Source organism: Peromyscus maniculatus, chromosome 4, assembly GCF_049852395.1.
Source record: "Peromyscus maniculatus bairdii isolate BWxNUB_F1_BW_parent chromosome 4, HU_Pman_BW_mat_3.1, whole genome shotgun sequence".
NCBI lineage: Eukaryota > Metazoa > Chordata > Mammalia > Rodentia > Cricetidae > Peromyscus > Peromyscus maniculatus.
In genome coordinates, this window is record NC_134855.1 from 40,467,742 (window position 1) to 40,539,830 (window position 72,089).

Genomic DNA, 72,089 nt, shown 5'->3' on the forward strand with positions numbered 1-72,089 from the left:
CCTGGGCAGATGGAGACTCTAATGGGCTTGTTGCTAAGGCTTTTGTCTAGAAGAACTTGAGGGAAATAGAATTGTTCTCAAGGCATTTTTGAAACAGGTGGGGTGTGGTCAAAACAGAGATATGTGGTTTTCTCCCACTTTTGGCTCCATTCAGAGAATCTTGACCTCTGTTATATCAGAAGTCTACATTCTCAATCATTAGGTTTTTTTTTCTCAACCACTTCTAGAGAGTTGAATCACATTAATATTAGCTTAATGGATATGTAGTTATTAATATAAGTAAAGTCTATTAATATTCTTTCAACAAACATCTTTATCTATGCATTACTGACTGTAACAAACCTATCAGCAATCACACTCTTCAAAGCTCAAATGCTTTTGCCTTTATGTGTTCAGAATAAAAATTTGCTTTTCCAAGCCATAATGATAACTAATAGCAAATTATCTTTTGGTGGGTTGCTACAGTTCTCTCCTTATTTGCAAGGCATCACTCCCTGACACTTCTACCCTCAAATAACCATTTGCTGACTAGATGCAGTAAGAACTAGTCATTAGGTGTGTCTTCCTCAGCTAAATTTGTGTTCCTTTCTTTCTCACTTCTTTGACACTGGTCTTAAAGTGAATAGTGAATATATTTTTATCTTTTTGCTAATATTTTATTTTGTTCATGTTTATTCTCTTCTTAGCTTATTTTTTTTCTCTTAGATATGAAAGCATAACCAACCCTTTCCTTGGAATAAAACATTTTAAAATATTTAATTTTGATTATTCCAATTTTACATTTTATCTTAAATAAATTATAAGAATGAAACACAGAAGATATTTGTTTAAAAAACTTACAAGATATTACGTGAATTTTTCCCCATGAGGTAGTAACAATTTAGTGTGTGTGTGTGCGCGCGTGTGTGTGTAAATCTGCTTGGCATAATTTAACATAGAATATTAACATTTTAGAGAGATTTAGAATTCACTTACCAAGTGAGGTATATTCTATAAAAAAAAAGTTAAGTTATAATTTTAAACTCAACACAAATTTACCACAAATTATGAAAGAAAAGTCATACAAATCAAAACAGGGTCAAATTCTAAGGAAGAAAGTAATCTGGTCCTATAAACCTTAACTTAGTGTGACACTAGATTGACATTAGTGTGAAAAAATACTTAAGATAACTCTAAATCAAATATTGGAGTCATTTTAGTATTATAAAAATCTTTGGAGTTTGATAAATATTATATAGTCTTCCCGGCTTGTTTAGTTGTTCAAAACGAAAGACCTAGCCATCCAGAAACCCAGTCACTCAGGAGGGAGGACATCCAAGCTCACAAAGGTCAGCAGGAACGATGGCAAAGGGGTCATTGATGCTGACAGAATGGTCATCTTTGGTTAAGTATTTTCAAATTTGTATAATCAAATGAATCAGTTGAACCTGTCTTCATGCTTATCAAAGAAATTCTATTTTTAACATTTGCATAAGATAACTAAGATAATAAAATGTATTCATAATATTATAGCTCAAGTGTATTATTAGATACATGATTAAATATTACTTCCTATGATCAATCTTCTTCTGATGCTCCTATTTAGGACCTGGGCTTTAAATGTATTTAAGACTTATGAAGTAATAAATAGAGCTAACCTCTACCCATATTTCATCTTCAAATAAAGTGCCAATGGAATTAATTTCATGTAAAGAAAGACTTGGTATTATGTTGTGGAATTTTTCTAAATATTACAAAGAATACAACACTTCCATATTTCATATTTTAATATTTTTTATTATGAGATTATGATATCATTATATCTCCACCCCTCCTCCAACTGCTCCCACTCATCATCATTCTCTTTCAAATTCATGGTCTCTTTTTTCTTAAATTGCTGTTATGTCTGTGTGTATTCCTAAATATATAAATTCAACCTGTTCAATCTGCTTAATTTTACTTGCAGATGTATATCTTCAGGACTGACCATTTGGTATTGGACTCCTGGTCCAGGCTTGGAGTTTGGTACTACTGGGCTTGAAAGAGATGTGAGAAGTGAGGAGGACCAGTCAGACTCACCAGGCTAAACCCTCGAGAAGAATCCATATTTCATATTTTGTATTTTAGGATCTGAGAAAACATTTAAGGACTTAGAAACAACAGAAAGCAACTATAAATTGTGCTATACAAAAATTACTAATGATAACTCAGTTTCTCTTTCTCATGTAGTTCCTAACTCAATCCTTGATATAGCATTACTATCAATTCTTTAGGTGAAGACAGAACATAATTAAAATCATTCTTAGATAGACCTAGTTAAGTCTGAAAGGCATTGAATGATACTTACATTTTACATTGACTTTTGTGTTTTGCTCATAAAGGCTAAATCCTCCCCTTAGCCATCCTGAATGGCATATCAATGACAATCATGTTTGTTACTACTACTTCTGGGGATGACCCCTCTATGAGAAGTGTTGCTATGACAGACTTCAGGATTGCAGGTGTTTTACTTAAAGATGAAATGCAGATGTGAGACGGACTATTCCTATGCTCCTTCTATATCTTTGTCTGCTATGGATGCTTCAGCTCTTCCAGCAACTCCTACTGTGCTCTGGGGTTATTTCCTGTACATGTTAACTGCTGGCATTTTTCAGTTCAGTGCCTGTGTTTCCAGGATGGCTCCTCGAGGTAGTTAGTATTTCCTTCAGCCTCAAAGAGATTAGTGGCTCAGTCTCAGAGTCCCCAAACTAGTAATGATCCACATCTGAGTTTATCTTATTCCACAGTCTATGTACAAAAACAAAGACATATCTAGCAAGACTAAATATAGGCAAAAAATAAGTTTCTAATTAACATCATGATTCTTAGAATTATGGATTTTAAGGAACGACATTAAGTCTGTGTTTTGTTTTTGTGCTTATTGCTCTGACTCATATACTTGTTTACAGATTTCATGAGTATTTTATGGAAGGGTGAGTGAGCAATACTTTCCTTAATACAAGCTCTCTCTATTTCTGTTCTGGAAATATAAATGTAGCTGAATTCTGGGAAGTGACATCTGGATTTTGTTTCTGAAGAATCATAAAAGATATCTGCTGAAGAAGTGGCGAAGAATGACTTCATATTTGAGGAAAGATCAGAGTGACCAGAGGACTATTGTAGCAGGAGTATTAGGTAAGGGACAAAATGTCAAAGGTACCCAGTAGGTGGTTTAACTTGAGCTATGTAAATATTTACCTTTCTCTTTATTGCTATTCCCTAAATTCTCCTGTGTTTGAGACTCCCACATTTTAAAAGCTATAATAGCAAGAGGAACTCCCGACTCTTCCTCAGTTCCTTCTGTTGAGTAGTAAACAACAACATCTGGAACCTGTTTTCTCCAAGGCAGTACTTTCTGTTGTAGCGGCTACTGAACTGCAGAGAAGATATCTACTTCTTTTATAGCACATTTCATGTTGAACACTTACTTATGACACATACTAACAGCTTTTGAGAAACTATTTCATATTCATGGACTCTGCTTTAGAATAAAAGTACAGACAGGGAGTCAGAAGCACAAACCACGAAAATGTTAGGGTAGTTGGGAAACTTCAATCCAACCACCGATTCAGGAGAAGAAACACAGATGTGTGGTCTGAAGTTGCTGAAAGCCATTCGGACAACTGAAGGACTAAAACTAAGGCATTCTAAAGCCAAGACTAATGACTTTGTCTCACAGGTACATTCTGCTAATCAATGTTAAGAGGTTAAGGATTCTACACTATTCAGTAATAATCAAGACACAACAATAGTTATAATTGCTTTTAAAGTAAAATATGTCTTCTTATAGTTCAAGTCACAAGTGTCTTCACATATTAAATTATATAGTATCTGAAATATACACCTTTAACTTTAAAGAAGAAACAACTCTTTTATTGAAAAAAAAAGGATAAAACATTGACCAAAAAATCAATTTGTTGATATCTAAAAAACAGAATACATATGTTACAGTGATCCATTTAGATATCTTAGATATCTGGTTTCTTGCATAGTTTCCAAAACATTTTAGAGGAATACTTCAAATAGAGTCAGATGGAATTTTTAAGGTATTTAAAAAAAAACCCAACTCTTCTTTTGTGCATTTATATTCCCAAGAGATCTGATTAGTATATTCATCTTGGCTCAGGTCTCATTAATAAAAGATTCAAAGTATCTTAATAGGGCATTAAACTAATAGAGCAAAACCACAAAAGAATTCTGTCTTCATTCCTTTTTTCATAAGAGGTAATTGTTTCTGTGGAGCAAGCCATCCATGAGACTTGGTGTCAGTTCAAATGGCTGGTTGAAGTTATGGTCTCCAGTCATGGCTCTTCTGTGACAAATGGAGAGGCTCCATGGTGCTGTAGTGAATACAACTGACCCTGTTTCCATCTCCAAATGGCATATTTATTGTATCACCATTCTGGATTGTCACTCTTCAGGCAGAATGTGGAGAGCTTTTGCTCTTCATTCCCTACTAAACCTTCCACATCTGTTCCCTGCTAAATCCCATGTAAAGGCTGGACAGACTGGCAAGCTGCTCTGTCCATGGACACTGGAAATCTTACATGCTTAGAACTGCTCTCAATTTAGGCACCACTGTGTGATTAGGTCATATTCCAGGATGGTACTGTGTTTGCAGAACTGAATGCTGTGGAAGCAAGCCGGACACTGCCTGATGCTGCATTTAATAACACTGTCTACTTTATGGTGCTTCCTGTCTGTCCAAGTACTCGCCTATGGATACACATTATATTAGCAAAAAAAAAAAAAAAAAATTAACAAAGGGTTTGATGGTAAAATTCTAAAATGACCTCCAAAATTCTTTCCCAAATCATGTCAGTTCATGCATGATACCCTAAACCATCTCCTTGCTTTGAGTGTCAGCATGGCCTATTGGCCAAACGGGATAGATAGGCGTGCCCAGAGGACCTTATCCCAGATAAGTGTAGATGTTATCAAAGTTGACAAGTGAGATCACCTATCCCATCTGCCTATCAATATGATGCCTAATTCAAAACATAATGTAATGTATTCCTGTTACTCTAGCGCAGTTACATGAGATTCCTTAGCAGCTGTGAGAGTTTCTCCTGCTGGTCCTGAAGAAACATAACATGATATGTGCTGGGGTGGGTTCCTGAAGAGGCCACAGAATAAAGCATTCCTAGGATATGAGAGCAATTCCTGGTGGAAATGTAGCAAGAAAGCAGAAATCCTAGCCAGACAGCTGCAAGGAAACAAATCCTGAGTGAGCATGGCAGTAGATTCTTCTTTCAAGGCCTACGGATGAGAACAATGTGGCTGAAGCCTTGATTTTTGGCCTTGTGTGAGAACTCTATCCAGATGTTTGACCGACAAAGCTGCTGCTATAATAAACGGGTGTCTTTAAAACCACGAACCACGTCCACGTGTTGCACAAGAAGAGCAAGCTAATAAAAGCGAAGCAGATAATGTCATCAACATTTCACTCACAGGGAGCCTGCTGAAGAAGGATGAGCCGAGGAGGCTAAATTGATGGTGAAAATCAGTGACAGAGGCTGGAGAGATGCTTAGTAGTTAAGAGTCGTTGCTCATGCGAAAGACAGTGTTTGATTCCTACCACCCACATGGTGGCTCACAACCATCCATGATTCTAGTTTCAGGGGATCTGGTGCCTTCTTACCTCCAAAGGCACAAGACGTGCATATGGCACACATACATACATGCATCACAAACACACAAACACATAAATAAATCTGAAAAAATTGAAAATCAGTTGTACTAGGCTTTTTCTTTTGGGTCACCAACCAGCTCCCAAATCATGACACAGAGACTTCTTATTAGCTTTGATTGCTCGCCTTAGCTTAGTTCTTTTCTAGCTAGCTCTTTAAATTAACCTGCTTCTCTTTATCTACTCTTCGCCTTGGGGCTTATTACCTTTATTATTTCTGAATATCTTACTTTCACTGCTTCTCTATGTCTGTCTGGCTAGAGTGGCTGCTTGGCTGGCTGTGCCTGGCTTCTTGCCCCGGACATGTCCCTCTTTGTCTCCTCCTTCTTCTCTTGTTCTTCCTTCTCCAGAGCCTAGATTTCTCCTATTTATCCTCTCCATTGGCTAGCTATTCTTTCTCTTGTCTAGCTATTGACCATTCAGCTCTTTATTAGACCAATCAGGTGCTTTAGGCAGGCAAGGTGAAACAAATACAACACATCTTTACATAATTAAACAAATGCAGCATAGATAGAAGTAACACACCTTTACACAGTTAAAGTTTATTCCACAGCATAAACAAATGTAACACATCTTTGCCTAGTTAAAATAATATTCCACAACAGTCAGTGACAGAACTGGCTGAGATTGGTATCTTGGATTCTCATTTATATTCCAGTACTTTCCACAATACTGTAACACTACACACTAAGGAGAATTACTGGTTGATTTTCTTTATCCCTACTGTTTTAGTTACTTTTCTGTTGCTGTGATAAAATGCCCTGACCAAAGCAATGTGGGAAGGAAGGATTTCTTGTAGCTCCCAGTTTGAGGTTATAATCCATTACTGTGGGGTCATCACAGTGGCAGGAGCTTGGGGTAGCTTGATACATTGCATTCCACGGTCAAGAAGCAGAATTATGAGTGCAAATGTGTGCTTAACTACTTTTCTCAATTTTATACAGTCCAGGACCCAAGCCTGGATAATGGGACTGCCCACAGTGGGCAGGTCTTCCTACCTTAGTTAACTTAAGACAATCCCTTAAGTGAATTCCCAGCTGCCCAACTCCCAGGTGATCCTAGATCTCATCAAATCGACTATTCAGATTAACAATTACATTTAGAACCAGTAAGAAGTATGTATTGTGTTGTTTCTTTACATGATTTAGAACAAAACAAAACCATCATTTATATATTCTGGCTTTATTTCAGTGGTATAATGAAAACATCAATCAAAATCATACTAAATTTTGAGTTGGCAAGATTTTAAAATAATCAAGAGCTAGTCTTCATCACTATACAAGCAATGTTCTGAGCAGTCAAGATCAGGAAATCTGATAGGCAATTCCACCCACTTCTTATATTGTTTCTTTGATGAGTTGTTTTTGAAATTCACTACAAAATTCCTTATTTTGAGACAAGGCAGGTCTAAACCTTTGTGTACCATCATTGTTCCCCAAGCCTAGAAAACAAAAGAGGGAGGAAAAATCAAATGCCCATGCAATTTATCATTCCTTTTGGCCAAAGTAAAACTGAACCCACTAGAGATTCCTCACCTGGCCACATTTGCAGATAATCTCCCCATTTGTTTGATAATCAGCAAATTTCTTTTGCAGTGCTTTGTTTTCTCTTACAATGTAGAGTCTCCTAAAGTGACCAGAGGGGAAGGATCATCAGTGACACTTGACAAAATGGCAACATGCACCTATGGGTTCGTCATATTGGACTTGATGGTCACCCACATGGCTGGGTTATCTTGTACCTTGTAATTTCTCATCTTCTGCTCCCCAGGATTTTTGTGACAAATCAGATGAATGTCCCCCATCCTACACATACCACACAAGTGTCATACTGTCCCTGGGCTTCCCTTGAAGTCTCTGCTGTTATTTTAACTTTTTAGTCATTCAAAATAATGGAGAACAGATACGGACACCCGTAAATTAAGTATCTTGTATCAACATGGCTTTGTGTCTTAGCTTTACTCCGTGTCTCAAGGGAGATTACTTTCAAAACAGAGACAAGAGATGAGATTATATTTGAGGGACTACAAAAGGGAAAGCTGTGAAGAGAAAGAACATCTCACTTTCACTGTAAGCAGAATGTTTACAATGCCACTAATCTCACCTCTACTAAAGAAACTCAAACATGAATGGATCTTGCTGTACTCACTTGAATTCTGGTGTCATATTGACATGGTGCATCTTCTCAATTACGTGGATGTTTTCTCCTGAGCAGACTAGCATGCTACAATTTTTGCAGAGTAGAGTTATTAATGATGGATTGTTATTGTAATGCTTTGCAATACTTCTTTTGACTTTCATTTTCTTTTCCAAGATACTTTGTACCTGTAACTTTAAAATCTATATGGAGAAAAGAATAGTGATTTAAATATTTTTCATAGTTTTATGGAAGTAAATGAGCTGAAATTTACATATCTTAGATTGTACTCCAGAAAATAAAAATGAAGAGACGACAGCACCAGATGAATTTAGCATACAGTTGTCTACTGTAGTCAATGTCAAGTCCAAATACAGTGGAAGGATGGAGTAAAAGGTGTTGGGTCAAGTGGTGGGTGATGTTTGGGTTTATTCTAGATGTTTGATATAATTTTAACTTTTCAGGAAGACTGACATTGTATGATGCAAAAGAGACTTTGTCTTTTGTGTCAATTCTCACTTTTTTTTTTTTTTTTTTTTTTGGTTTTTTCGAGACAGGGTTTCTCTGTGTAGCTTTGCGCCTTTCCTGGAACTCACTTGGTAGACCAGGCTGGCCTCGAACTCACAGAGATCCGCCTGCCTCTGCCTCCCGAGTGCTGGGATTAAAGGCGTGCGCCACCACCGCCCGGCCAATTCTCACTTTTTATCAGGGATTGCCTAAACACTGTGGGAAGGCATTTAAAGCTGGGAGAGTGGAGTAGCTCTCTCAGTAACTGATAGGCAGCAGTTCTTTGTGGGAGCTTTCAGTATAAGGGCAGTGTACATGGTCTACTTCGGTGCTGTTATTTCTTTTTCATCCACCTGAGAAGTCTTGAGAGGGCAGATCTCTTGTTCTAGGGAGACTGAGCAGGGTAGTTCTTTCTGGAGTCCCTAAACTAGTCATGCATTATGGTTTGAATACCGCTTGCACCTCGATATTTGTGCATGAACTGACTCCACAAAGTCTCATGTTAATAGTATTAGGAGAAGTGGAACTTAACCTAGGTGTGTGCTTCGAAATGGGGCCCTTGAGAAAAGATTATCTTGGATTACGATTTAGGGGTGGAACCCACAAGATTGAATTACGGTGGCTTTGTAAGGACAGAGAGAGCACAAAGAAGTTTAGATACATATGCATTTCTGCTATGATGTGATAGCAGTCAGGAGATGAGGCCTCACAGAGCCTTTCATGTTCCTTGACCTTATGGATTTAACTATGAGTCAAACTCATAAACCTCTTTACATTAAAAATCAGCCTACCTTGGGTCATGAAAGTAATGAAAGGCTAACTAATACCATGTTTTAGTCTACAGATTGGGAGAATCTGACCTGTGAACCACACAGGTTCCTATAATTGTCCTACACAACTTAGTCTTAGAGCATCATCTTTTATAAGGATCTCACTGAGTCATTCTTTAGTCATAAATATGAGGCAATAACTTTATAGTAGGATTATTTAGTGAAAATGTTTGGTTTGCTTTATATTTAAGGGGGTTTAAAATGTAAGTTTGTATGAAAACCTGGCCAGGAAACCTTGGAGTTGGTTATATACTTTGCACACCAATTTGAAAGCATCCCTTCCCTAAAACTCTATTTAGGGTAGAGCCAATTCTAATGTTAAGAAACTAACATTCACACCCATATGCAAGGGTGTGAATTTTCTTCTAAATGGATTGTTTGCTATTATAGGAGTTACAGTCTTTACATCAGTGGTATGAGAGTTTCCTGAAATGTCGCATAAATACATTCTTTTTTCCCACTGTATTCTTTTACCCAATTCAAATAACTGTTACGAAATGAGACTCAGCTCTGTGACTTATTATATACATTTTAATTGTTCAGAACTAGTCCTAGTGTCAGCCTGTAAGTGGAACTTCTCAAAAGTAGCTGCGTGGTCAAGTGTTTTACGTGATTCTCTACTACGCTGAGTTTTTGTTTTGTTTTGTATGTTTTTGAGATAGGATTGACTCTGTAGCCCAAGCTGGCATTGAGTGCAGTATGTAGTCCAAGATGGCCTCAAACTCATGGGGTAAACCTCTTCTTGCCTTAGCCTTCTAAATGCTGGAATTTCAGACACAAGCCACCAAGCCTGGCTACGCAATCCTATTCTAATGCCATAGTGCCCATTGGTGTATGATACACACAACGCTGTGAAATCTATGTTTACTCTTTGCCTTCCCCATCCTCACTAAGTACACGTCAGAATCTCTACTTCACATAGCAAGGGTTTATGTCTTGTTTGTCACCATGTTTTCCATTTTTAGAATACTGTCTGGCAGACAATAGCCATTTTATAACTATTTTTATAATAAAGATACTGTGTTTATACATATGGGTTGGATCAAATTGAAACTACCAGGTAGGTTTGGATGAGTAAGTGGCACAAGTCTTTCTGGAAAAGGGCAGCCTAAATTGATACTACCAAAGTTGATGTTTGATTTCCCTGCAAAGATCAAAATTCCCTCACCATTTTCTGCCCTCCCACAGATCTTGGGGATCTGGACTAAGAACAAATCTTCAGACAGCAGCTGGTAACTCAGCACAAATTCTGTCTGGGGAAGTAGCCACCCAGACATCAGTGGCAAACATGTGTAGCCATTCTCAGATGAAAACTAAACTCAACAGTGGCCAAGAACAATACCTCATGTGCATATTCCTCTGGTTTCATATTTTGAACACGGTTTATAGCTTTATACATCATCTTCTCTCGGAAGTCATTAACGATCTCACGTTCGGTAACTCCTGAGCCACTGCTGGTAACCAGGACATAGGTGCTTTCATCAGCTCTGGCTCGACCACGGGCCTAAGAACATGAACAAAGAAAGGAAGTGCTGTATCTTGCTCTGAGCTGTCCCAGTTTGGGCCTGGGAAGATAGTCTTCAGTGGGTACCACAGCCTTCAAATAATCTCTCTATTCTTAGTAAAGGTAGTTATTACCCATGGCTTGTAGATAAACTTTTTCAAACTTAAATGTTCTTTAATGCAATGTTCTAGGATGATTTTGGCAACTCTATGAAGCCAAAATAATACACTACCCATATAGCCCTATTGCACCCTGAGCAACTATCATAAACCACGGAAACCCTGAGCAGTGGCTTGGACCAGTGAAGCCATCTATTTGGAAAGAGGATGAATGAGGACAAGGCATATCTCTGGCCTTGGCACCAGGGCTTCTGAGCACACAGAACTGTGCTCGGCAGCCTACTTTGGACTTTAAACACAGTTCTTCAGGAAAATATGCACGTTAAAGAGTCAAATTTCTATAAGCTGTGTAAGAAGGTGAAAGGCACATCCATTCTTTTTTGTTCTTTAAGTTTTTCATTTGTGTAAACAACAAAATATGATAATATCTATTTCCCATTTGCCCCTTCCAGCTTCTCACAGGTCTCAACCCAACATCCATTTCCATGTCCTCTTTTTGATTGTTAATGACCACTAAGGCCATTCATTTAGTGCTGTCCATATGTGCATGGGTATCAAGCCATCCAACGGACCATAAACAACCTAGAACTGATGGGGTGGAATTCACTAGATCCAACCCATCACTGGAGGTGATATGGACACATTTTTAATAGTAGAAGCTTGATTGCCTAGATCAAGAGCTTAACTATCAACTATAATACTATTCTTAGCGCAAACTGCATTCATATTGTAGTCAGAACATTCTGACTTACAGATCACTCCCTGAACTAATCTTGCTTTCCAGAAAGATAGCTGCCTAATGACCTTCACCTTCAATATCTTGTCATGCACCAAAGGACGAAATAACACCCCTTTCTTGTTTAAAGAATAATGTCCTATATTTTCTTCATCATAACTCTTCTAAATACCATGACATTGTTAATATAGGTGAGTAAGAGAGCTGTGAAGTTTGGATGCAAACTGACAACTATTCATTTATTTATTGACCCCACTCACTATTTTATAGAAAACTATGTAGAAAAGTTGAGTGGCTGGAGGGGAAAAAGACAACCGCTGGGCTCCCTGAGGTCTGAATGGGTTACTTTGTCAGACATTTGTGCACAGTAGCTTCATATTCTCAATCCCACTAGGGGCTCACTGACATTGGAAGACCGAGGAGGCCTCTTTTGAACCTTGTCACGGGGCCAATATCAAGCATAGTCTTGGAAAATCTCAGGACATAGAAATAGCAGCCAAAATAGGGTTGTTAGGTAAATTATAAGAGGTTGCCCTAGTAGTCAAACAAACAGCAGTCATATAAAAGCCTTTCCCTTGTAATTCTTTAAGATGGGTCTTTTAGCAGTAACACAGACATATGCTTAAAACTAAAGAGTTTTTGTGTTGTTTTAGTGAAAAGGAGGAATCCACATAGTAGCACAGGAATGAGAATCCACATTAGACACAGAACTCTGGGCATACCTGGACCATGGCTATCTCATTAGTGACGAGGCCGTAACGGATAACGATATTGCATTCTTTGATATCCAGGCCTTCCTCTGCCACTGTGGTAGCGATAAGCAGATTTATTTTTCCAGTGCGAAATTTACTAATGACTTCTTTTTGTTCATTCTGTGGAAACATTTTAATAAATTAAATTTTGTGATGCTAAACACATTCAGATCTTCTAATTAGGAGAAGAAAATAATAAATTGCAACTGGTCAGTGTAAATCAGAGGATTAGCTCATAGATGGATTTTCTGCCATCTGTTTTTGGCAACGAACAAAGACACGATGGTGAGACAACATTTGATTTCCAATCTGGGATTACCACACAATAACAAAAATATTTCCATCCTGCAGTCTGGAGGTGGGAAGAACATTCTTTATGCCAAGGAAATAAATTGATGGGCGATTTGGGAGGAAGAAAAGGGAGAGGTGTTGCTGGCTGAGAAAAGGCTTTGGCAAGGACAGGCTAAAATAGAGTTTACCTTTCAATACATTAACACTAGGGTCTGATATTTAAGGAATAAAATTCACTGAACCATTTATATCAGTTTTGAGACAGAAAATTTCCCATACATATTATAATTGGTCACTTTAAGAATCATCCAGGGAAAAAAATAAAATAAAACAAAACATACAGAACATTCCAGAAAGGATACAGGAGAAAGTCAAAGTACTGAGTGCTTCCAGGGAAGGGAGCTGGGACAGTAGAAAGTGGTGCTACTCTTCAATTTTACTTTGAGCAAGATTTAACTTTAACCAGGGTAAACATAAGGTCTAGTCAAAAGACATTATAAATCAAAAGTGGATGACTATGTTATTAAAGCCTAATCATAGCAAGGATATTTTTTTTCAAATATGAACTTTGAAAGTTAATATAAATGTATTGAAATCTGACTTCTGGCTTTTGCTTTGGAAAAACAGCTGAGCAAAAATCCCATCTGATATGGACAGTGTGTGGTACTTTATCTCCTCCAAACTCTCACCAAAGCTGCTAGCCACTGTGGCATTCAGGACACACTTTTATTCTTTTAAATTAAACAAAATTAACCTTCTTGACCAGAGGTGTGTTCTCTCCTGCCCTTTCCTTTCTTTGTAAAGGTAACATGAGTTTTTATTTGTCTCATCACTGCAGAAGAACATGAGAGAAACGTCCCTGACAAATCTTTAGCAACTTCTACCTTATTCATTGACATCTATTGATTTAAAAAAATCATATCTTTGATTTTAAGATATACCTCTACCTTCATTTCAAAGAGTACTTGAATACAAGGTTCCAGGATCAGTGCTGGGCCCTCAGATCAAGTATGTGCTTAACTATTATCAGGATGCATGAGTCCACTCCAGCTCACAAGCTGAGACTGTAGGGCTGGAAGTCCTTACTGCTGGAGAATGCACAGCTATTGAGTGTCCAAGTGGGAAATTTCAAGTTTTCTTCTCTTAAACACTACATGGATTTGTTTTGTTCCATTGTGTGGAACAGTGATGGTTATCACAGGACTGAAGCAACTCCTCCCTGAACAAGACTCAAGGGAAATTTAGCTTTCAGGAGAATACCTAAACATTTGACATGTTTAAATGTTTAAAACAGTTTACAAGTGTCTTTTTTCTCTCAGAAGTGTTTTTTACTGTGCATACAATAAGTAATACAATTTTTAAAAACTAGTAAAGGAGCAGAAACCTTCTCAAAACCCTGTCCCTAACACAGCCAGTACATTCACTTTTCCAGGTTCTCATAGACTTCATTTTACAAGTATTTGTTGTACAGTTTTGATTGTCATCCACATATCCTGTGCAGTTTTGAATTCCCACTTGATTTTATATTGTAAATATGTCTTTGTGATGTTGCCAATATAAAAGTTATTCATTTTCACAAGAGGCACCAAACTTGAGAAGTTTCCATAAGTATAGAAAAAGAAAAGGGAATTCTGAGATGACACTGACCTCATTAAGTACTGCTGTGGAATAATGCTTTAGTACACTGGTTTAATAAAAGTCTGACTGGTCAGTAGCCATGCAGGAAGCATAGGTGGAATAAGCAGATAAGGAGAATTCTGGGAAGAGGAAGGCTGAGTCAGGAAATGCCAGCCTGCTGTCCAGGGAACAGCATGTAATGGCACACAGTTAAAGCCCTGGAACACGTGGCAACATATAGATGAACAGAAATGGGCTGACTTAAGTGTAAGAGCTAGTCAATAGTTAGCCTGAGCTAATGGCCGAGCAGTTTTAATTAATATAAGCCTCTGTGTGTTTACTTGGGTCTGAGTGGCTACCAACCGAGTGGGACACAGGAAAGTTTCAATGACAAAGTACCACCTATTGGCCTGTCATTAACTCAAAATGTCAAAAACAAGAGCCTCCTGTGAATCTGGTTGTGAGAGAGTGAAAGAATTGAGAAATATTACAAGCAATTAGAGAAGCCTCGTTGAAGTGTAAGAAATGAACTCCCAAAGGACAGTGTACCTGTGTCATGGGCTTGACTTCACTACTATGTCCTGCCCCGATCAAATGATGAGCTTTGACTCCAACTTCAGCAAACTTTTCATTTTCCATAATCCACTGGGAAAGTGCATAGGTGCTCTGCCGCGTCTTTGTGAAAATAATTCCTCGAGATGATTCCTCAGACATTGCGAATTGTTCCAATATGGTGTTTCTTAATTTAGCGAGCTTTTCATTTTCATATTTTGGATTTTCAGCTAGCTTTTTCAACATTTTCTTGTTATCTTTAAAAATAATTATTAATGTTACCAGCTTGATTTAGCTATCCCCATCAAACGGACTCATACTTGTACACCCAACTGTACACCACAAATATGTCCAATTTTTACTGGTTAGTTAAAGAAGAAGTTAACTTAAAAACTATTAAAAATAAAATTAGCTTGCATCAGAAAGTTAAAATATTTACACTGGCAGTTTTTACGTAATAGGGCATTAAGACATGACTCATCTGTAGGTAATCTTGTGATATATTTTGTGCTCAGACTATTTAATTAATTGCAATGGTCATGGCAATTAAACTGGATGATCAAATGATTATGATTACACAATTAAAAGTTAACCTCTGCCATCAATTATAAATCACAGTCTTCGTGGGATTCTTTAAAGATGAAGTTTGAAGGCATTCTGGAAGTCTCAAAAAAGCAGCGAGTCCCTGTCTGGGAGGTCAGCGCAGGAACATGGGCTCTGTGTTGTTATACTGAGTCTTACCAAAGAATAAATTCATGAGAAATTCATCGGTTTCGTCCAGTTTCAGAGATTTCTTTCCACTGCCCTTCAGTTCATCATCGCAGCTGCTGGCATCGTCTTCACTGTCTTCATTTTCCTCTAGGACCGCGAACTTCTTTGCCTTCTCGTCGTTGTAGAACGTCTCCAGGTGGCTGTATGCGTCAATCATTCGGATCGTGTCGTTGATTTGTAGGGCTTCGTTGTACTTCCTCAAATGTTCTGCACAGACACGGTCTTTGCGATTTCCGTCTTTGGCAGCTGTGGAAGAATAAACTCTGTGGGTGAGGCAAAGGGCAGAGAACCGTCCTACAACTGTTGTATGCTTGAATAGGTTATGGCTCAGCAGCCAACTTCACTGGGGTGTCGGAATGAGCAAGGCTCCATATGTGCCATGGGTTCTAAAGGGGATGGTTTTCAATGCCAAAGCCTGCTACTTGAGCTCAGTGTGAGCAGAAACGTGGCCCTGAACCATATCCGAACAGCTTGAAAAACACGTCAGTAAAATTGCCTTTGGAGACAGAGCTGTTGATAGCTGCCTTAATACTTTATATATAATAAATGAAAGTGAAAACTGGATGAATTGACACCTCTTTCCTTAGATGAGGAGTTAGAACATGTGTGGGCTTGCCCTACACACAAAACAGAAATTCTACTTGATGTTCCATTTGCTTTCAGATTGCTTCTGAATCTGAGAGGATCATCTAAAATCTTGGTGTAAACAAGGAAAAAACTGTTAGATCAAAACCCAAATTACCTTTTTTTTCCATTTGAATTGCCCATTGCTCATAAGGCTGGGTTCCAAAATCTGACATTGGACTCATTTGGCAGTAAGCTTGGATGCTTGTCATAATTTCCAGAAGTTTCTCTTTAAATGGATTCTAAAAACAATTATACATATATTACTAAAGTTGTTTGAAATAGCATTATCTTTGTTAAAGTAATTTACATATTATAATTGGTTCAGAATCATTAACTAGACCATGCAACAGAATAATCTCTGATCATTTCTTTGTTTACCACATTTGGTTTGCACCATTTTACCTCTACCATCAGGACACACCAATCCTGACACCATAAACCTTGATCATCAAATTGCCAATCTAAATTTCTTAAAAAGTAAAGTCAGTGAGTATTACAAACCTTGAAAGTTAAAGGTAATGATAAATATTTATTGAATTAAAGTCACAATTACTTAGAAAATCTTTAATTGTATTTAGGTAACATTCCTATGTGAATACCAGGTTTCACTACTATTATTTCCAAAATAAAAGCAATTGACATCATTTGGGAAAAAATCCAGGTATGAAAGAATGTATGTTACATGATTCAACTTGGATAAAGTTGAAAATCAGTCAAAACTAATGATTTCCCTTGGCATGAGGACAGGAAAGAGAAGGAGTTTTGAAGGCCTTTGTCATTCGCTGTCTTTTGACCTGAATAGTTTGCACAAGTTTGGTCAATTTATGAAAGTTCACACCCACACATTTTGTGCTTTTCCCCACGCATCAAACATTACTAAAGAGTAATTGAAAAAGGTAAGTAAAAAAGAATGGGAATTCTTCTCAAAAGACTATTCAGAGAATAGAAAGAGTGACAAAAATGTACCAGTGAGTATAGAATAACCAACAAGCCAGCATAGCTCTATTTCAGAATGAAAATAGGTACAGTGTGGAGGTTGGCCACTAACACTGGTTTGGTGCCTACAACATTATAACTTACTGCACACATGTCCCATCATTTAGTCCCAATAACCTTATGAGGTGGGTTCTCAATGGGATTAAACTTATTATACATAGCTAAAATTTATCTAGTTTTCAATTCTACAAAAGAAAGAATTGGATCGTCTACTAAACATAGCATCCAAACGGGCTATAAGGTGATTTTTTTTTTTTAGTTAGTGAAAATATTCACCAGAAAATCATCAATACATTCAATACTTCACTTTTTTACAATCGGTGTTTTCCAGAGAAAGAAAATAGACCAATGGGAATTTCTATTGTCACTGCCAACTGCAATACAACGGCTCCCTGGAATGTCAGAAAAGCAATCATGCAGAACATCAAAACAGTAAGAAGGTATTAACTCCTACAATCCCTCCAGGTTAGCCATCCATGTTCCCCAGCCCAATACTTCCACTCTTCCCAAAATCAGACGTAACTAAGCACTGATCTGCGTTCCATGTAAGCAAGAAGAAGGAAGATGGTGGAGACAATTCATAGCAGTCTTTGCTGCCTCGTATCAATTTTAAAAAGTATAGAATGATGTTTTTTTATTTAAAAAGTGTTAAATGGGAATGTTCAGTTGGTGAATGTAAAATAGCCCCTGCCACCTTTCAATTGAATATGGCATTGCCAGACAAATAGATATGAAATGTGTAGAACATACTTCTTTGGTGTCATCAGCAATCACAAACTTCTTGCATGGTTCCTTTATTTGGTGTTTAAGTTGACCAAGATTCTCTTTCACTGTTTTAATGGTAGATGCATCAAGATTGGCACATATCTGGAAAAGAGACACTTTAAGGATTCCTTTCTTACAGCTGAATGTATACTTTTCTTACAAGTGAATGTCAGCAAAGTGTAACATAAAGTTTTTAGCATAAATACACTTGAGATCAACAGTAGCACTGTAAATGGCACTCCCCATGGGGAAGTTGATGAGTGCATCTTGAACAAAAGAACCTCATATTTCTATTTCCCATTCCCCGACTCCCATCCCCAAACCCTTAGTTAGAGACAGGGTCTCATTCAGCAGCCCTGGCTGGCCTGGAACTCTTATGTAAACTCCAGCAAACTGCTTGGCTCTGCTTCCCAAGTGCCAGCATTAAAGGCAGGGACCACTAGCTTTGCCTCTTTTCTCTTTTAATTTGAGTAACCCATATCCTAGACTGATGCAGAGTGGGAAATGACACAGAGAGCATGCTGTTTTGAAAGTCATGGAGTAACAAGCCATCAGGAATGAGCACTCTGAACTATGTTTCTATATCAAGGAGATCATGGAGTTCAAGTGTAGAAGTACAGTAGTTGCAAAGGCATTCTACCCAACCCATGCTTCTCACTAATTCTGGTTGTGAGCCTAGCCTTGAATGGCTGAGCCATCTCCTATTAATTGTATCCAGCTTCATAGCAATTATGTGATTTCTCTGTATCACTTGTATTTATGAAGGCTGTCACCGTGTTTTAGAAGTTTGAGGCTATTTTCTACAGGTAAAGCAAACAGCCTTCATTTCACTAACAACACTGGTGCTTGACCTCTCCACACTACTTAAAATCCCAAGAAACCCAGGCATTTGACATAGCCTGTCTAGTTGTCAACAAACGCAGTGACTTACATTTAAAATATGTTTTTCAGCCTCCGCTTGCTTTTTGGCTCCTCCCACACCAGGTGATGCGGTCAGTCCTAGAATCTGAGGCAGGGGAATTACCGGTTGGTTTTGTTTCTTGCGGGTATTGTTCTTCAGCTTCTGCTTTAAATACCGCCGCATGATGTTGTTGTAGACAGCCTCCTTGTTGGTGTGATGGCATTCATCAATGATAATGAGGGAAAAATCTGAACAGAAAAGGTGGAAGGTCTGTTTACCTAAAATGCATGGTACAGTGTGACAAGCACCAGGAAGCTAAAGCAATGAGCTGCCACTGCCTGTCTTTTGTTGGGCAGAATAGAGAGAGAGCCCTATTGGGTCTGCTCGTATGAAGTTATCCATGAATGTGACTTTACCCATGATTACCATATGTGAATAAAATAATCAGGAATGGTAATCACGGCTCTGTTCCTATTGTCTGTTATTTCTGTCTCAAGGTAAGATTCAGAAAGTGTTAGTTAAATTCATATCTTTCTTCCAAATAAACAACAATAACAAAAACAAAATCTTCCAGGGCTCCACTCTTCTTCTTGAATAAAATTGTAATTTTAGGCTGATAAATCTTATTTTTGTTACACCGAGTGAAGAGTATACTATTTAGAGAAGGATGATCTTGTGTCGTCTAAACTTTGCATTTAATTACTGTGATTACTTTGACTTTTCTCTGTCTTTCTCCTAATCATTTAATCATTCCAAATAATGTAGGCAGAACTGTAGTCTTATTTTACAGTGAAGAATGTAATTCTAGTAGGATCTATTACCAAATTTTAAAATTATATATGTAATATTGTACATATTGTGTATATATATGTATATATATGTAATATATATATTACAATGTAATTATTCTCTCCGAGAGACACAAGCAGAATAACAGCACAAAAGGGAAAAAAAATTGACCTCTCAAAGGAAGGGTTTAGAGGAACTCTGGTAAGCTGTGGGTCAGTCAAAATTTAAATTGAAAGTGTGTGTGTGTGTGTGTGTGTGTGTGTGTGTGTGTGTGTGTGTGTGTAGCAACAGAAGAACATGGTGCTTAATGCTTGATTTAGTAACGATATACTCATGCAAAAGCAAGCCATCAAGTTATTTTTTTCCAGGAAGAAGAGCAACTCAGTGATGTTTTATAAAATAAAAAATAACTTGGATAAACTAAGGTTAATTTTCAGCATGTAAAAAAGATGATTTAAGGAGCAGTCTCTGTTTCTATCTTTAATATTTCTATCAGTCTTTTTTTTTCTTAAATTAGTCACTGCAACCAACCTGACAGCTGTACACCATCATCTTCTCCATTCTCCAGATTTAAGAGGGAATTTTCCAGGATTTGAGCTGTGCTGATGATAACATCATAAGATTTGACAACTTCTGGAAATGATATTTTCAGCTGGGTATCACCACTTAATCCAATAATCCGATACCACTTCTTCAAAAATGGGTTGAACTCTTTGCGGAAAAGTTGTTCAGCTAACATCACCTTTAAAAATGAAAGCAAACAGAATTTTTAAAAATACAGAAGAAAGAGGTAAGCAAAGCGAAAGACACAGAGGCATATCACTCAAAGGGCTGTGTGGGGACGGGTAAGAGGAATATTTAGACTGAATCAGTTAATTTGATGTTAGAGTCTATATTTCATTCAGTCTATTCATCTGACATTAAATACCATGGTGTTTGTATTAGATGTAGACACTGCATCTAGAACACAAAGATATGTAAGATAAGGCTGATAACTTAGAGGAACTCAGTCTAGCTGAGCACATATTCTAGAGATCATTTATTCTTAGTGTTGGGATCCTGCTAGAGACTATTTGACTACAAGAGTGGAAAGAGCAGGGAACCTGGACAGTAGCATCAACACTTTGTGAGGACAATGTGTGGGATAGGAAAGAATGAACTATAAGAATGGCTTTGGTCAGCTGGGCAGTGGTGGCTCATACCTTTAATCCCAGCACATAGGAGGCAGAGGCAGGTGGATCTTTGTGAGTTCGAGGCCAGCCTGGGTTACAGAGTGAGTTCCAGGAAAGGGGCAAAGCTACACAGAGAAACCCTGTCTCAAAAAACAAAAAAACAAACAACAACAACAACAACAAAGAATGGCTTTGGTGTCTGCATAAAAACAAAGTAGCAAGCAAGGATGCGAGGTACCGATTTTGCTTCCTTTCCAGCCAACTCTGTATGCTGCAATATCTGGTAACAGCAGCAGTGGAAGCCCCAGTGACACCTCCACATTTCAAGTCACTCAGTATCTCCAGAATGGAGGGAAAGATGACCTAGTCTAGCTTATTTTTAAATTTTGTTTTCTTTTGTTTGAGAACGGGTGTTATCACTTAGTGCAGGCTGGTCTTGAACTCCCTTTGTAGCTTAGGATGACCTTGAACTCCTGATCCCTCTGTCTCTACCTCGTTGGTGCTGGAATTACAAGCATGCACCACCAAGCATGATTTGTGCTTGTGTGCAGTGCTGAAGATTCACCCCCAGGCTTCCGGTATGTTAGGCAAGAACTCTTAACACCTGAGCTATATGGCCAGCCCCAGTCAGGCTACTTTGAGGGTTTTTTATTGTGGAATATTTAACTATGTAAAGATGGGTTACATTTATTTATGCAGTGGAATATTACTTTAACTGTGTAAAGGTATGTTACATTTGTTTCTGCTGCATTTTTTTTTTAACAATGTAAGGATGTGTTACATTTGTTTATGCTGTATTTGTTTAGTTGTGAAGAGGTGTGTTGCTGTTTCACTTTGCCTGCCTAAGGCACCTGATTGGTCTAATAAAAATCTGAATGACCAATATCTAGGCAGGAGAGGGATAGATGGGGGCTGTCAGGCCTATGTTCAAAAGAGAAGAGGAAGAAGAAGAGAAAAGAGGAAAGAGAGAGCGAGAGCGAGAGCGAGAGCGAGAGCGAGAGAGAGAGAGAGAGAGAGAGAGAGAGAGAGAGACCCAGTACCAACCAGCCAGAGCCAGCCAGCCAGATAGGGAAGAAACAGGAAAAGCAGGACATACAGAAAGAAAAGGTAAAAAGCCCCAAGACAAAATGTAGATGAAGAGAAACAAGGTTAAGTTATAAGAGGATAAGGCCTAGCATTCATAACTAATAAGAAGTCTCTGTGTCATGATTTGGGAGCTGGTTGGTGGCCCAAAAGAAAAAGCCTGCTACAGGTTCCATTCTAGGAGGATGTAAAAATGGAAGTCCAGGAGTATACAGTATAGCAAACAGAAAATTGGCAGGAAGAATGTCATGGCCAGGCTTCAGCACATGCACATTGTATTTCTCATAATTACCGTATTACCTGATAATTCAGTCACTGTTGGATAATCCTGAAACTCACTCTGGGTGGCATTGACTTCCTACTGAAGGACACAGAAAGCCAGATGCAAGTCTGACATGGCTAATTGGGAGGTGTGTGGTCCTCTTGGAGCCTTTTCCTGAGATGTGACACGGTGCTTGCCAAGACTAATCAAGCCCAACTGCTACCCACTTCTGCTGAATCATATGGGGCTGCATCACAGCATCTGAAGGAACCTGGGATTTATCCCTCGTGATGGTGAAGCCCTAGATAGGAAATGGAAAGTCTGGGAGCACAGGTGGTGTTTGCGTTTCTCTCTGCACTCGAAGGCTATAACTTTGGAAAGGATGGAAACGAAAGGAAATGGTATTAGAGACCAGGATTTCTGTATTCTAGATGAAAAGTTATAATACATTGCTATTGGGCTAAACATGAATATGCTGTCTTACTAAGTCAGTTTTCCTGACAGAAACACCAATAGTTAAAGCTGAAGCTACTTTAATTAAAACAAAACAACAACAAAAAAAGAACTTACAGTAAGCAATTATGATGTAAATAGAGAGCTAGTGGGAAGACTTTTAGTAATCTCAAGGAAAACAAGAATGAGGCTGAAAAGGACTGAGTGATGCTCTCAGTGCTCATTCAGTGGGGAAATGCCATTTGAAAATTCAGATTTTGTGTGTACAATTCCAAAGTTTGTATGTTTAATGGGAAATTTTTAGTTACTCTACAAAATATTCACAAATATCTATAAATATTGGAATATTTTTGTTTAGTCTCATAGCTTTTGAAAACATCCAGGAAGTATTTGGACCTTAAGTACCTAGCTCACAGCCTATGCCAAGTGCTTGGACCTTAAGTACCTACCCCACAGCCTATGCTAATAAGTACTTGGATCTTAAGCACCTAGCTCACAGCCTATGCTAAAGCTGATGCAGGATTCATTCACACAAACCACATAGAATGAATAAAATTTGCTTTGATTCTTAAAAGAATCCAAATGGATATGAATAATGAAACTTATAAACATTAAATGCACCAAGATTTATGGAAATATGCATGTGTATGAATTACCTACATTTTGTGGGTTGAAAGATTCCCAATTAGAATAAATCATCAAGCCGAAGAATGTTTGTGCAAGTGAAGGTACAGTAGACCATTACAAAATTAGATTGAGGGCTGGAGAGCTACCTCAACGGTCAAGAATGCTTACTATTCTTTCAGAGAATGCAAGTTCAATTCCCAGCACTCACAGGGCAGCTTACAACTATCTGTAACTCCAGTTTCAGAGGATCCAACACCCTTTGATGGCCTCCATGGGCATCAGATATGCATGTGTTGTGCAGACACATAGGCAAAACACTCATACACATAAAAACAGATGAAAATGATCACTTAACATGAATAAGAAAAATGTTGAGTGCTTACGCTGAAACTTGTAAATTAGTTGCAGAAAAAGAAATTAAAGAGGTTTTAGCTTGGTATGTATTCAAAGGTATTCAAATGAAAAGAAACCAAGGATTTCAAGCTGATAGCAAGATGTAGCTAATGTCAAAGTCTATGATGTACAAATATACTCAGCCCTGGGTTGAATGTGTACCTCATCTCTCCTCCACTCCACATTCCCAAGACTGGATCTACAACACTTTGTCTAACACTGTGTCTGAGAGAACTCCAAATGTTGAGGGGCCCGTGAATCATGTTACATGAATAATGAAAGGATGGTGCCTTTTCTTTGTAAAGATCTGTTGCAAAGCAGGAGAATTAGGGTTATGTTCCAGAATGACAGGAAAGAATGACTATGTGTTCCACAGAACACATAAGTTTGGGTGAATGCGTGCCTGGATTTCCTTGAGTGGCGAGTGTGGAGAGGATGCCTGTGCTTATTTTGAAAGATGAGAGGTACCTCTGGTACCAGGTATTAACCAGCAGAAGTGATGTGCCTCTCTGCAAAGGAAGAAAACTACATTACAGGGGCCCTCTCAGCTCTGACTGCCTATGATCCTATGACCAGATAATGGAAATTAGGAAAGGAAATAAATGAAAAATAATAACTGGGCTTTGAAGGTTCATCGTTTGGGTGGGGTGGTAAAAATAACAGAGACAGGAAAATAGGGGAGAGAAACTTTGAGAGGAGAGGGGATGACGTTGAGATTCAGAAAAAGGCAGAACTTCCCCCAAAGAAACAAAGGCATCAGTTTACATGCCTTTAAGTGCCTGGACTCATTTAACAGCATTATTTTTTTCTATGGACCTAGGACTCAATCCTGTTCTATATGCAAACTATTTGATTTCATTAGGTTCCATGTAAGAAAAAAAATAGGAAAATTTAATGAGTCATTATTAAACTCTTTTTAATATGTGAGCACATGTGTGTTTGTACGTTTGTGAGTACTGGATTTCAAACCCAGAGCCTTGCATATTCTAGGCAAGAGCTAAACCACTGAGCCACATTCCCAGTTCCAGGAGAGCACTTACAAGGTTAAGGGTTAGTGGCTAAAGAGACTTTAAAGGAAGGTACTTGATCCTAGATTCCAGGGACATTTTCAGGTCACACACGCTCACATTCATCAGCCTTACACTGTGTGTTGGAAAATTCAGTTTTTATATGTAAGTTAGAACGATTTGATTTAATGTTGTAGTTTTATGGAAAAAAATCAATCTTAAAGTTGATCTTTTAAATTTAGGTATATAACTTAAAGATGAAAATTAAAATAAATGGTTTATTTGACATCACACCTAATTAAACGAAATCTGTGTGATTTGTTGCTACAAATGTTATCGTCTAAAAGCTTCAGAATATTGAAGCAAAAATGAGAATATTGAAGCAAAGGCAAGTACAGGAGGCATACCTTATTGACAAGGACTATAACCTTCCCAGGCTCAGACGACTGCTGCTTCTTGTCTAAGTGATCTTTGGTGATGTAAACAGCCACCCTGGTTTTCCCACTCCCCGTGGGAAGGCAGATAATAATATTCTTCCCCTCCAAAGCTGGTTGGGCCACTTCCATTTGGTAAGGCCTGAGCTGCAGTTCTGGCTCAGGGGATGCTCTTTGTGTCTCCGTTCCCTCATCTGTAGGAAGCAAACATGAAAAAGCAACATAAGATCAAGGGCAAGGGAGACACTAAGCCGCACAGCCGCAAACTGTACACACGCTTCTCGTAGCCTAAGTCCCTTTTCTCTGCGAGCCAAGCCAACCCAGTTCCTATTTTCTGGACCAGAGAGTATCAGGTTTGTCTTCAGGACATCACCCAAGTTCCCTACCACGGAGTGAATTAACAGCATGTGGGCCTTGGGAGGAGAGGATGTGGGAAGACCAAGGAGAGGACACATTTCCCTTGGCTCTCAGAAAGACTGTAACATAGGCTTGTCGGTTCCCATTGCTAACCAGGTTGAGAAGCAGGGTTCTCAGGTCTTTGTTCAGCCCTTTGTCCTTCTGGTTTCTCTTAGCTCTTCCATCTGTAAACCAAGAGGAGCTAGAAAGGCAGGAGTGATTAGCTATCACTGCTGTCACTTGCATTTTTAAATTTTATTAAAAAGAAAGAAAAGTAACAGCTGGAACCACTTCCTTAATTTGCTAAAATATCATCTGACAACTAAATGCCACAGAGCACACACCTGCTGTCATCTATTGGTTTCTGTGGGGCTCTTGGCACTCAAGACCTGCATATAAACTGGACCATTGCTTGAATATAATGTGCATATATATCTTCTTACAAATGATCTCTACTTACAAACCTGATATAATGTAAATGTTTTATAAAAAGCCTTTTTTATTGTTTAAGAAGTAATGACAAAATATTTCTGTGTGTTCAGTACAAATTTTAAAATATAGTTTGGATACACTGTTGACATAATCTGTATTTGTGGCACTTGTGGACATGGAGGGCTGCCTGTGTGTGTGTGTGTGTGTGTGTGTGTGCATGTGTGTGTGTGTGTGTGTGTGTGTGAGAGAGAGAGAGAGAGAGAGAGAGAGAGAGAGACAGAGAGAGACAGAGAGAGAGAGAGAGAGAGAGAGAGAGAGAGACAGAGAGAGAGAGAGAGAGAGAGAGAGAGAGAGAGAGAGAGAGAGAGAGAGAGAGAGAGAGAGATTCATACACAGAGAGAACAGGGAGATCTTTTGCATTTGAGGCAACTTGGTTGTACAGCATATTTAGGAAACAGTAGGACAGTATTTTCTATACTGGCCTTAAATTGATGTTTACACCAAAAGATAAAACATAATTGTGTAGCTTTAAATTAAATTCTTATGAATTTTCCCATGTAGTTTTAAAATTGCCATTCATTTTGTTACTTCCTATTATACAAATCCCCATGCATTTGTTCTGAAACCCAAAGCAAAATATATTACAATATATTTCCATAACACACATTTTTAAATAAAAATACCGACAAAGTAAATGCTAACTAATAGTGATTTTATAAATGCTAGAATAATCTTATTATAACATGTCTCGGTTTAAACATATTTTGTTCAGAAGTGACCGTGTTTTTTCCATCTTATTAGCCGAGAGGAAAGGCTCTAAAAAGGCATTGCTTGCAGCATGGAATGTAGTAAAACAAATATTTTTCCCTCTTAAATGTCCACCTGTGCTTTAAAGCATCAGAAAAGATGAAATGACAGCGCTTATCAGTCTTTGACCACACAGGAGATGAATGCTCACTCCCTTATCAACGATCACAATAAAACTAAACTAACACCATCCCATTAACTTTAAAAAACTTGCTGACAACTCCATTTCCACAAACCGTTGATCCTATATTCGTGGGTTTTAAATTGCTGAGAGAGGACTAACTGAAGAGGTAGGAAAATTCACACCGGAATGCCACTTAGTGAGAATCATCCACAGAGCAAGCGGGACGTTTGCTTTCTACGCGTGAATGAGGACAGATGTAATACATTTAAGCTATGGTTGGATCATCTGCTGAGTCATTTAACAGATTTTTTATGAAAAAAAATCACACAGATCATCAGCATTTTAAGTTCACTTCCCATTATATTTCTATAAGGTTCGGGTTATTTAACAATAATATTTCATTTCCAGCAAGTGGCTTTTATAGGTAATGAAAACCATCATATTTCTTCTCTACTAAGAGTATTTATTACCCAACTTTTCCTGCAAAGAGCTAGAATTATAATGAAAGATATAATTTAAGTAGTATCAAAATCAAGACACAGAAATTTATACCAATAAATTCTCTGTTGATTTTACTCTATCAAAATTTTGGTATAGATTTAAAAACAATAAAATATCATGTTCCTCATAGTAATTGTATATACTTTTTAATAATAATTTCCTCCTTTTTGTTGTTATGTTTTCTATTATATCCTTTGGTAACAAAACTTGAAAAGCACAAGGATTTTCTAGGTCTCTTTTCTAGAGACCCAAAACCCAAGTAAAATGAATGAACTCTCTGTCGCTTGAGCATATGTTAGAGATTGGAAGTGAAGTGGCCCCACAGTCTCCTTGTTCCCTCCGCTGCAGGTAGCCCTGCTTTGGGAGGAAGCTTTGAAAGGTTGGGTCTAGCAGGAGGAAGTGAGTAACTGGACTGAGGCAAGGGGAGTCCTTGAGAGTTATAGCCTGGACAACTTGCTTCCTGCTAGGCTGCCAGAGAAGTAAGCAAGACAATTGACTCTCCATCTTCTACAGCCAGGAGCTCCACTCTTCACCATGCCCTGTCCCACCATGATGGATTCTATCCTCTGAAGCACAGGCTAGAGTAATCCTTTCTTCCCCTAAGTTGTTTCTTGTCAACAATGTGGTTAAGGGATGAGAAAAGTAACCAAGACAACATCGTGGAATTTTATGGTATTACTGTAACTCAGAAGGATGAAAAGAGTCGAGCTATTATTTTAAAGATTTAACTCCAAAACCAAAGTTATGAGACTTCACTGCTACTGAACTGGTCATATGCCACTAGTTCATTCTGCAGGCACCTGTCATATACTACATCCTGCCAAGGTAAATTTGTTTCTCAAAGGACCTCAATATAGGAAACTCTACTGCTCAAATCTTATATATCAAGCTAGATAAATAGATAATCCTATCTATTTTTGACTCAGGGCTAGGAGATCCAATGGGCAGCCCAGAGATTTAAAACAGAAAAACAGAGTGGATTGGGGGGAAAAAATAGAGTTGGATTCAATGTTAGAACAGCATCCAAAGAAAAATGCTGGGTTAGTGCTAAATATTCTGCCTGATTCTTGCCTTATCACATCTTCTGACACAGGGATGGAAAAATGTATCCATATAAGCAACAAAAACAGTTTCATCTTCTCTGTCACCAGAAGGAGAAAACTGGGCTGGAATCAATGAGCCACAAGCTAGTGTCAAATAAAAGTGAAATGTTTGGTTTGGGTTTGTTTATTTATTCTATTTATTTATATTTATTTATTCTCTCTGATGTAATCAATATAACCCAATTATATAATCAATAGAATCCAAATTATAGTCCATTAAAACTAATTATATAATCAATATAACCCAAGTTACAATCAATTAAACCCAATAATAAAAATGATATTAAAAACAGTGACAGGCTTTGAGGTAAGTTGCATATTCCTTTTAAAATAAAAGCCAATTGAAGGTCTTTAAATTACATTACAAAATGTAAATGGTCAAAAATGAAACGAAATAGGGTTTAAATAATAATATTCTATTGAAACTACACCATGTGGCAAATTTCATTCTCACATGGATTTTGACAGCTGAGTTATTCTTGGAGAGAAAAGGTCTGCCACTGCATGTGTTTGAAATCGACAAAGCATCCTTTTACCTATAGTGTGTAACCACAGGGAAAAAACACTCCTATTGGACAAATATTAATAGACATCTTCTCAAAATAGCAGGAGGTACATTCTCCATATCAGGTCAATATGGACTGACAAAGAGTGTCACTGCTTTGAGAAGCAATATATCTTCCTAAAAATGGGGAAAGAGAAATCTTGCAACCTACTTAGACTATTTAAATTTGAAAAGTGCTAGCAGTCATATTCTCCTATAGTAGGATACCTCTATGAAGATCATATTACAATTGCCTTGGTTCTCCTTATGCTACTTTTGAAGGAGGATTAAGGATATGTGATTTAAGGTGCTTTATGACGTCAGCCTAGATGGTGAAAACAATTTCAGCTCTTGCAGTATTAAACTATCCAATATGCATTTAACCTTTCACTAATTTACCAAAAGCTTTTATTAAATGACTCCTATACAGCTTTAGGATGCACTCAGGGGGTCAAATATTTCATAAATGTTATCATTTCAGAATTTTACTGCCCACTATACAAAATCCTTCTTTGCTTTTAAACACTGATCCATCTAGACCTTGAAGGGCATCCCTGGAAAATGTGCTTGCCTTTAAAAAATGTTATTTGCTTTTGAAAATGTATTTGCTTTTTAAAAGTAGGCTGTGCTCAGATTTATCATGTCTTTCATGCCACATTGAAGACTAAAAAATCAGCAAATACATTTGCTAACAGCTCTAAGTAGGCAAAATGCCCTGCAAATAGAGGATGTGTTTTAGATATTTATTGAATGAATGAATATTGTTGAAAAGCCCTTCCCTAGGCAAATACAAATTAGGATAGGGCAAAGCAGCTTAAAACAACCCATATGGACCGTAACTATCAGCTAGAGTATATTTAGAGTTCTAGCTTCAGTGACTTACAGTAGAAGTGGTAAGTATTAAATTTAACTCTTGCATAACAAAGGCAGAAAATCAAATTTGATCCATGTGGGGAACTTAACACTGACCGCACCGAACAGAAAACGAACTGACTCCTTTTCACGACCAAGTCATGACTGACATTTGGTGAGCTAGCTTTCCTCACACTAACTTGTACAGGACGCAGCAGTGCCACAGGGAGGGGGAAAAGCATGCATAAATAGAAGCACGGTGTAATTCGACTTCAAAAGCTTTTAAGGCAGATAACCATCCTTACGCAAAAATCTTTTTCCCTTGTTGTTGATTTATATTTCCATAAATCTGACAGTGCAAAACAATAGGAATCACACAGTACTTTCTAAGTAGAAACCTAATCACAAAGAATAAGCTAACTTATTTCTTAATTTGTCAGTTTTCCTTTGGTCCCCAGCTGGCTCATTGCCAAGTGGTTTTATTTATTAATTCTTGCAATGCATTTTTTTTTCCAAACTTTTAGACAAACACAGAAAGGTGAATCATCGACATCAGTAACTCATCGGCTGCAATCGAAAGATGTGAACCCTCTAGCTCTTTGTAATCACACATTCAAGAGATAGAATGGGATCATTTGGATCAATCAAACCGACAAGTTAGGAAGTCTGATTAGAGGAAGTAACAATAGAAGTGGGAAGGGGCCCTGGAGGCAGGCATTTTCACTTCCTGCAGGTGGGAGAGGCAGCCGATATGGAGAGCAGTGTGGGACATACCTAGTCAAGTTTTCATTTAGTGATCAAAACGCCATCTATGCTCTGCTGTGATTACATCCAAGTCAGAACTAGCTTAGCTCTATGTGTGATTTCTAGACTCTCGTTTTAAGAGGCACCCTATTTATTATCTGTAGTCATATTACATCTGTTGGAAGTATTAATTTTCTGTCTTAGTACATTTTAAAATAAAACCTAATCTGGGAAGGGGTAAATATACCAAACTCTACTAAGAATTTAAACACAGTTTAATTAACTGAAGTAGATCTCATGAAAGAATAGAAGACATGATTCTATGAAATGTGCTTATGCCTGACCAAAAAGGCACATACTAGATCAAAATTAGAGTTTTCTTGTAAGACTTGAGCAAGTTATCCTGTTAAAGGAAGTAAATGGCAAAGTGCCAACATGACTCGCTGTTGAAAAAATTTGCTTTAATTGCATAAATCCATTAGGAAGGCTATGAACAGCCCCCGTGCATTCCACTATATGGTGTCTTATTTCACACTTTTTCAGGTTTACACAACAGTTCGGCAGTACCTGAATCACTTCCCATGATGCCTGAATCACTGCCCATGTTGCTGTTATGTCCAAGACTTTCATCTAAGCAGCTGACACTTCCTTCTGCCAAACTTGTGTCTGATTCTGCAAAGGAAAACATTTTAAAATATTGAAAAAATATTTCTGAGAATAAACGTATTTTAGCTGCACACCTCTACAGCACACAGTACATGCAGTTCAGTGCAAGTGGGGAAGGCACACCCAAGCAAGGATGAATAAAAGGTAAGAGTTTCACACAGGCTAATCTAAACACATTCCGCTCTGGACGAGCAGCTGCTGGGAATGACTCAAACTCGCATTACCTGCCTACAGTAACACCCAACAGGAAAGTAAATGTGAATCCCTGCACATTTGTGGTTTGAATTATGTATCTTACCTGTACACATAAATTTTGTCTCCTGGAAAGAATTTCTAAGCTTAATAGTGGCTTTTAAACAAAATTATTTTGGAAACCATTTTTTTTTTTTTTGCGTATAATGACATTGGAATGCGCAAAGGATAAAATTTAATGAAGCATACAGACCTACTGACCAGTTATGAAATTAGCATTTCAGAGATTAAATAAACATGAATTTAAAATCTCTAAAAGAATCTTCCCAAAGAGAATGTGACTGACGTTTGGCATTACATTTGCTAGAGCCTGAGAGTCTGGAAGTGTTTCTCTTTACTATAATTATATGAAGCCGCCATCAACCGAGAGTATGCACGACAAGAGTGTGCCCTTCACTGGATCTCAGTGTTGCTTTCAGTAGTCAGGGTCATTCCTTTTTGACAACCTTCTTTTTTACTGTTTATCTCCAAAGATGTATGCAGTCTCATCGCCAAGGATCAGAACTAGCATTAAACTGGGAAATGTCAGGGCTCAGGAGCTCTTGAAGCTGACTTGGAATCAGAAAGATTTGTGAAACTTGCTGTTCAGGTTGGTCTGACCCTAGGTACCTTTTATGTCAACTGGCTGTAGTGTCGTTTACCTTTTTTGATTTGATAACCACTGTGTAATACCAGACACAATGACCTGCTGGCAGAAGAGCTTAATTGAAATGAGAATCAAAGGATTCTTGCATTACCAGGGCAGGCATCCCATTTCATAATGTTCTTATAATTAATTCTATTTCATCATATTTATAACTTGTTAGGCAATTTTCATTTCTTCTTAAAGCTCTCAGAACACTAATAAATCATATTAAGATACCTGTCAGTTATTTAAATCTACTATCAGTGCCACATTTTATAGCACTGAAATAAAACGAGCACATTCCGTGTTATCAGTACAACTTGAGGAGGAGAAGATGTACAGCTCCAAGTGATCAGTATGTTCTTTATGTTAGGTGCTTCATCATCCTGAGCCAGATGAACATGGCTTCATTATAAAGATCACCCTTTTGTGGTTACTGAGCTTGGCCAATGTTTTCAGTTCTGCATGTAAGCACTGCTCCAGTGAGGATGTCTCTGTCACCTTATAGATCCCCTCAATCTTTTTTGTCAGTGCTTTCCCACTGTCCCCTGGCAATCACTGATCTGGTTTCTGGTCTCACGGATTTACCCTTTCCAGAATACCATGTAAGTGGATCCATGCAGTGTGCAACCCTCCTTCAATTTAGGGTCCGGTATCTGAAAGTCATCCATGCTTTGTGTGCACCCGTAATTCCTTGCTTTTTGTTATGGACTCTTGTCCCTATGGAATACTTTCTTCACATGTAAAGGCATCTCCCCACAATTTGATTCAGTTATTTAGGTTGGACAATATCATGGAATTTCAGCCCATGCTATCTATCAAACATGTAAGACACCGCCCTTAAAAAATCAGAAGCTGAGAAAGAAGTTGTACAAAAACTCTCAACGGACATACGTACTGTTTTAGTATATTAGCACAACATAAATACACTAATGTGAAAATACTGTGCTTATCAGTTGTCATAGATTAGCTCTGGAACTCGGAATCGAGGAATCCCTCATGATCACACGGGAAAACCTGTATCTCTCACAGAGAGATTTTAAATATGGCACTTTGCAATTCCCAGAGGTACGTCTTGTTAGAAGCTCAGAGGCGAGTGTGGGATAGAACTGTCAAGTCGGAGAGCGTTTTGGGCAGATGTACTGATGAAAAGAGAATATGATTTGTAAGGAAAAGGCAAGGTGTAAAATGAGATGGGAAAATGTCATTGCGAAGATAATTCCAGTTCTAGACATATAGGCCAAAATTTCTGTGGCAAAAAGTGAATTTCGACATACTCTCCACTTGTTATTTTAAATGTAGAATTGAGAGCTGAAGAGTACACTAAAGTGGCTGGAAAAAAGTGCCAATAAATACAATCTAGAAATTGAATATTGTTACCAACAAATTTTCCAGTGAGTTTAGCTGAAATGGAAATAATATTTGATTTCCCACTTCATTTTCTAATCATTAGCAATTAAACCATAATCTTAAACTGACTCTTAGTGTATGTAAAGGTAGGAGTTCCCCCAGTTTTGTTCTAGTATACTAAGTTTGAGGTGGAGGATTTATACAGCATGTACAAATAGTGTACTGATAATAGTGTTGCTACAAAATACAGTGTGATTGATTGATTTCAGTATTTGTGTTATGTAGATTTCACAATCAAATCTGCATTGTGTCAGAAGAACACTAAGATCAGAGCTTTCCCAGATATAATTCAAATTATGATATAGCATCATGTTCTACAGTAGCTACACCCATTATCAACTCAATTTCATAGGTGAGAAACCAATATTCAGAGAGGTTAAATGACTTCTCCATGTCACCCAGCATCTCAGTGCTTTTTTTTTTTTTTTTTTTACCAACATCAAGCATGAATGATTTGTGCGAAGCTTTGAAAACTCTGTATCCTTGGTGCTAAAGGAAATGAAACTCACTTTAAAAAATCATTTTCCTTGTAATATCAAATTTTCCATAAAAATTAAACATTTTATCTTCCAAGAAACAAGTTAGAGAGATGTTTGCACTTTGCTAATATTTCTGACTCACAGATGGACACAAACTTTCTATTCACTGGTCCACACTCATTTACATACATATTGAGAAGGGACACTTCTGTCTTCCAGGCACAAAATGAGTTACAGTAACTCTGTTAGAGATCACTGTAACAGTAACAAGGAGGGGAGAGAGCCCGACTGCTTTGTTATTTAAAATGGATCTTTAAATGACAGATCTTCACCTCCTCACAATGAAAATATAGTTCCCTAAGCAGCAAATTTTTGTGCACTTATATTCGTTCTGATTCAGTAGAAATAGAGGTATTAAAAGAAATCAATTTAATGATAAAGAAAATAGTATATCTCCAATAACACCGAAACTGCCTTCCCTGAAGGTTTTCTGTCTGAATTAAAAAAAAAAAAAAAATCTCAAACATGAGTGCGTCTACACACACACACACACACACACACACACACACACACACACACACACACACACACACAAACTCCTCTCCGGAAAAGCAATATCAAGAAATGTGTTGTGTTGCAAAAGAAAAAACAAAACAAAACAAACACTGTTTTGAGTTTATGTACCAAACATTGATTTGCTACAACTGGCTTTCTCAGGATTCTCCTCTTTGTCTTTGTACTTTTCAAGAAGTGGCAATCCGGAAGGTCCTAATATCCGGAGTCATGTGTGTATCCTTTTAAAGAAGACATATGAAACAGAGGGGCTGGAGGAGGCAGGGCTTTGCCATGAAGAGAACATGTGCCTTGGAGCCCAGCGAGGCTCCCAGATCTGAATTCAGACACTATTCCCAGGTGGCGTGCTCTTATTTAAAAATATAGATAGTATCTTCTATAGTTTTAAAGTTTATTGTAAGAACTATCCTTTTAAATCGGAGAAAAGAGTTTTGAAGATAAATAAATCCAAACTCTTGTGGAGCTGCACTGGACATTGGACTCATAGCGTATAATGCGTTTAATTAACTTTTACACGTGTCATTTTTTTTCCTAAGGGAATTACTAAAGCCAGCTATGAAATAAATTCGAAAATGGCAGTCACTTCTATTAACATAATTGTCTATATCAAACTTATTGGAACCAAAGAAAATTATACTTGTTTAATTAAGAGATAGGATGGATTTTCAAAATAAAAAGTTAAAGAGTAATAACTTTACAAATACGATTTACAAAACAATAGATTTACTTCCATTGACCGTAAATCTCTAAGAGAAGGCTGTAAATCGTGGGGGGCAAAAATCTTAATTTTGGGAACACATTTTGAATATTTTGGTAATAGTCAAAAATATTAACTGAGATCTAAGAAATTTTGTATTTAACATATTTTATATCTTAAATACTTTAAAAATATTTTAAAATCGTTTAGAAACCAGAAAATTTATAATAAAATATTGAAAGCGAAAACAGGGAAGGGGGTTGGCGAGTTTAGATTCATTTTAATGTAACGTCTGCCCTCTGCTGGAATGTACTGGTATAGCACGCAGTGAACAAATAATACGGGGTTTTCTTCCAGGAGCTGGGCTTCCTTAGGTAAAACACAACTTTGCTTCCTTCTTTCCCTCCAGGTAGACTTTCTCCTAGCTTAGAAACTTTCACCCTACAGACTCTATCTTTACATCCTCGACGCAGTCAGTCCTTCACAGCTTCTCCTCGATGAAAAGTGGATTTACATTCTAGCAGGAAACAGCAGCGAAAAGGACTTCCATGCACCTTGGTGTAGAACAATATTCCCTATTCTCTTCTTCCGGAAACTGGTGGGCACAGGGTCTGCACCTTCCTGAATTTCGCCTTCCATGGTAGTCTTAATTATGACCTCACTGTGTACTTGCACATCAGACCTACTTCCCTCTAGTTTCAGAATCCTCGTGTCAAGATTATCCCAAAAGCTTGAAACATACCCTCATGTTGGCACGCACTCAAGGCTGCAGGGACCCCTTAAATGTGCCTACTTTCATACTACTAATAATATATATTTTCTTTTCTTTAGGAATAACAATCTTTTCTTTGAGAGGAAATAGATTACTTTTATTTTCGGCTCTATGTATATGGATCTACACACACGCTCACATTTTGGTCTGTCATAGTTCGCTCTGTGTGCCAGGGAACATGTGTTCCCGCAGAATGGAGAGAAGCCACCTCCACCCACCTTGCATATTCTCTCCTGGATCCAAGCTTCTAGGAAATGAGTTCCCCAAAGAGAAAAAAAAAAATCTCTCTTAGAACCACAGGCCCACATGGCCATCCGTGGAGCTCCTCTGCTCCTGTTTATAGAATTTTTTTGTGCTGAAATATTTCAGCTCGAATTAAATTTGAATCATGCGTAATGATGTTGGCTTAAATTGTATTGTCTCAGCCTGTTACCCTTTGCTCTGGGGTCTGCACACAGAGAGAAAGTTATTAAAATACAGAGTTGGGAGGGTGACTTACACCCACCAGAAGGGCTTATTCCTTCACTGTCACTAAATGATGCTCATGGCAGAATGTTCTAGAGTGGAGTCAATCATGACTGATGGTCTTGATAATCACACTAGAAGTCTCTACAGGAGCAAGGACTAGGGACTGCAAGGACATCTTCTCTTCATGGGCAATGTCAAGCAGACAGTATGACACCCCTGAGCAGTTCCTTACAACCACTCTCGGAAAAGGTCACACATATATTGTGGTGGTATTTTATAAACATCCAGACAAGGAATTGTTAATGTTAAGGGAGTTTTTGCCGTGGGAGGAGCAACTGGAGAAATTACTTAAGACAAACACGTTAGTTCTCTTCGTCTTCGAGGTCTTAACGCCTGTTGCTGTCCTCTCCAATCCCTTCTCATCACATCTTCTGACACACTTTGAAATTCCTGGTAACTCCTTTTACTGGTGATATCCACTCAGCCGGCAATGTTATCAGTAACCCTTGTCCACGTTGTCTTCTGCTAAACCCTCTAAAACTAGATCTTGTGGCTTTTCTTTCTTTTGTATTGATTTTCTGTGGATTACTGTCTCTTTGGGAGCTTGTAGCTTATACTTTTTAATCTAAATCATATAATTCTAAAATGAAATGAAACAGCTTGGTGCTTGGCTCCTCAACAATGTGACCTCACCAACTCACTACTTCCTTCCTGCTCTTCTGGCTTTTAGTCCTTGCGCACATCTCAGAATAGAGAAGGCAAGGTCTAATAATCAAACTAAAATGCAAAATCGTTACTTTTTTACAACACTGCTAAAATTTTATATTTGTAGTTTTAAACTGTCATGGAAATAAACCCAGTCTGTGCTAACTACACACTAGAAGTGCACTGCACACTTTTCTTTCTGACAAAATAGCCATGGCCTTGTCCTTGCAATATGAGTGATTGGCTGACAGCCCTTCCAGGAATGCTGTGCAATTGTGAGTCACATAACATGCTGAATTTGAAAAGAACATAAGATCCTTTATAAGCATCAATTCCAACATATTCAGATTTTTTCCTTTCCCCTCCCTCTCCCTTCAAATTACTATCTACCCTTAAATGACCTCAGTAGTACTGCAAGTTCTTAGCAGTCAATGATAACTAAATTTAGGAAAATATAAAGGATGGCTCACTTAATTTGAGCCAATTCTGAAAAAGTAATATAGTGTTACTGTAATGATCTTCCTTTAACTTCAAATGCTGTGGCATTTATTTCTAGAGAACCTAAAAATCACTAGATTTTCTACAGGATAGTGATATGGAGCATTATTTTGATCCTTAAGTGCAAGGATAAATTTTGTGATACTTTCACAGAAATAAGTATAGACCAAACCTAAGATTGGACTTTTGTCTATAAAAAGGAAAAACAAAACAAAAACAACAACAAAAAAAATTGTTGTGGCAGATTGGACCAGGGAGAAAGAGGCAGTTTTATAAAGGTCAATTTTTAAACCCCTCCTACAGAACATGATCTATGCAAAATATATCCACAATATATTCCAAAGCATAATGTCACCGGATAAACCTAAGGAGTTGAACATATGGGGGAATGAAAAAGAAGGTATTACAGTCTGAAAACAAGCAGGTTGGTGAGCTCATTAGCTGGGGTGGAATTTTAAAATCTTCACGTGAACGAATATATAAATCAAAATATACACATGCGTTCTGGGTCATGCGCACTGTGTATTCACACATGGCACGCTAGTTGCATTATAATTTTCCACACTGGAACAGAGAAATCCTTTCTCTTTATAAATGTCAAAGCGCCCTCTGCTGACCATCCTGAAGTACTTGCATTTCTAGGGTCCAAACAAGGCTCTCTAATAGATCCATAAGAGAAGCTTCAGGATTTGTTGATAGTGTTCAGTGCTACACAAAAGTGTTTCTTCCAAACTCAATAGCGTTTTCTTAGTTTGAAATCTCATTTAATATACTTTTATTTTATCATAGTACTTTACTTCCTAAAATACAATAATAAAAATCTCTATGTAAAAAGTAAGTACGCACTTGTTTCGACAAAGCAGTAACATATTTAGAAACGACTCCTTATTTTCTCTGTAAGTGTACAGGATTAAAACAATCCAGGGAATGGGTTAAGTCCCTTTTGAATCTTCCATGTAAGTATGGTCTAAGGAAACATCAAAATTCTGTGATATTTTCTTGCTCTAAAATGGCCGGTGGCTTCAGAGAGCAGAAGTGCTGTACCCATCATTACAACCACACTGACCGTTCTAAAATGCAGTGTAGCTTCTGTTAGAAGCTATTGTGTTAATTTAGGAAAAATGCAACTTAAAAAAAACCGTTTGGTTTATTTTAATTAATAACTGTATTTCAAAGAGGGGGAGACCCTCTCTCTTAAACATGCTTCTTTATTTGTAAGAATTTCACACATGTACACAATACAATTACTCCCCATTTCTTCCTCATGCTTCTGCTGAATCCTCATGTCTCCCTCAAGGTGTCTTCTCCCCTACTTTGTGTGTGTGTGTGTGTGTGTGTGTGTGTGTGTGCATGATTCCATTCAGTGCTATCCATTTTAAGCTGGAAGCAGACTACTCTGAACAGTGAATGAATAGAAAACAAGAAATGCCAACTGTAGTAGAAGTTTTCACCAACCCCCCAAAAGTGGCGAGAAGGGGAAAGAAACTACCTTCTAGAACTTTCCACTAGAGCATTCCAGTCTTTTACCCTTATAAGGAAGGATAAATATCATTAAAATTGGTCTAGTATGAGATACTGTTGCTGACTGGTGAGGTGTAAAAGCTATTCCAAAAGAATCTTCATGTAAAAGCTACTTAGTAGACTTACATGCAACAAACTACCATGAACTGAAAAGAAGGAAGGAAGGAAGGAAGGAAGGAAGGAAGGAAGGAAGGAAGGAAGGAAGGAAGGAAGGAAGGAAAGAAAGAAGGAAAGAAAGAAAAAGGGAAAGAAAGACAGAAAGCCAGCAAGCTGGTTCAGAAAGATAAGAAATATTCTGATCCAAAATTACGAACTTCTCTTATCTTTTATGTCTGCACATAAAAAAAACCCCACATTTACAGAAATTGTGCAGCTCAAGAAACCATTTTTATGTTATTTTAGCTACTAATGGATATATTAACCCATCATGTTAGAATTCAAAATAAATACACAATGTCAACATCTTTATCCATAAGCTGCACATACTGTTATGCAAGTTTATATCAGAAACTGTGGCACGCTTTTGCAAATATTTTGACTTTCAATTTTTAGAATGACTAGATAGGCAAAATCCTCTATTAAATTTAGCGATAAATATTGTGATCAAAATAACTCCATGAGCAGGATACAGAGCTTAGTGGCAGAGCATTTGCCCAGCATGAGAGAGGTCGTAAATCTAATCATTAGCAACACAAAATGAAAAACCAAACAATAAGACACTTCTCTGGGCTAATGGCACTTCACAAGTTGTTTTGGTGTGTTTGTCTGTTGGTAATTCTTGGTTCATAAGAGCAAGAACATGAGCAGAAACCAGGAATAACTCCGAGCCACTTATCAGCTGCTGTGTCTAAAACAAAGCTCTGGAGCCAAGGTGCCATGTCTTCATAAGCAAATCACCCCTTGCCATTGCTTTAGATGGGCCCCGAAGGTTAAGACTGATCTATTCACAGATGCAGCAGGCACCAGAAGGCCCTGCAGGGGAGAAGACCCCGGCCGGGCCTGGAGATGCCCATCCAGCTGACAGTACCACCACAGGCTGTCTTACTAACACAAATGCAAATATTCTGCCCTTGCCTTCCATTGCCCCTGCTGTTGGCCTAGCCCTGAGGTGAATTGTGTGGCCGACATCATCAGAGAGCGAGAAGCTCCTCCAGGGCTGTGGTCTATCCCGCTGTGTTCCTCACTGTGTGCATGAGATTGAACAGGAGGTCTGATACCTAGAGGAAGTCTGTGAGTTCTTCTTAAGAAGAAGAAGTAAAGGAAAGGAAGAGAGGCAGAGGGGTCAATGCGAAGGAAGGGCAGGAAGGTAAGGCTATCAAAAGGTAAAAGCAAAAACAAACCAACAGGAAAATTCAACCCAGCCTTTCCATTCGCTAAGGCCATAACACCTTCCATTCGTAAGACCCATATTTTCTCACAGGGTCCATGTCAAACTTAAGAAAATTAATCCTTGTATTAAAGAATAACAGAGAAATTTTAAGTTCTGGCCTTCATGTTGCCTACTTGGGAACTCAGGCCAGACAACCGCAAGCTGATGGGATGGATGCCTCTGGGTACTGTTTGAGACGCAGGCTCGTCTCCCAGCCTCAGCTCAGACGTCGTCAGCTCTTACCAATGTGGATTTCTAAGGCTGCCTGTGACGGCCAGCTATGTCAGGTGGCACACAGAGACTATTTGGCAACTGCTGGGGTCCCTACATCTGGATTTGGCTTCCCTGTAGAACCAGGGCTTCTGAAGGAAGTCATAGGCACTCACTCAATGGAGAAGACAAAGCCTGCAGATCTAAAGGCTTCACTAGTCCAGGCCTTAAAACCTCGCTGCTGCACGTGTGGCTGGAACCGCGCAGCAGGGGCCTGTGAGCTTGTGCCAAAAGGGGGATCTGAAGCCGTACCCTGTACTTCAACAAAACCCCCTCCACCAGTGGTTCATTTGACCATGAAAATCCCCCAACTATGAACTGTCACATTGCAAAAACCCAAGACACATTATTATAGCGACACAGAAAGACACGTATGCAAGATCTCTTCTATACAGGGAAACTGAATAAGAAAACAAGTCATCCCCAAAAAAGGAATTTCTGGGGACTAGAAAGGGAGAAGAATACACAGTGGGCACACACATAGAAATTTCACAATGAATCCCATTAACTTGTACAATTAATATGCATTAATAATTATAAGTTTAAAAACTAAATACTACAAACAGGGTAACAAAAAGCACACAAGCCATAAAAATGATATTATTGATGAGACCGAGAATATGTATAAGTAGTTCATACGAACCAGGAGAAAAATACAAATGCCTCAACATAGAAGATGACATGTACTCAAAGAGGAGGGATTTGAAAAAAAAAAGTGCAAATCAGAAAAAAATTCAAATCCATATTCAAATATCAAAATATCAAATTTTATCGTAGTCTAATAGGCCGAGGCTGGAAATGATGTCAGCACTCCTACAGAAAGACCTCGGGGGAAGCAGGCACTCCTTGAGGTGGAAGAACATGTAAATCAGTGTAAATTCCTACAGTGAGAGGTGACACTAAGTATCAAATGTGCTAAAACTATATAAATCATTTGACCCAGAAATTCCAATTATATATGTTTTTAATGAGTCAAGCGTGACATCAGTGCAGAGGACTCTAAAGGCATTGTTCATGATGTAGTCATTTGGGAACACGCTCCGTGTCAACACTTGTTTAATTGCGCCCAAATGGTGTTACTATTATTATTCAGTCGGTAAAAACCCTGAGAACCCCCTAAAATGAATACAGGAGGCGTTACAGTTCTGCACACAGGTATGCAGAAAGACTGGCAGGCGGCGCCCTAAATGTTACCCATAATGCATATTGTGGGAACACGGGTGGCTTCAGAGTGCGTTCCTATGCCTTCCAAATTTGCTGCAGTGCGGCTTCACTGCGTCTTTAAATAGAGACAGCGCACTAGGAGAGCCAGCGCAAGCTAGTTTAGACTAGGGTGTAATGGCAAACTGGGACGTTTTGGGGAATTTTGTGAGACACAGCTATTTTTAAAAGTTAGATTGTGCAAATACACAATTGCACAAATTTCAAAGGTAGGAAACACTTAAAAAACATCACTTATTGTTCATCTGCCTGGATTCCACTGTACTCTTTTTTCCCATAAAGCTAAAATTATGATTACGTCATTTCTTCCTCTTCCCTCCAACTGGCCCCCTCCTTCTGAAATTCATGACATCTTATTCTTGAACTATTTTTGTTACACACCACACACACACACACACACACACACACACACACACACACACTGAATAAATACAGAAATACAGCCTGAGAGTCTGTTTAATGTTGCTTGGATCTATGTTTTTAGGGCTGACCATTTGGTATTGGATAACCCAGTGAGGGTTCATCTGTGAGAAACGAGTATTAATTCTCCCTCTCTTCAGTCATTAATTGTCTGTATCTCTTCATCATTGGTGTATTTGAAAATAATTTGGAAACCATGAAAGATAAGCACACACCAAAGTCAGCTGACATGGTAAAATGACCACACATTTCTTAGAAAGTGAAATTAGAAGAAAGCGTATTCCTATTCCTAATAATAATATTATATCCATTTTAAAAATATTTAAACCTAAGAGTAACCGTTTTATTTTAATCTTCTCTAAAATAGTATTTTAACAAAAACTCTCACTAGTAGCAGGGTCCCCTTGTGTTTCATAAGGTCCTGGTGTCATAGTGCACCCACTGATTCTTCTGGAGGGAAAAGTTACTACACACAGGGCACCTTCCTGTGTCAAGTACCTGTGGTCACAGAAGCGTCTGCAAAGGAGGCCTCTGGTGAAGAAGTCTCCATGTCCCAGGCCTCTGTCTCTGCGCTCGACTCGTCTCGAGTGGACAGGATGGACTCATTAGCTTCAGGCCCATCTTGGTGAGACGAATTCTCCAAGTCTGCGAACAGTGAGGGCTAGATGTAAATGATAGGGCAACACAGGTTTCTACACAGCATGCACAGACGACATTGGTGTTCTGAAAATAAAACAGCGGTCTGTTTCCCATCCACTGTATATTCTGTCAAACATTGACATTTCGAAAGACCTAGCACATGGTACTGCAGCGTAACACAATGAAACATATTTTTACTTTTAACATGACTACAGTTGAGTCTTTGTATAACAATCAAGTTTCATATAAAAAAAAAAAAAAAGGCAAGCTAACTAAAAACTTAACCAAAGCACAAGGTAAGTGAGATGGCTTCTGGTTTGACCATCGTCTTTGGGAAGCCACTCACTGACTGTTTAAGGCTGAATTAATAGAAATGCAAATGGGTGGCTTTCTTTAGCTGCCACTTGCCATTTTGTTCCTGCCTCCATGTTCATGAGATGTACATCTGCTTTAATGTCAGACTGAATCCGTGTGTTCTGGATTCCTGGGGATTTTTTTTTTTAATTGAATGAAATATTCTATTTTCTCCACTTTCCCATTTTGCCTTTCCTGCTCTTTGGCCTCCAGCACACGAGGAGGTTCCAAGCTGCAGCCTGCTGGCCACGTGTACAGCCAGATGCATGAGGGAGCTTAGGAAGGCAATACAACATAAACTCATAAACCTACTTAATTCATTATGAGATTTTTTTTTTTTTTTGCAGGGGGAAGGGGGCCTTTTTTATGGCTCCAGTTCAGCGTCCTCAGCATGCGTTTTATAGACAACAGTGCTGTGTCACTGCAATGCTAAGAGGCTGGACACACGAAAGAGGGAAACTAAGAAAATCAAGAGTTTCTATTTCTTGTGAAACTTCAGTCTATCAGAGGAGTCTGAAGTCTTAAATACATTCTTAAAGTGTCTTTTCAGATTGGCCCACTCTAGACAGCATGGGGAAACCCATCCAGCCTTGCATGGAGAATTCCCTGCAGAAAATGGTTGTGGCTTCAGATGAAGTTAAATTGACAATGTTTCTAACTAGCTACTAGCCATTACATGACTGTCCTGCCCCTCAGCATACTGGTTACTCTAGGACATCAGATCTTACGGCCTGACCAACAGTCGGGCGACAGTCGGCCACTCCACCAGGACCTAATTCGTGGTCCTTCCCTGCACAATACCTGCCTGCTGGTTCTTCAGGCCGCATAGGCTATCACAGTCTAAACCACATGGTGCAGAACTTCCTGCCAGCCCTGAAAGGTTACAGAAGCCAGGGGATTTCCTGGACACCCCCAAGACTCTCCCCGGTTCATTACCCTATTCAAGAAGGCCCTCCCTTTATTCCTACATCAAGCTACTCTTCTTAATGAAGCCCCTCTGTGGTTAAAAGGGAAGCCCCGTGTTTCATTTAAAGTCTTACACTGTTTCCCGCATATTGTACTGTTGTCTTCTTTGGTCTCCAACCTCAAGGCCCAGTCATAGTCTTGAGGCCTTTTCTACTAATAAACCTCATTCCCGAATGACAATCACGTGTCAGTTCCTTTGAGTAGCCGACAACAGTTGGGGACCTCTTCTTGTTCTTTATGTGACAGTTACTAAGGTTTAAAATTATGATGGTCAGGAGCTGGAGAGGTGGCTCAGTGATTTAGAGCACTTGCTGCTCTTTCAGAGGACACAGATTTGATTCCTAGCACCCACATGGTGGCTCACAACTGTCTGTAACTCCAGGGATCCTTTCTTCTGGCCTCCTGGGGCACCAGGTATGCAAGTGGTGCACAGACTTACACTCATACATATAAAATTAAACATGTAATAAAAGGTTAAAATAGTCTATCTACTTAATACTTACCCCAAAGCCATTTTTATATATTGGATAATTTACTTCTCAAAATAACCTAGCTGGTAAGTGATATTATTATCCCCCTTTCATAGACAAGGTGAAATCCAAAGATGTCTGGTACCTGACCAAAGGTAACAGGTTCAGGGAAAGAGCCAGGAGCATATAAGCATACGGATTTCAGGCCTGGGGTCCTCTACCATGGACTGACCCTATTCACATCATATGTGAGACTCTGTGACTGACCTTATCTACATCATGTGTGAGACTCTGTGTGACTGACCCTATCTACATCGTATGTGAGACTGTGTGACTGACCTTATCTACATCGTATGTGAGACTCGGTGTGACTGACCCAATCTACATCGTATGTGAGATTCTGTATGACTGATCCTGAGGTAAACTGTCTGACTGTGAAGGCAGACAATTTTGACTTCAAAACACAGTCCTGAAACTGGCACAGAACGACATTCTTTCCCAAGAGGGAGAAACAGGATTGAATGTAGAGGTGACATTGCTTCAACAAGCCCTAAACCTAGCAACAAAACATCCATAAACGCTTAAAGGGCACGACTACCTCTCCGTGACCTGACATTCTGCCTCTGTAGCCCCTTGGCGGAATCACTCCGGAGCCCCGAAGGGCAGCCTCTGTTGTCCCCTCGGACCATGCTAGCACTGCGGGGTATTGTGAGGTGCCCCACCCACCTCTCAGGCTCCTCATGAAAACCACAGGGCCATCTCCCCCGGAGACACAGAGGAGGGATAACCCTGATGCTGGGTCTGTGCATTCTTTGGAGTCATTCTTTCTCTTGCTTGAAAAATAGCTTTCTCACCTGCCTCGGTGGGTCCAGGAAGCTTCCGTTCCCCACCTTGCCTTTTTTATGTCCTTTAGTTGAAAAGTATGACCTAATCTCTAGCTGACAGGAACCTCACCCATGATTTATTCTGCAGATATTGATTCAGCTACGCCTTCATGCTCTTAGAGTGTATCTCTCTGTGTGTCTGACTCTCTCTCTCTTCTCTCTCTCTCTCTCTCTCTCTCTCTCTCTCTCTCTCTCTCTCAATATTGATAAGCTAAAATTTCTCCAAATCTTTCGTGTTTTGGCCTCTTTTAGATTAATGCTTCTTTATCTTCTTCTTCTTCTTTTTTTTTACATTTTGCCAAAACAGAGCAGGAGAAACAAAGCCCCCCCCCCCTTTTTTTTTTATAAATCTACCCAGTAAAGGTGTTATGGAGACAGTTCGGTGGGCAAAGAGCTCGCCACAGAGTCATGAGGACCTGAATTAGAATCTCCAGAGACTGCATGAAGCACAGAGTGGTGGGGCCCTCTGTTCTAATGACAGTGCTCCCACTGAGAGGGGAGGTGGAGACAGGAGAATGCCCAGGAGCTCTCAGGACAACGAGCCACTGTACACAGTGGTGAACAAGGAGACCCTGTCCCAGACACAGTGGAAGAGGACGAACACCCAGAGCTGCCTCTGATGGCCACATGTCTGCTGTGGTACACAGATGCCTGCACAAGCAGAGGGATACATGGACAGATATGCACACATAAAAGAAAGGAAGGAAGGAAGGGAGGGAGGAAGGAAGGGAGGGAGGGAGGCAGGAAGGGAGGGAGGGAGGAAGGGAGGAAGGGAGGAAGGGTGGAAGGGAGGAAGGGAGGAAGGAAGAAAGGGAGGAAGAAAGGGAGGAAGAAAGGGAGGAAGGAAGGAAGGAAGGAAGGAAGGAAGGAAGGAAGGAAGGGAGGGAGGGAGGGAGGGAGGGGGGAGGGAGGGAGGGAGGGAGGGAGGGAGGAAGAAAGGGAGGAAGGAAGGAAGGAAGGAAGGGAGGGGGGAGGGAGGGAGGGAGGGAGGGAGGGAGGGAGGAAGGAAGGAAGGAAGGAAGGAAGGAAGGAAGGAAGGAAGGAAGGAAGGAAGGAAGGAAGGAAGGAAAAGAAAGAGCTCAAGCTCATGAAACTCCTGACTTTTTTCAATTTTTAAAAATTTCAATTGGGGGCTGGAAGATGGCTCAGAGGTCAAGAGCACTGACTACTCTTCCAGAGGTCCTGAGTTCAATTCCCAGCAACCACTTGGTGGCTCACAACCATCTGCAATGAGATCTGGTGCCTTCTTCTGGTGTGCAGGCATACATGCAGGCAGAACACTGTATACATAATAAATAAATCAATCTTAAAATTTTTTTCAATTAAAATATAATTAGATTACATCTACCCTTTCCTTTTTCTATCCCTTCCTATGTCTCTTGCTTCCAATCCCTCCCATGTTGTCCCCTCACTCTTAGATTGATGGCCTCCTTTTCTTTGATTATTTTTTATTGTTACACTTACACAACACAACACACACACACACACACACACACACACACACACACACACACACGCATACATGCACAAAATATAAAATACAGCTTGCTGAATCCGTTTGGTTTTGCTTGAATGTGTATGAGTTCAGAGCTGACTACTTTGTATTAGATAATCAATTAGGGGGCACAACGCTGGGAGAAACAAATCATTCCTCTCTAAGCAGTCTTCTGGTGAAGAGAGTGAAATATATTTGGGTGTTTCAGAACTCCAAACTACTGGACAAAAGCGGAAGATTTTCATAAACCATATAGTAAAACATAGCAAATGTTTTTCTTTCAACCTAGCAACATTATTGACCTAATCACAGTACTTCAATATCACCTATTAGTGGCTCTACTTTGCAGAGCCCATTTAGAAAATCATTCACTGGGTGAATCCTTTTACTAGAATGGACAGAGGAGAGGGACTTCCCAGGTCTCCTGCAACTCCACATCCTCATCACCTAGAACAGTACCTGGTACAAGTTCACTGAATGACTGCTGAATAACAGACAGAAGGGGAAAAAATGAAGCAAGTGTGTAATAATTATAATAGTGATAATCAATTTATTAATAATGGGCTTGCACTTTTTCCTGCATATGATATTTTGAAAACAGGATACATATTATGAAAGGAAAAAAACCAATGGGGCAGTTTAAATTAGATTTATAAACTAAGTATGTGAAAATATATTATTTTAGATATTATTATTGAATATTTTAAAAATTCATATTAAGTGAAAATTAAGTTAATTGGTAAGGATAAGCCTTTTACAATATTCATAAACCAAAAATATATTTTCTTCCAGTTTATCTGTGTCTCTCTAGTGTTTAAAATATCATGATAAATATTTGAGGTGATTATCTCATTTCAAAAGTAAGATTTGAATGATGGCCTGTTGCTGAACCGGTGGTCATCACAGTGTGCTAGTGGTGGTGTTTCAGAACTGAGTCTTTCCTGCACATGGGCTTTCTCATTTGTAAAGAAGATGAAATCAGTTCTTCCCATTTAAAAATGTTGATTCTAAAAGTCCTGATGCTTGATATTACAGTTTGAGGCTTCATTGAATTTTCAATGACACAGTAAGAAAAATTTTCCTGATAGAATTAGAAATACCTGCAATGTTTTCCGGGCCATCAGCACCTGTCAGCTCTTGGCAAAGAGCATCATTTCCAGTTTGACGAAGAACATCCAGGAAAGTAGAAAACCAGTTTTCCTTTTGGACGATTCTTCTCAGCAGTTCTCTTACACCTGACTCATTCCCAGCATTTCCTACAGCTGAAATCTATTATTTCAACAGAAAAGAAGAAAGAACAAATACCTGTTGAACATATGAAAAGTGAAAATATTTCCAAAGGAAAGTCAAGGGGCTAGGCATACATATGAACAAAGGCTTATGAACAAATACCTGTTGAACATATGAAAAGTGAAAATACTTCCAAAGGAAAGTCAAGGGGCTAGGCATACATATGAACAAAGGCTTATATTCAAACACCAAGAAAACTGCAGTGTTCCATGTAGCTATTCCAGAGTCTATGTGGGGGGGGGGGGAAGACAGTCATTGAGCCAAATCCTCTTCTAAATATGTAATATTTTGTAAACCAGAGAATTGTTTAGTTAGGCTGATGAGGTTGCTCAGTGGTTAGAGGCACTTGCTGCTGAGTTTCATGTGCTGAGTTTCACTCCCAGATCCCACATGGTGGAAGGGGAAAACCAGTTCTCACAAACTATCCTCTGACCTCTGCGCATACAGATGGCACATTTCCTCGGCAGTTCCCACCACAAACTAAACTTTGAAACAAAAAATTTAATAAAAAAGAAATACTAAATAATTGATATTAATAAATGCTTTGCTTGAGTTTCTGTGACCAAAGCCAAGAGAAAGTATCTTCCATTTTTATTCATGTTATGGCTCATGTGTATCTATGTGTATGTTTCTGTGTGTGTGCATGTCTGTGTGTATGTGTCTATGTGTATGTGTATGTGTATGTCTGTGTGTGTTTTTGTGTGTAGGTCTGTGTGTGTGTATGTGTATGTCTCTGTGTGTGTTCTACGTGTATGTCTGTGTGTGTGTCTATGTGTATGTCTCTGTGTGTGTGTCTGCACGTATGTGTATGTGTGTGTGTGTATGTGTGTGGGGGGGGTGGTATGGATATGAGTGTACACTTGTGAGCTTCTCTGTGCATGCATGTGTGAAGACCAGAAACTGATCTTTGCTGTCTCTCTTAATCCACATTTTCTTTTTGAGGGGCTAATTGAACTAGAAACTTGCTATTTTGGCTAGACTGGCTGGTCAGTGAGCCACCAGATCTGCCTGTCTCTGAACACCAGAATATAAGTCATTCTTTTTGATGTATTTTGTGCTTGCCATTTTCTTTCAACCCATGGAGTTTATAAATCAAACATTTCATGGCCTCTTCCTTGACTGTTACCACTTTGGAACTAAGTAGTTAGTGACACAGATTTATCTTCTTGTCTGTTTAATATTTGCAGTATTTATTATTGCAATGATAACATTTCTCCAGATTTTTGCACATTCAATATTGTGAGAAATTAGTTTCCCTATTCTTTTTGGGATATGAGGGAAAATTACTTCATATATGTATATGTATATAATATATAATCACAATTTTTTTTTCCAAGACAGGTTTTCTCTGTGTAGCTTTGTGCCTTTCCTGGAACTCACTCTGTAGACCAGGCTGGCCTCAAACTCACAAAGATCCTGCCTGCCTCTGCCTCCCAAGTGCTGGGATTAAAGGCGTGTGCCACCACCGCCCGGCTATAATCACAATTTGCTTTTCTCAAATATTATTAAAGGACCAGCCTTAATAATATTCTTCCCAGGGGCCCAGAAGAGAAACTACGAATGGCACGAATTATTTTCTGGGAACGAATCTAAGTACCCCAAGCTCTTTGTCCATCTACTTTATTCCTCTGAGATAAAATCCTATCTACACAGCTTCAGTTCTGTTCTCATGCCTAGCTCCTTTCTTGCCTGATTTCTCTCTACCTTTATCTGCTGTCCCCTCTAAGTTCTATCTTAATTCTCATCTTAATTCTGCCTCATGTAGGTTTTTCTCATCTTAATCTTACCCATCTAGTACTTCCCATCTGGCTCTTCCTCATCTTCCATCTCATCCTCAAGGTCTCTCGGGTATTCAGTTACATACCCAAGCAATAGCAATCCTCCCCCTCCAGCCAGGTCACCAGGCTTGAATTCCTACAGGGTCATAAAAGCAAGTAAGAATTTTCCTCAGGCAGTGACCATTAGGCTTTCTTTTACAACCCAAAAAGGGAGTGGTAAAGGAGGAGGTCAACTGAGAACTAATGATTGGTTAGTATATCAAAAAGGGAATTTATGTGCTCAATCTACATTCCTAGAAGTGGTTAGGTAAGAAGTTAGAAATCTATAATGTTAGTAAGACTGTATAAGAAAGGAGGGTCTCAGTTTAAATTACGCAAGAAATAAAGCTATCTGCCTAATCTAGGAGACAGGTGTTGTTTCCACAAGGGTGTTACCTTAGTTTAGGAGATCATTTGGTTTTGGATGCTTGATAGGTATTTTAGATAAATACGTTGTTAGGAATTCTTGGAAGTACATAGCATACAAGAAAATCATACAAGAATCAGCTAATATATATATATATATATATATATATATATATATATATATATAAAGTGTTTGTGTTCTACAATGATTTTCTTGTATGCTATGTATACATATATATATGTTATATATGTATGATATATATATATATATATATATATATATATATATATATAACTAAAATATCACCAAGACTTCTTAAGCCATGGCTTGACCTTTGGAAAAGTCAAGGACTTTTCCAAGTAGTAGCTTTTATAATAGTAGCTGAATTCCATTACATTTTCCTGACTTGTAACATGCTTTCTCTTATATAATAGTCTTAGATATCATTTTAAAATACAGATCATCTGTACATAATTATCAATGTCCATCTTTCCAGGTCTGAACAGAGTAATAAACACCTGGAGAAAATGCTAAACATAGGCCATGCTAGAAAGCCATTTAGTCCACCTTTGCTATCTCTGACATCAAAGATACCACTTCCTCTCCGTGAGCCTCACTTCCTACCCCCAAAACACATGCAATAGAAGCTGTGGGGATCTGCCATGCTGGTCGTGATTTAAGTCCACCTGTGGAGATTTTAAAACAAAATGATATACAGACACTAACCGAAGAGAGCCTACTTGAAGGGAACCCTAACACTTCTTCAAAATTTTTTTTGCCATCTTTTGTAATTCAATCAGCATACCAGATGAGAAATACTCTTAGATGTTCTCAAACTTCCCAACCACTGCTAACATCTCAATTGAAGTTGCTCTTTCCTACAAAACATATCTGGTTTTCTAGTCCTGACACTGTATTCCATAGCATTATTATATGAGGACCTGTTGGAATTTCTGCAGCAGTGCCTGGTGGAAATCTAGTACTAGCTTTCCCTAGGGATGATGGGGACATGTTTGTTTTTGCAAAGAGTTTATTAGTAGACAATAGTTAGTACCTACAGTGCTCACCTGAATCTCATTCAAAAGATAGTTTTATCTTTAAAATTTTAATTATCTTTTTATTTATTATTATTTATTTATGGAGTGTGGAATGTGCTTGTGGAAGTTACAAGACAACTTGCTGGAGTGGGTTCTGTCTTTCTACCATGGCGGTTCCCAGAAGGATCAAACTCAGGTCCTTAGCTGACACCTTGATACTTGAAGTCATCTTTCAGGCTCCAGTTTATTAGCTACTGCTGTATTGAGTGATCTGAATCTAATAACCCAGATAGCACGGGAACAGGCAACGACAGAAATCCTGTGCATATCAGAATCCAAGATACAGAGATGTTTAGCTCTCACTAAGATCCCAAAGCTAGTAAGTAGCAGACACAGATCCTAGGCAACCGAGTTTTTGGGGTGAATGCTGACTTCCTGAGCTGTAAGTCCAGTTAAAAATTTCCTCCGATTCTAAGTTCACTTTCTGGCAATAAGTAGTTAAAATGATTATCTGATTGTTATATATTTTCATCTATTTCAGCCCACCTCCCCCATAGCATTTTCTAAGCAGTTTCTTGCTCAGTCCTAGTGTTTACTAACTTTGGTGGTAGTCTCATGATGGAAAATCTTTGTCTGTTCTGTAATTTGTGGGATTTTTGTTTTCTGGTAATCCAAAGCATAATTGCTACCCATGTAAACAAGACTGATCTCATATTCTTATTTTAATTCAACATCCCCATTTTTTATCCTTCCATCCTTTATCAGCTTTAACTGTATCTGACAGAAATAATCAGAATTTTCTAAGGACAGTGACTAAGGCTTTGTAATCAACATTCTTACTAAAATCCTATGAGTATTCTACTAACCAATTTTCCTTCCATGATTACTCTATCAAGTTTATGTTTCCTGCAGAATCTGAGATTTCATACTTTCTTTGTCCAGGCATTTAAGGATTATGATGTTGTACTTTTTCCTAAGGATTTTTGTTTTTTAAATGTGAAACTACATCTAATCTGTTTTGTTGTTTTTGTTTTTGTTTTTGTTTTGTAGCTTCGTCTGTGTTCTTAATTTTTAATATTGTCCCTTTTTGGTGTTGGAAAGTACATCATTTGAAGTAATCATATGTGCCCATGTATCTTTTTTGCTTATATTGTTCTCTTAAAATATGGCAGAGATATTTAGATCCCAACAGATAAGCACAACAACTTTAATTCCCAGGAGGTTAATATCTATTTACAATTGTAGCAAGACACAGAATGATTCCTGCCCCCAACTGGAATTTTTCCTTGTGAAGTTAAAAAATGTTCCTATGTAGATGCCATATAAACTAATTAATGAAATAAAAAACGTGGGTGAATTTGTGGCTAGGACAGTTCACTTCTTGACTATTCTAAACTTTTCAGCAGAAAAAAGTGGAGAAAACAATGCAATTTTCATAAAGCACTGGATTTCCAAGACAGTTGTACTGTTTGGAAGTTTTCTCTTCCTCTTATATGTTAGGTAGCTATTTAAACAGAATAGTGGTCTTTTAAATCCAGCAGAGTTCAATTTTCATATGAGAGCAAATTAGTAAGCAAAATTCTTGTCCTAAACAAAGAATTTGTTTGTATTTTACCAAGTAAGTTTTCAAATGCACATTGCTAACATCTTATTCATACTTTCTTACTTTTTTGCCCCAAAGAGCCTGTTCTTCTTAATTTGCCTAATAATATAATACTTGAGGTGAAAACTCACTTGGGTATTCAATGTCATATCTGAAGAGCTTGACTCAGTATCTATCTGGGATATCATGGTATCTTCGTTTTCCCTGTTAATGAAGGGTATATGACCTCCAAGACTATGGGTGTTCAGTGATGTCAGCCAGGGCTACAACACACATGTGAGTCTCTCCTTATGGATGTTACTATACTAGGAAATGTGATTACTTCTGTTTCAGAGCTCTTTTATGATCTGTATTGTAGGATTCCCCCAAGTTGTTACTAAATATTCTGGGGAAAATGGGCAATACAGGAGCATTCCATTACTGTGACGGATAATTCTATTTTGATTATTTGTAAAATGATGTGTATTTATTAGTGAGTCTCCTTTTTAGATTCACTAATGCTGCACACACAGTCTTAAACTAGGAAGACTAAGCCTGATCAGCACTGTAATATAAACATCATACAAGCAGTGTCTGTGTTTTTTCCCTTGTCTTCTCACAGTAGCATGCTATCTAGCAAAGATGTCACTCAAATCATTCATTTGAAAAGAATGATGAAATCAGTAAGTCAAATATGTTCTTGGGGTACTTATCCTCAAATCATCTGGGGGCCAGCTAGTGCTGGCAGATATGTGTAAGAAGCCAAAATTAAAATAACTGATCAAATAGAAAATGTCAACAAGACAGCTTCTCAGCTCTTGGCAAAGGTTAACTCAGAAGGTCTACAAAATAATAATAATAATAATAATAATAATAATAATAATAATAATAATAGACCATTTTTAGAAGTCCTGATTAATTAGTTAAGCAAAGCTTAACTTTAAATGTCTTTTTCAAATTTCCAAAATTCAATTTTGGAAATTTAATACCCACCAACCATCTATTTCCCAACATTTTATCATATTTAGCTTATCATATGTCTTCAATTCAATTTTCATTTTATTTCTTTTTTCTTTCTTCTTGTTTTTTTGGATTTTTTTTTCTTTGCAAATAAACTCAAACACCAATCAAATGACAAAAATACTATCCCTGGCTAGAATCTAGGTATTTACAAGGTGAAAGACAGCTTCTTTTTCAAATCAATTTAATTCATAGACATTAAGAAGTAGGCCTTGATGTGGAAAATTTCCCTAAATCCCTGAAACTTTACCCCTAAGTTAAGGAGTGAAATGTGTGACAATCAAAGTCAATATAATATTCCTATTAAAAGAACTGATCATTCATGAAACTTTTTCTTTAATATTAGTATTGATGTGAGTTTAGAAATTACTGTGCTATTTATTTTTCCCGGGTAAACTTAGGATCAGAGAACCAAATCTCACATACAGTACAGCAAAGACCGTCCTTCCCCATTCCACCTTATGGTTGTAAGGTAAACGTTTGATGACCGTTGTATCAAAAGAAATTCCTCCAAATGCAGCACTGCCTTCCCATTGAGCTTCACGCTTACTTTTAGAGCAGATAATGTAGAATAATGCGTGAGGAATGATTGCAGACTCCTACAGACTCACCACTGCTCCTTAGCCTGAAGTCTCTAGTCTTCCTTCTCTCGGGGATTCCTTAGAAACGTGAAACTGGAAGAAGGTTTGGGTTGTTTTAGCTTAACTGCTGCCAGTACACAAAAGTCCTTTTCCTTCCCGTCATCTCCGTGTCAAATCCCTTGCATTACTGCTAGCTGCCTCCGAGCTTGCCAGAATCAAGAACTTGGATAAAATGGAGCTGGCAGAAATTCAACCCAGGCAAGACAAAAGTGATGCTGATAGGCAGACGTATTTAGAGTAAATAAGGAGAAGTGCTGGTTCTCTGGCACCCGGGACATCACGGCACCAAACACAAACAGCTTTGTGGTGTGACCGGACTCTGTTGCTTCTGGACTTCCTAACAGCTACTGTGGCTGGAAATGCCATCTTCCATCTCCAGCTGGCTTGGAGGCTGCATACTTTCTTCCAAATTAAGATTCTGCCACCGTGATGTACACATTTGTCATATCCAGCTGGACTACTATAATGCGTTCTAGTCAGTTCTCAATACACAAGATGATATAAATGCTAGCGACAACAGTGCGAAGTAATTCACTTGTTGGGGAAACTGGACATCACAACGAGATACGTGTTTGGCTCTGGGTAGGCGTAGGTACTGCTGACTCTACTAAGTACCATCAATATTAGTAACTAAAGGCCAAGTCCCATCATGGGCTAGGGCCAATCAATCTGATGCCCAGAGAGTCTACAATGAAGATACAACCAATGAATCAAAAGGAAAGGAAGAAAATGTCAAAATCATAGCACAGGAAGCCTTTGACTTATGGTAATGGGTTATTGGTCCATATGTTTTTCTTCCCCCCACCCCCCAGGAGCTGAGGATCAAACCCAGGGCCTTGTGCTTGCTAGGCAAACGCTCTACCACTGAGCTAAATCCCCAACCCCGGTCCATATGTTTTTCAAATAATGACTTTAAAATTTATTTTATTTTGTTTTGAAGTAGGTGTCTGTGGGAGTGGCGGTGGAGTATGTGCATGTGGGTGTAATTCAGGTGGAAGCCACGGGCATCAGAGGTTCCTGGGTCTCCTGATGGACAGCAGTGGGACAGCTGACATGGCCGCTGGGAAACTGAATTCCTATCCTCTGCAAAAACAGCACTTGCTATTAATCACTGAGCCATCTCTCCAGCCTCCAAACAAGGCTTTCGACTTGCAACACTGGGTAAGCCAGATGCAGAGAGCTCAGCATTTATGTAGTACAGGGTGCATTTGTCCTCGGACAAACAACTAACATTATATTAAGCCACCTCTTAAACTTACCCACACAAATGATATTCCAAAAAAGTCATCCACTCCTTCACTAGTGTGAAAAACTAAGACTAATAGCATTTGTTTGCCAATCAACTATCTCTGAACTTGATTGAGTTCTAGAAAATATGGAAACTTTGATTAAAGAAAAGAGAGAAATGAGATGTGACTGTTTTCTTTTGGGTCAAGAATTAATGAGATGTGCATACTACTACTTGAGGCATGGATGAAGGACATCAGGGACCTGATAATAAATATTTTAGCTTTATAGGCCATATTACCTCCACCCAACTGTGAAAAATAAGACATAAAAGAGTACATAAGCAATAAGGAAGAGAGTTTCAATAAAACTTTATGGACACTTAAAATTGAAAAACCAGACAGCTTAAAATATGAGTAGAAGGCTAGATGCAGTGGGTAGTCCAGTTTGCTGAGGGCTATTCTAAGATGCATGTGAACTAAATCATAAAACTCAACATCACCTGGACTTGATGAATCATAAAGATGGGAGATCCACTTCTGTTCTTTCTGGGAGACCAAGAGTGAATTGTATAACTTACCTGGGTTCTCTCTTCTGTAAAATGGACCCTCTGTGGGTTATTTTGAGCATGAACCATAAAAGGAGGGGCGTGTCTACCCGAAGACGTCAAAGGTAACTATGGGGAAATGCACAAGTAACCCTGCTTTGCAAAATCTTCCATCAACTCATCCCCATCTTACGTGACACTTACCCGATTTCTGTCCTCAGCTGTCAACAGTCCCTTCTCCACGCAAGTATCCAAGACATCATTAATCAGGAGCTTGTCCACCAGAGTGGGCTGAAGGAGGTTCAGCAGGTGGAGACACTCATCATGGGCGGTCTCAAATGAGGGAGAAGGCAGATCCGTGGCTCTGACATAGCGCGCAGCGAGGGGGCTGCCACTGTGCTCCAGGGCCTCCACGAAGGTCTGCGTCCAGCCGGGCTGCCACTCCCCCTTCTCCAAGGTGCCCAGCAGCAGTTCCGCCGCGCTGGTGTTCCCACAGGTGGTGGCCTTCTTGAGAATCTGCTCTTTGGTTTCCGCGGGCAGAAAGATCAGGTAGTCCAGCACCGGCTCCACCTGAAAGCACATTTTCAACCTGGTCCTGAAGATTGAGATGAGATAGCGGAAGCTGTCCTCCGCAGAACACACATTCGACATCCTTGGTTCTCAGGGAATGGGAGAGGAGTCTCCTGGGCGGGCGGGCGGACGATCCACAGGTGGGAGTGGGTCCCCGACTATGCTGCCTGACAGCGGCAGGAACCAGGTGGCCTCAGAACCCTGGATCGATCGATCAGTGGCACCAGGCAGGTGGCAGGTGGGCCAGGAATGCGCTGCAGCAGGTGGACGCAGGCTCGGGACAGATCGCACTCTGCTACTGCTGCGCCGCTTGCCCTCACAGGGAGTTTTAAGCCCGGTCTTCCACCCACAGATCATATAAGTTGCAGGATTGGTTTCTGTTTCGATTCTCTTCTCCGGACTTCAGGAACGTCAACTTCCGGACCAGAGAATTAAGTTTCGTGAGGGAGGAGGACGTTCTCAGACGCAGTTGGTTAGGCGAGAACTTTGGTCAAGAACACCCTGGGAAAGTGGGAAACCGGAAGGGAAAGCGAATCCTCCCTTGGGCTGAGAAATCCGGAGACGCTCTGCAATGGTTTATTTGTGGATATTTTGTCTTCCCCGCGGCGTGCTGCTTAGAAGACCCGATCCATTGGTCAGTTAACATGTAAAGGACGTGAAAGGTCTCGGGGGAAAATTGAAGAATTGTCCTAAAACCTTGATGAAAAAAAAAAAATTAGTTACTCTCATTTGTGGGCGTTGACGGGTGGGGGTGGGGCAGATGGGGGGAGGATCCAGAATAATGGAACCCCAGGAGGCGCCTAAAACTCTCAGCCAGTGGGGTCCCAAGAACTAATTTGTTCCTCCAGGAACTGGGGTTTATGTATAAAAAGTGAACTCCTGCTTCGATTGGCAGTATAATACAGCTTTGAGCTGGGCCTGCCTGGTGACAGATGTGGGTTAACTTTAGTCACCAGTTCAGGTTAGGAGGAAGCCAAGACTGATGACTTCCTATCTCTCAGTACGTAAGTTCCCTGTATTCTTTAGGAGACAGCTTTCTTATAATAAAACAAGACAACAAAAAAACCCTCAACAACTTATTTTTGATAGAGCTGCTATTCTTTTCTTGGATTCAATACAACAAGTTTTGGCTGAAGCATCCAGGAACTTAATTAGCAACTAATGTACTGCCTTGTAGTAAACATCAACATTTGTCTATGTCATGAGAGAGAGAAAAAAAGCATTCACAGTGGGGGAAAAAAACAAAAACACCCTGGCAACTTTGTCTCAATACAGAAGCTGCACAAATGTGAGCCTGGGGTTTGCTGTCCACCAAGCAGGCAAACTATATGTCCAAATATGGAGGTACAGTAACACTTTGAATAGAACTTCCTGGTCTAGAATTATATGGAGAATGGGAGTTATCAGGAAGACATGTTTAGGAAAATAATTAATCGGTTAGGGAAGCAAATTCCCTGAAATCTCATCAATCTGGGGAGGCTTGCAGATCTTTAAAAACAATAGGAGAACGGCAGAATTTCCATGAGACTCATGACAGCATTCAAGATAACCAGAGCAGCACTTTAAATCATGCTCTGTGTTATTCTCTTGTTAATATAACATAGCTAAGATCCCCTCCCAAAGGATTATAAACTGCAACCTGTAAAATGTTTTATGAGTACCAAGTCCTTGATGATGTCTGCCCTGAATAGGAGTTGTGGGTTGACCACTTGGGCAGACCTCGTGTCACATACACAAGTGAAGTTGCCCAGGTGATTGGAGGCATGGCCTTGCAGGCTCTTGCCCTTCTATTTCTTCATAAAATGCTAATATTTCATTATTTAACTTTGGGGATTGACTTTGCATCCAGTTAGAATTCATTTTAGTTGTTGAATCTGCAAAAGGTATCTTTTTGTGCTATTACCAAAATGTATTATCCAGTTCTCCAGCTGCCTATGGATTTTTTTTTCAATATGGTACAGCAGACATTGACCAATAAACCAAAAATCATTCTATTCCCTGGCATTCCCTGCCCCCATCTTCCCTTAGGTTCAAACATTGAAGATTCAGAAGGAATTGCTGGTTGGATATGGGGAAAATGGTGTCATTATCATAACACCAGAGACCCTGGTGGATAAATGGTCCACATAGATGATTAAATGCTGGTATTGAAATTATATCATTCATTTGTCACTTCAACACAGTCACCAAGTATATGGCCATCTTTTTCCTAAATGCTGTTAGTAACATAAAGTTCCTATTTTTATTGGACCCACATACAAAAGGGGAGTGAAGACAGATAATAATAATAATTCAAAAATATCCAGTGTGCCAGATCAGGATAACTGCTATAACTAGGATCAGGATAAGCTAAGACTAGGCTGCTGATGCAGGGCTGTGTAACCAGTTGGCTTGATTTCCCATCTAGGTGTCCTTACCAGTCTCCCACAATCAACCCTCCATGATATTCATCATTGGCAAATTTATATTTATTTTCAAATGAACTCACTAGCTGATTGAAGATCGAGTGTGACGCCAGAGGGAGAATACATAGGAACATCTTTTTCTAAGAGTTTATCAGAATTTTGATAGGACCCCTTCTGTAAAAGGGGTGGTAAGAAAATAAAACTCCATTCACAATTCCTCAACAGTTATCTTTGTTGGACCAGTGAGATAGCTCAGTGAGTAAAGACGTGTGAAGAGCAGAACCCACATGGTGGAAGGAGAGAACCGCCTCCTGCAAATTGTCCTCTGCTGTTCACGTAGTGACTGTGGAATGGGGACACACACACACACACACACACACACACACACACCATGAACAAATCAATGTAAAAACTATACTTTTTCTCCATTTGTAGTTTTGCATGATGACTTACCTTCTGCCCTTTTTTTCCATGTGTTTCCCTTTTCTAGGTTTTCTTCACTTTTACTTTCATCATCATCCTAGTTTTCTCAACATTAAGTTTCTGTTTCTTTTCTCCTCTGAGGAAGACTGCTGAGCTATGGTTTTTCTTTGTTTCCTTTTGTACAGAATTGCCTGTTCTTTTGAAAATCCCCAAAGATCCATTCAAGGCCCCCTTAGTTTCCAGTCACTCTTTAGCATCTTGTCTAAATGGTAACTCAGGAAGATGCTAGGCTAGAGATTCCTATTATTTCCAAGTTTTCATTAGAATTTTTAACATTAAAGATGAAAAGATTGTAGCAGGCTTTCTTGGACCACCAGCCCCCAAATCATGACACAGAGACTTAATATTAGTTATGAATGCTTGGCTTTATCTTATGCTTGTCCCACTAGCTCTTATAACTAAATTTAACCTGTTTCTCTCCATCTACATTTTGCCTCGGGGCTTGCTTTTTACTTTTCTTTCATTCTGTATGTCTTACTTTCCTACTTCCTCTGTTTGTCTGGCTGGCTGTTGCCTGACTGACTGGCCTTGGGCATCTGCCTCCCTCATTCTCTCCTGAGCTTAGATTCCTCCTCCTACTTATTTTCTCTGCTTACCAGCCCCACCTATCCCTCTGTGCCTAGCTATTGGCCATTCCGCTTTTTATTAGACCAATCAGGTGCCTAAGGCTGGCAAGGTGAAACAGCAATACACCTTTACATAGTTAAACAAATGCATCATAAACAAAAGCAACATATCTTTATATAGTTAAGTATATGCAGCATAAACAAATATGACACACCTTTACATAGCTGAAATAATATATTCTGCAACAAAAGCTGGGAGAGTCAAGATGGCTCAACCAGTAATGGCATTGGACACCAAGCCTGACAACCTGAAGCTGACATGGTGGATGGAGGGAGAGAGCCACTTCCTACAACCTGTCCTCTGACATTTGCACACACACACACACACACACACACACACACACACACACACACTAAATAAATGTAATACAGAAGCAGAGATGATCATAGCTTTCATGCAATGAAATAGTAGTAGTTTGTTTTAAAGAAAATGGCATTAAATCCAGTTTTATGAGCAAATCCTCTAAGTGCACCCATCTTTGTATTTGTTTACTAAAGAAAGAGCCCACTGTATGTAAGCTAAGTGTTACTCAAAATCTTAGGCTAGCAGTGTGGAGTCATTATGTATGGACTCTGATGTCAGGTGCCTGAGCTCACATCTTAGCATTGTCTGCTTAATTCCTGTGTGATTGACATATCAGTAGAGTGAGTGGCACCAGAGCCATGTCCTGAGGTTATTATAAGGCTGGACTGCAAACTGTTTACCACAAGGCCTGGAATGTTCATATACCCAGTAATGACTCAGCTCTCCAACAACACAGAGTCTATGAAGGCAATTGTTTAGTTATGGGCATAGCCATTTAACAGACATTTAGCCAGGATCCCTTGGTGTAAGAATCTTATAGGCTGACTTGGTAGTATTTATTAAGGGGATATTGTCATACCTTTATGTTTCCAAAAAGATTGATAGCCCTGTCTTAGTTAGGGTTTCTTTTTTTTTTTTTTTTTTTTTTTTTTTTTTTTGGTTTTAGGAGACAGGGTTTCTCTGTGTAGCTTTGCTCCTTTCCTGGAACTTGCTCTGTAGATCAGGCTGGCCTTGAACTCACAGAGATCCACCTGCCTCTGCCTCCCAAGTGCTGGGATTAAAGGCGTGCGCCACCACCGCCTGGCCTAGTTAGGGTGAGAAACACCTAACTGCTATGATGAAACACCATGGCCAAAGCGGCTTGGTGAGGGAAGTGTTTGTTTCAGCTTACAGGTCTGGATCAGTCTTTCCTGGAGAGTGGTCAGGGCAGGAACCTGGAGACAGGAGCTGATGTAGAGACCATGGAAGGATGCTGCTTACTGGCTTGCTTCCCATGGCTTACTCAGCCTGCTTTCCTGTAGAAGCCAGGACCACCTGTCCAGGGGTGGTACTGACCACAATAAATTGGGCCCTCCTACAGGCTTACCTGATTACAGCCTGGTCTTCTAGAGGAATTTTCTTAATTGAGGTTCCCATGGCTCTCAAATGACTCTAGTTTATGTCAAGTTGACACAAAACCATCCAGCCCAAGAACAGTAAAAGAAAGTAAAAGTTTATTGGAACTTGACACTCAATACCTAATCATTTCACCAACTCAGTTAAACTTCTGGTTTTTACTGTGCACATATGAAACATTTTCTAGAAAACATTTTTGGCCAACAAATTGTATGTCAATGGTAATGTACCAAACAAAGACTCACTCTTCAAATGTGTTCACTACAGCTTTCAATACCTCTAGAAAGATGTTCCTAGTGTATGTCTCTATTAAAATAGTGGCTGTACCTCAAATGCCTAGATTGTTCTTCTAATTTATTTTAAAATAAATGTTTAATAAGCTAGAGTGATGGCTCAGTAATAAAGAACACTTATACTCGGACAGGACCTGGGTTTGGTTTGTAGCACTCACACAGTGGTTCCAGGGAATCTGATGCCTGCTTCTGACCTCCATGAGCACCAGGCACATACACATACATGTAGGAAAGACACTTATACATATAAAATAAAATAAAATAATCTAAAAAAATTAAGTAAATGCTCAAGAGCAAACTTCTGTCAAATGTACTTAGACTGCCATTGATTTGCTTTGTGTGATGGCTTAAAAGAAAATGGTCCCCATAGGGAGTGGCAGTATTAGGAGGTGTGACTTTGTTGGAGTAAATATGGCCCTGTTGGGAGAAATGTGTTACTATGTGTGTGGGGGGGCATTGAACAAATCTCCTATGTTCAAGCTATGCCCAGTGACACAGTGCACTACCTGTTGCCTGTGGATGAAGATGTAGAACTCTCAGCTCTTTCTCCAACACCATGCCTACCCGCATGCACTGTGTTTCCCACCATGATGATAACAGACTAAACCTTTGAAACAGTAAGCCACCCCAATTAAATGTTTTTCATTATAAAAATTGCCGTGGTTATGGTGTCTCTTCACAGCAATAGAAACTTTAACTAATACAGTAAGCTTGGTTGACATTTACCCAACGAACACATCAGGGTTAGATGTTCCAGTCTATATTCATTCTGATTGAGAAGTAACAGTTCTTTTCTCTTCATATTTGCCCCATACTAACTGCTGAATATTGCATTCTTATTCACTACAATTGGCAACGTCTTAAAGTAGGAGGGCTATAAAATGAGTTGCTAAAATATAATGTTTAGATACACTTAACCAAAATCCTGAATTCCTAAATCATAGTGTTAAACTGATATTTTTTAAAAAAGCATTTAAATGTCAGTGTACAATATTATATGAATAACATTCAAAAAGGGCTTGGTTGGTAAAATATTGCCACTTAAGGTTGAATACCTGAGTTTTCAGAGCCTTAGAAATCACCTAACAAGACAGGTTTCTCAGTATGTACCTGTATTCCCAGTGCCGGGACAGTGGAGACAGGGGAACCACAGGTAGAGGCCTTGGTGCTAGCTCACCTAGCTGAACTGGTGAGCTCTAGGTTTGGTGAGACACCATATCTCAGAGCATAAGATGTTAGTAATCTAGGAAGATGTCTGATGTCCATCTCTAGCCTCTACACACACGTTCATTCACACAAACATAGATGTGCACCCCTATACTAATGACCCACATTTATATGTGTATACATTATCCCACACACATGTAAAAATTATTATTTTGTTTATCTGATTCCAAATTTTTCATTTTTGTTTAGATTTTATGATTATACTTACATGTACCTATACTTTCCACATAAATACGTGTACAGTTACAATTATTGGAGTTCATATTAGAGTACATGCATTTTTAACTAGAGGGACCAGAGTATTCTGATTTTTAATAAGAAGTCAATTGTAGAGAATTGAGGCACCTTACTTGAACAGTAAAATAAAAAGAAGAATCCAAAAAATGTTAGAAAGTTTGTTTCCATTTGTTCCACCATTTTTAAGAAGAGCATCCAACAGAGAGCTCAGAAGTGGTCCACTCAGTTCCTTCCCTGGTAACACAGTAAGCCAAAGCACCATTCAGGGACAGAAGCTGTTCCTAAGCCTATCTTCTGATTAAGCTTCCAGGAAAAGGACTTTACACTTAACCCTTGCAATCTGCAGAGTTGGAATTTTGCTATCAATTCCATTCTCTGGCTAGAGGCAAAACCCTAAGATTGGAGCCTCTTGGGGTCAATTAATGACATAGTTGGTATTTATTTATATATGTCGACTGAGGGGGAGTACATGAATATATGTGGAGGCCAGAGGTCAATTTCGGGTTGTTGTTTTTCAGAACTGTCTCTGTCTTGTTTCAGTTATGTTTGGAGACAGAATTTCTTACTTTTTTCTGGAGCTCACTGATTTCGCTAGGCTGTCTGGCTAGTAAAACCCAGAGACCTGCCTGTTTTAGCCTCCTCGGTACTGGGATTATATGTGCACGCCACCAGGCCCGGGTGCTGAGGAACCAACTCAGGGCCTCATGCTTGTACTTTATCAACTGTACCATCTCCCTAGCTACTGACACTCATTTTTTTTTAATTGTAGTTCTACACAGTTGTTGCAAGCAGAGCTTTGTGGATTCTGAGATACTATCACTCCTGGGAGAAATGCAAGATTTCATTCCTTTGACCCTCTGGTCACCTTTTTTTATCAAGTTATTAATGTCAGAACATTGGTTTGTGTGTATTTCTGTTGACAGATATTGTATTTAGTATAGAATGTTGATTCCTGAACATTGAATCATTCATAACCAGCACTAATGCAATCCATGTCTTAGCAGAGCTTATCTGATATGCTTTCTCTGTGAGGCTCATTGACGTTTCCCTGTGCTTAGGTAGAGGAGACATCACTTGGTTGTTTCTTATTTTCCTGCTATATAGTCATAAAAAGACCATGTAGATGTAACCGTCCTTTTAAATAAGAAATACAGAGCTGATTGCAGAGTTAAAAAGCTCAAGTGGTCAGAGCAATAGCTAAGAGCTAAAAACCTTACCCTTCACTGCCTCTGCTGTCCTCCTCAGCCAGAAAACTACTTCCTCTGTGTCTGTCTTCTTATAGACTTTCTGTTCTGCCTTCTCATTGGTTGTAAACCCAACCACATGACCTCCTAGTCACTGCCCATCTATACAGACTTCCATGCTGTGGATATCGTTCTATATAAATAAAACACTGATGGCCAGTGACCAGGCAGGAAGTAGGTGGCCAGGCAGGAAGTAGGTGGGACAAGGAGAGAGGAGAATTCTGGGAAGCGTAAGGCTGAGGCAGGGAGACACTGCAGCCACCGCCAGGACAAGCAGCATGTAAAGACTCTGGTAAGCCACCAGCCACGTGGCAAGGTATAGATTTATAAAAATGGGTTAATTTAAGATAAAAGAACAGTTAGCAAGAAGCCTGCCACGGCCATACAGTTTATAAGTGATATAAGTGTCTGAGTGATTATTTTATACGTGGATTGTGGGACTTCGGGGCTTGACGAACCTGGAGAGAAAACCTCCAGCAACATTTCCAGATCTTCTATGGTTAGTATTGAGATTAAAGGCATGTGTTTCCATGCTGGCTGTATCCTTGAACACACAGAGATCTGCCTGTCATGTGATCAGGATTAAGGGTGTGTGCTACCACTGCCAGACTTCTGCTATGGCTTGCTATTAGCTCTGATCTCTAGGCAACTTTATTAACATACAAATAAAATCACATTTCAGTACAAATAAAATATCACCATAAGACCATTTCATCCCTTTCCCATGATGATAAGCAGGCTTTACAGAAGCAAAGGCTGCTGTTAATACCTCACAGCCTACCAACTTATTCTTTTTTGTTTTTTTGTTTTGTTTTGTTTTTCTAGATAGGGTTTTTCTATGTAGCTCTGGCTATCCTGGAACTCTCTCTGTAGACCAGGCTAGCCTCAAACTTACAGAGATCTGCCTCCCATGAGTGCTGGAATTAAAGGCATGCCTCACAACTGCCTAGCCAATTATACTATTCTTATCTCACCTGAAGGCCACTAGGATCTTCCAGGCATTCCAGAGCAAAAGGTCAATGGCCCTGAAGGGATGCCTGGCTTCACATTAAGTTTCTTTAGTTACCACAGGGGACCCATGTAAATTATTGCTCAGGTCTGAGCACTCTGATACCTGGGATAGAGTAGTACATTTCTGGGCAGGCAAAAAACACAGTGCCATTAGAGTAGGGCTGGCCATCATGTCCCGACGTTGGTTAAGGGGTTACAAATAAATGACATGATGTCAAGTGTTGAATCCACAAATGTGAAGTTTGTAAGTGATGACCCTCACCTATGCTTTGAATACTTGAACCCTCACCAACATTCACCTTGAAAAAAAAACCACAGTGAAACAGTGTTAAGAGGTGATTAGGGTATAAAAATGGGGTTAGTCACTTCCTTTGTCCTTCCATTCCATCTGTCATATGAACAGGAATTATCAAGGCACCATCTAGGAAGCAAAGACTGAGGCTTTCATTGGACAGAGCCTGCCTTTTTCATCGTCATCCATCTTCAATTGGACTTCCTATTCTTATTCTATTTTTCTTCCCTTTTTTTCCAGTAGCATCAGTAGACTGAGACAAACTAGTTGGGCATTGTGGTGCACACCTTTAATCCCAGAACTTGGGAGGCAGGAGTAGGTGGATCTCTGTGTTCAAAGTCACACTGTTCTACCAAGCAAGTTCCAGGACTACACTGAGAAACTGTGTTGAAAACAAAACAAGGAAAAAGACTGAGACCAATTGCATGCATATACATTTTCATTTTATTTTCTTTGTCTAGCTGGTTTTATTTGGAAAACTGGATTGTGCTTTTCAGACATGTTTCTGAATTACATATAATTCATTTTGACTAACATTATTATTTAAATGGGCTTATATTTTCTCTAATTTGTTAATGAACAGGTAGTAGCTTGGGGCATTCATCTGCCAAACCAATTGAATTAGGCATTGCCACACATTTGCTTAAAATAAATAAATCCTTTTTATAGTACATAAAATACATAACTTAATAGTGGTAACATCTGGGATACTTTAGAGCATAAATTTCTACCTGGCATTTGGAAAAATTAAATCTCATATAAATTCAACTGAAAAAGCTATCTAGCGTTTATAAATAGGAGAGAAAGTGGAAAGAGTTAGCAACCTGATTTGACTCACTACAGAAGAGGGCTTGCTGGTGTTACACCTGTTGCTTAATCTTTATTTCCTCAATCTACTGGCTCAGCAAAGAGAATGAGCAATGACCAACTCATGTGTTGTTTAAAAACATGTCTTGCTTACAGTTAAGTTTCTTATGCTTTTATAATTAATTTTGTTATACTTTTAGTGATAGTATCAGGAAATCGAACTTCCACAAGAATATAAGGAACAGCCATTTTGTTGCATGTTTGTTGTGCCCAAGGAGACCAAGATGCTAACTCAAGAGATTCAGATATGCAAGAGAATCAATGGACGAAGTCCGGACACTCACCACCTCCTCCAAAGAGAATGGATCATTCACCTTTTTTCTTTCTTCTTTTTCAATTTTACACATTCTGTGGTTTGGGAAAATGTTTTCAAATTCTATATGAAAGACTAAATAGAGGATTCTTGTAAAAATGAACATTTAGACGACCTCACACTTAATATGTTTACAGCCATCAAAGTAACAAGTGAGCTCAGCTAGGCAGGCTGTCTTTATTCCATGGGTTTCTGGTAGAACCAAATACTAAGAAGTTGCCTGTTATGCCAGCATCATGAGCCCCCCAGAGACCACCAGAAGTTCCAGTTCATATGCAAAAGCAAAGAGCCTTTATTTCAAGCTTGGGCTCTTAGTCTGTTCTGACACAGGGATGGATCAGGGAGAGCTCAGTTACGGCAGGGTTTTTAAGGAGTAAAAAATGGGGGTTGGGGGAATTCCAGATTCAGATGGGGGTTGAACTCCTGATTGGGCAGGAGTTGGGCAACAGAAGTCTTGTCAAACAGGGACTGGGGCTGGCATTGCTGCAAGGAAATTGGCAACTTATATACAAGTGATGTGAGCGCTCCTTCATGTTCTGGAGCATCGAGTACTTGTTTGTCTCAATTTTGATTGGTCCCTCGAGGGGTATAGTTTGTGGGTTTTCCTGGGTTTTGTAAGGGTGAGGCCTAGTCCCTGTATTGTTATTCTGTAGCCTGTCATGGCTGCACTAATGTTAAGTTAGACCTCTTCATTGCCAGGTTCCAAACCTGTATGGCACTGGCTAAGTGAGGGAAAGGGACTTCAGTGATAGGCTGCTATTGCTATAATTGGGGGAAAGGAGTGTGTAAAGTTGGTGAAGGAAGGAAGAGATGGTACAAATATTTGGTGAGGTCATAAATTTTATATCATACATTTTATATTATGAAATTATAGTGCATCCTGAAATAGTTTCTTTTCCTGTTGCTCGGATAAAAAGAACTCATAGCAAAAGCCACTTAAGGGGAGAAAAGGCTATTTGGGCCCAGAGTTCAAGAGCACAGTATGTTTGGTATTTCATAGTGAGGAAGTCAAAGAGGCAGGAGACTGAAGCAACTGGTCACATGACACCCACAATCAGACTTGGGGGGAGGGATGGATTCTAGGCTTGTTTTCTCCTTTGTATTTAGGCCAGGCCTCTAGCTCAAGGAGGGTTCCTGCACTTTTAGGATGGGTCTTCCCACCTCAACTATCCCAATTAACATTAACATTATCCCTCACAGGTATGCTTGGAAGCTTGTCTTCCAGGTGATCCCAGATCAAGCTGACATTTAACACTACCCATCAAATCCTTAATTTCCTTCTAAATTCCTAATTAGCAGTGCATACATTGGGTATCAGTGTTGTGAGTGTATTTATCTCAGAACTTTCCCCAGATCTTTACATGTTCAAATTTTCAAAATCTACTTTAAACAGATTTCATCATATTTATTTTTTTTCCCACAAAATGAGCAAAAAAGTCTCATAAGGGCCATGTTTATACTTTGTGACCAATTCTTCTCTTTTCAATAACATCATGATTCAATTATTTATTTAAGAATAGTTCAAGCTAAAGGATCTATGGCTTCAATAGAGAACAGTAAACAGGTTGTCGGCGTGGAGTGTGTGGGCTATCTGGACAGGCTTCAGGAAGGCTCTGTCCACTTTATGAGCAACCTGCGTATGTGCATACACATGTACTGTATGCGGTTTGTTAGTAATCGAGAATATAAAACTGCATTTATTTTGTGGAATGACAATGACCCAGAGAAAAAAGCCTGAAACTTGTCTCACAAAATGAATTCTGATGTTCCCGGACCCTCTATAACCAGGTATCTCCTCCCAGAAGCTGGCAGACAAAACAACCATAGTCCCATCCATCCCTTCTCAAAAGCTGGTGCGTGAGAACACATAGGCTTGATTCCTTCATCAGCCTCTTGTGGACTGCTCCTCATAGATGAAGACTCCTCTGCTGCCACCTTGTGGGGGTTTCATTATCAAGTCTTAGAGGCACTGGATGAGATTTAGCAGATCTTAAAGCAAAGCTAACTACATTCAGCATAGATTATACCGAGGCAGTTAACAGGAAAAGCAGGCGATTTATGTTTCTCAAGAGGAATTTAAAGCCATGGTTGTGACTGAAAGTGTTGTGTTTTATAAAAGCTGGTGTAACCTTCTTATTACCCAATACCACTAATGCTCTGCCCAGTCTTAGCAAAGAACATTTAAATGAAGCTGCTCAGGGCTCAGGTCCTTCTGGTACAGAGTCATAAGAGGAAAGGCATCTGTATGTAAGGGCAGGATGGTGGGTGCTGAGGCTGATTTTAGGCCTGTCTGAGGATGGCCTAAGCCACCTTATCCCTTCCCACACTAGCTAAGATTACAATGGGGGACTTTCCTCTGTGCTGATCACGTGACTCCTTGGGGGGGTTGCATTTTTGTTTACGTGTCATTCTTGGTAAAATTCAGTTTCGTGAAGCTGTGCAACATGGTTTTATCCACCTAAATCTTCTTATGTCACTTGTAACAGTCTGCAGTCTGGCACATAACAGATACCCAATATCGAATGCCTGACTTTTAAGTATCTTCCACATTCTTGTCATTGAAGAAAAAGAATACATACACCCATATTCTTTTTCAGAACTTTCTACACATTGCCCCTCAATTTTTACAACTCTCAAGTCTAATCATGAATGAGACTGTCACTTTTCCCTGTTCAATATTCACTATTCTGTTTTTAGTAAAATTGCACCAGAATTCCTTAGGCAAAACAACATTTCCCACCCTCAAACCTTCTTTTGTATAATCGATCCTTTTCGCATAAAATAGGGATTTGTAAGTCTAGAGCAGTGGTTTTCAACAACCCTTTGGGGGTCGAGTGACATTTTCACAGGGGTCGCCCAACCATCAGAAAACACAGTTATTTCCATTTGATGACTCATAACAGTAGCAAAATTACAGTTATGAAGTAGCAATGAAAGTAATTTTATATTTGGGGTTCACGACAACATAGAGAACTGTATTAAAGGGTCACAGCATCAGGAAGGCTGAGAACCACTGCTCTAGAGTTTGATTAGCTCAGGCTATTCTACATACGTACTTTAGCTATAGCAATAAGATGAGGATGGGACCAGAATCCAGTTGGAACTAGGGAAATAAGAATGGAAATTCCCCGTTGTTATTTTTGATGGTGGATGATGCTCTATCAAGGGTTGAGAAGGGGTTTTGGAAAAGACCCTCTCTCATGTCCTCTGAGTGGAGGCAGCAGGGACAGCTGGAATGATACTCATTTTGGAAAAACTGCTGATACGCCAAATAAAGCCTGACTGGAAGCCAATTTTGGACTTGGGGGTTACATGAGTTAATCAATTTGCTTGTTTATATATACTGAGCTGAATTGTTTTGTCACAACATGAAAGGGATTGCTCCATCTTCTGATAGCAATTATCCTCATTTTGCAAAAGGAGAAACCTCGATTCAAGGAAGTTGCATGATGCATGCCAATGTTTCAGACCTAGCAGCTGAGCGTACACATAACTGCCAAATCTCTGCAACAGTTTCTCAATGTTCCTTCCATAGTTAATATTGGAAACTACTGAGAAAACCAGTGGACTTACTCTCTTGTCATCAGAGCAGGAGTGAATTTATGAAAAAATTCAGTATTGAGAAAAATCTAAGATAATCAGTAAAGAAAGGATGCTGCAACCAAGGCATTAGGATTAAGCGATTTTCTGTGTGGCATAGCTAACATCATTTGAGAAAGTGACTTTCCAGGACACATGTCTTGTTTCCTTCTCACCACTTCTTAATTGGGTGCAGAATCATCTAAAATAATGCCCAGAAGGATAGTTTATACAGGAAATTGACATATAACATTTGATATTTCATGTCTTTATACCTCTTTTTCATATGTTCCCATATAATTACTTTTGTATAACTTCTTTTCATGTAATTATATTTTCTGATATCACCCAGTTTGGTTTCATTAGACACTTTATGGTAATACTCTTCTCATAGATATTCTGTTGCTAGGTAACATCTTCCTTCCTCCTCCCTTTCCTTCCCTCTCTTTTCCCTGAGCTGGTTACCATAGTTGCCCATGTAATGAGTGGCCCAAGTTTTTACTATAATCTTGTTGGTTGGATTAAGAGTTGTGTTCATATTCTCTGTCTGTCTGTCTCTCTTCCTCATCTCTCCACACCAATTTACAGCCTATTTGTTCATATCATATATTTATATTTAATTAGAACCAGATGCACACATCACAAAACCAAAATACCAGATACAGAGTTCAATGTAATTATTCAATAAATATTTACCCTTTTATAA

At 39.1% G+C, this 72,089-nt stretch overlaps 1 protein-coding gene across 1 annotated transcript; it reads right to left on the reverse strand.

Annotated features, from left to right (window-relative positions):
* Nucleotides 1-6,229: 6,229 nt before the first annotated feature.
* On the reverse strand, nucleotides 6,230-57,893 carry Ifih1 (interferon induced with helicase C domain 1). Its single transcript, XM_006984604.4, has 16 exons — nucleotides 57,021-57,893; nucleotides 48,389-48,557; nucleotides 42,979-43,125; nucleotides 31,102-31,206; nucleotides 25,005-25,225; nucleotides 20,132-20,342; nucleotides 18,842-19,059; nucleotides 17,896-18,012; nucleotides 16,265-16,388; nucleotides 15,493-15,768; nucleotides 14,749-15,008; nucleotides 12,262-12,411; nucleotides 10,523-10,684; nucleotides 7,856-8,046; nucleotides 7,243-7,333; nucleotides 6,230-7,148 (listed from the first exon to the last, which is right to left on the reverse strand). Exons 1-16 carry the CDS (start codon nucleotides 57,465-57,467, stop codon nucleotides 6,969-6,971), a joined length of 3,069 nt encoding a protein of 1,022 aa, XP_006984666.1. The 5' UTR covers nucleotides 57,468-57,893; the 3' UTR covers nucleotides 6,230-6,968.
* Nucleotides 57,894-72,089: the final 14,196 nt, after the last annotated feature.

Coding starts and splice junctions, on each gene's coding strand:
- Ifih1 (XM_006984604.4), bottom strand. CDS start 57,467: ATGTCGAATGTGTGTTCTGCGGAGGACAGCTTCCGCTATCTCATCTCA. Junction 15,009..15,492: donor TCTCATGAATTTATTCTTTG/GTAAGACTCAGT, acceptor TTATTTTTAAAG/ATAACAAGAAAATGTTGAAA. Junction 7,149..7,242: donor TTATCTGCAAATGTGGCCAG/GTGAGGAATCTC, acceptor TTTGTTTTCTAG/GCTTGGGGAACAATGATGGT.